Raw genomic sequence first — 72089 nt, 5'->3', positions numbered from 1 at the left:
GATTATCGGGTAGGGGATTAAACAGCCGATCGATCGGGAAAGATCGCTAAACAGCCAATCAGAGTTAAAGTCTGCAAAGATCAGAGGAACAAACCAGATGATCACAGAAACGACACAGCAGACTTTTAGTGAATGATGAGATCTGTACCAGATAGGATAAGAAACCAGAAGATATCGTTCAAAAGCAACACATGCCATAAAATACACACCCACAATCAAACTATACACATATACATTATAGGCATCGTTTGACTCTGTGATTGTGTCCGTTAATCTACAAATGATCTGAATGAGATCTGAAAGAATCAAATGAATAACAAACACTGGAGTGGAGCGATGAGATTTGATAAGAGCACACAACGCAAACAGAGTTAAGATCATGATTACAATCTCAATGGATGAAATTATCCTGAAAATTAATGGGTCTGCAGAATAAAGTTTCGAGAGGAATTCCCTCATCTGATCGTCATAATGTACTCCACTTGATCCATTGATATAATAATAATCTTCACTTGATCCGGTGATGCTGGTGTTTTGTTCTGCCATTGTTTCATGAAATCTGGACAGGCAACACTAAATAACAAACCAGTCATTAGTTTAAAAAACATGCATTCATTTACTATTTACTACTTTATTAAAAACATTGGGGAAAAATATATGACATAACTTGTTTTCTGTGTGATTGTTGAAATAAAGTTTCCTCAGTTTGCTCTACATGTTCTTTAGAGGAGATGTGTGTAAAGTTAGAAAGCTTGAAATACGTGAAATGTAAGAGTAAAGTTTGGAAATCCTCCATTTGAACAATATCACAGAAGCAAGAATGCTGTTGTTCTGAATATTCAGTCCAGCACAGCTGCAAGTGTACAATGGTTTATTAAACTAGGAATAAATCTTGAAGAACTTACGTTACTGACAGGATTGTGTGTTTCGTCTGCAGGTCAAAGCAGAAGTTTGTGGAGCAACACACAGACTGACAGATGTTTCACAAGTTTCCACTGCCGTGTTTAAAGAGCTCTTCATTCACTGCGCACACACTGTAAAAACACACATCTTAAAGCTTGTGGATCTAATGTAGGAAATGCCTGAGATTACAGACAAACTATTTGATCCAACGTGTGCAACTGTAATTACCTTAAAGACACAATTAACTAACAATGGTGGTTTGAGTGAAAAACCAGTCTAACTTTCACAAACGGTTCGGCTCAACTACGACGACTGAAGTAATCTGAGAATGCTTTATATCTGATGCTTTCATTTTTAAAGTTCACTCAGCGTTTATAACTCTTTCCCTTATAAGTGTTTTAGCTCATTTTCACTAAAGCTTCACAGCCCACAGAATATTTTGTTGTATGAATATCTGAACATGTAATATATTAAAAGAAAGAATCGACACTGCTTTAAAAAAAACTAAAACAAAAAAAACTAAAAAAAACCTTCCATTCCTTTTTTTAACAACACTTGAAAGTGGGAAAGTTTAATAAAAAATAATAAAAACATTTTGAGCAAAAAGCTGAGAAAATCATGTTTATGTCAGACTTCATCCAGATCATATTCAGAATGATGATCAAACTCAGATGGATTATTTATTGAGTGATGTAATATTCATAGTGTACTCTTCAGTAATACAGGTATAACAGAAATGTTCTTCAAAAGTGTATAATATAGCTCTGCCATAGCATTTCACTGATCTTTCATGTATTATAATGTATTTTGTTCAAGAGATTATATCTGCTGCTGTACTTTTTTAATGTACTCTAGGTATTTATTTTGTAATGTACACAACAAGATAGTATATTAAAGTTTTCTTGATTTCAAAGTGTATGTCTTCACATTTATTTTTAATTATTTTTGCACTTTTAATATATCATTTTGAATACTGATTAAAGAAAACTTTGTGGTGAGATCTGGTATTTATCTCATCTCCTGAAGAACCCCTAGTATCGAAGTAGCTAGGTGGTCTTTTGCTGTCAGGTCAGAATAGGATTAAATCCTCACTAACTTGTTTAGCCTATACCAGTAAATCTAGGTGTGTCCCTTCGTGCAACAATAACAATCATTGACAACTAGGCCTATTGATCAAACTCATGCTTACCCTCCAGCAGAATCTCTCCTGGATCCTTCGTTGTCCTTGGTTTTTCAAGATATACTATAATGCTCTTTCTATCACTTACAGAACTGTCTTTGTAAGCTGAAGTAAAACTGAACAGTGCAGGCCCATCTGCTGACAGTATTCTGCAACATACGTCGTTGAAGGCTGATTCAGTTTGTCATGCAGTTCCTGCAAGTTCCTCTCGCTTTTATTGATAACCGCATGTATCTGAATGTATTGGTCAATTTCCTTATTTCCGACGGCTGCAGGCGTTTTTTGAACAGTGTGACTTGACTGATGCAATACTCTCGGTTTCACAATCTTATTATTCTCACTTATGCTTCTCCATAATTCAGCTTGCGCCAAAGGTTTACTTTTAGCGTTATAGAAATTATTCTGTTCCACCAAGCCCAGATACACATATTCGCTATCAGTCACTAACACACAGTGGACTCCAATGGAGTTTGAATAAGATGGGGTGATCGACTCATACTTGCGTGTCCCAGTGAGGAGTCTAGCTGCTGCGTTTTGCACTAGCTGAAGGCGAGAGAGAGACGACTGAGATAGACCAAAGTAAAGTGAATTACAGTAGTCTAAACGAGATGTTACGAATGCATGAATCACTATTTGAAGATTACTCTTGAGTTAAAAAAGGTTTCACCTTAGAGAGTTGGCGGAGGTGAAAAAAGCATGACTTTACAACAGCACTGATCTGTTTCTCAAATTTTAAGTTGTGGTCGAACAGAAAGCCCAGATTTCTTGCGCAGTGGGTTTCATACGCTGCGAGAGAACCACGGTCAACATCAAGCACACCGTTTACTTATTGTTTCTTTTATCTCTCCATACGCGGATTTATTTAGCGGGTACTGTCTTTGCGGTACTGGAATTCCTCCCATTGTGGTGTACTCATATTTATCTGATACTTTTCCACAGTCATTTTTGCTTTTTGTGCAGTGTAAGGCCCGTGGAATTGGTCCAATTGCCGGTTCACCAATAACACAGGGAAGGTTATCACGTGCTCTGTCCTTACCCATGCAAAGCATTTGGTTGTTTAAATTTACAATACATTTAGTTATGTATTCTCTCGTAATTTCATCTGACTCCATAAATGAAAGGTCTTAATAATATCTGTGCCTCACTAATAGTGAGCGAATGACTATTCCTTTTAACCATTAAATGAACAATGTCAAGAACAGTTGGAATAATCACATGTAACAATTTATTATGTCAGGTAAATGTATCATGCCAATTTCATAATCAATTCAAAGATAATCGATACAAAACATCAAATACTCTGGAATAGAGAGAAGATGCAAACCCAACTTTAAGAAGTACGTGAGGCTGAGAGATTTCTTTCTCTCAGCCTCACGGGCCGATCTATTTACAGAAAAGGCCCCGAACTCTCTGCTGCATCTCCTTATATACCCAAACCTTTCACCAGGAAACATGTACTAACAAAAGAAATTTGCATGCAGTGGTCGCACCTTTATGGGGGTGGGTGACCATTTGCTTGAGAGACCACCTTCCTTTGTAAGTCAGTTATCCATAAACTCTTAAAAACCTTATTACCTTTTGTTTTACTTATTTGGAAAGAGACATTTGTACCAGTCGCACTGTGACATTTTAAACAATACCAAACATGAAAATACTCTGTGATAATCATTCACATTAAACTATACATTTTCTTTGGAGAAATCAAGTGATCATCTGGCATGGGAGAGAGGGGGTGATGGGAGAGGTAAAGAGATGTAGATTAGGATGACTCGGAGGTGAGACTTTCGTCTCGATAGTGCACGAGGGCCAGTTCAAATGGTAATCTCCGGAGAGGTCCTTTTGTCCTCTCAGGGTCTGGTCAACCCAGAAACTGACTGTCCGGAATTTCCTAATTTATCAATTCTTACAGTTTCCCTCCTTGACTCCGTGGGTCAAATTCAAATGAGCTCCTATGGAGTCACTGATCAACGTCTGTTGTAATCCTTGAGAAAAATAGTCTTTTCAATGTTAGCATCTGTAGAAGCTTGCAGAGGACTGTGTTCACCTGCAGAACACCTGGTCTCACCAGGTGTATGTTGCTTGAGTCCAGCAGGTGGATGAAAGCATTCAGGTTTTCATCCTGTGATCTTGTGATGTGAGCAAAGTTCGTAGAGTCAATCTGGACCTTTGTTACTTGTTCAGTTGACGTGTCATTCCTCCATGGAGAAACTTCTGCTTCTCTGGCACCTTCTCCACGATGATGATCTGACCCTTCTTGACCAATCCTGTCACCTCCAGCGGTACAGTTGTCTGGGCAGACCTCAGTGGATGAAGGGCTTCTCCTTGGTTCACACTGCTTTGTGTGAAGAGCCTGAGACACCTGAAAAGCATCTTAAATGTCCACTTCACGATTGAGCACTTATGAACTTGAAGTTGTATGGAAATGCATGGGAACACATAATGCAACAAAACAAAATCATGTCATGTTCAATATAAAATATCATGTTCATGTCAGCAAGTGCGAATGGTACATCTGGTCTCAAATGTTTCTCAGGGTCATGTAGAATGGTCTCATTTTAAATATCCAATTCTTCACTACCACTGTGATGTTAAATGGTAGTGGAATTTAAATATTCTTGGTCTGAATTATTCAAAGGAAATGCAGCAAGAGGTCAGTGTAACATAAATAAATAACAGCAATAATAATATTCAATCACAATTAGGAAGAAATGCATGTATATAATAATCACTTTGTTCATGAATCTTCCAATGCAAGCCACCTATGCAGATCTAAGAGGTGACTTGGAACATGTTTAAGCATATAAGAATGGAGATTGTTCATTCCTTGTAACAGTTTTGTGTTTTTGAGTGTGAGTGTGGGTGTGTGTGAGAGAGAGTGAGCAAGTGAGTGTGTATGTGTGTGTGTGTGTGTGTGTGTGTTTTGTGCTGGCCATGTCACAGTCGATGATAGGGTTAAATTGTAAATTTTGTAATTGATTGAAGTGCTCACACTTCAGGTCTGTCCGTTTTTTATGTTTCTGTTATTAGTGGTATGTTTGAGAAATCAGGGGCCCTCTGACTTTCCAACCACCCCAATAATAATCAGAAAGTTTGAACATTTTGAAATTTGATAGCAGGTCTGTCTCTGCTTTATAATTCGCATCACTGACTTGTGACTGTAGCCATTCATATGTATATTTCAGTGTTTTTCCATGAGTTGGCAGTGTGTGTTCTGAATAGCGTATGCTATGTGTGTCTCTTTTAGATTGTCATCATGGGATCAGCTTTACCATCCTATGTGTGTGAAGCTATCTGGAACTGTTAGTGTGAAGATGGACAGTAGATATTAGTGAAGTGACACTTTTGGACTCTGTCATCTTTATCTTCTTATGATGTGTAGTGATGGAGGTGTGTGTTCAGTGTTCATGTCTAGGAGATGGGTGGAATATAATCGATAACAATTGTGTTGCAAATTTTGATCCAGTTCTAAACTGGGAGGCCATATTTATTCAGTGATGTACTATTGTAAGTGTGAATGGCCTCTTGAAGTGTCTTTTCACCCATCTCCCGAGGTTATGTTCTAACAATTCCACTGTCCTGGCCTTGAGGTGGGGTCCGCCCCATCCTGGCATCCGTCCTTCGAGGAATTTGCAGAAGTAAACCTGAGACATAAAACAGAGGAGAGCGAACCACAGACAGATAATTCCAATATTTCAAAAGCATTAAATTCAGACGTGTGGAATTCTTTTACTTGTTCCAATATCATGTCAGTTGCAATTTTAATTCCAGATGTCACATGAAACCGAGTTTCATTGACCACGTCTGAATTGTTGCTGTTGTTTCAGTGTGTTGTGACACCTGAAGCTGCTCTTTCAGTTCAGCCTTCAGTCTGCTGCATGTGCAATGCTCATTGCTTTCTCTCATTACAGCCAGATCTCTGGGTTGTCTGGTTAGCATTAGCTGTTTATGGTGTCGTTCACACATTTTAGTTAGTGCAGATATTTTTTGTCGTGCAAAAAACTGTGGTACTTCTGTCTGCTGTTTAGCATTTCACACCCTCCTTGTAAATTTACTTCTCTGGTCAGATTACATTTTAGTTGTTGCACAATTTGGTTTGCTATTACCTGTGCCACACAATTCTAGCCGTGTACCACCCCTTTTTGGCACTGGGTAGCACACAAATGAAGTTCTGTTTCAGAAATTCAATTTTAATGACGAAAGTCACACTTCTCCAATTATTATCCTACTCTGCGAGTGCAATATAATGTTCATTATATTTCAAGTTATAATATAATTATATTCTATAACAATACAAGCCAAATTATATTGTTTTCTGTTTCTGAAGAGTCTCTGGAACAACTTAACGCATGGTCAAATCTCTACTTGTTCTCATGTCAATACATTTGAATATGAAAAAGGCTTTTCTGGCTCAGGGCTGATAAGATGTACATTCGCTGTTTCTCTTTTTTTCTTTGCTAGGTTTCAAATACATTTTCTTCTCATTTAGTCTTTTAAATGGCCATTTTAACGTTTGGTTATTCTATTTACTCTTACTTTATATTTTTCCGTTTATAGATCAGGAAAACTATATCGCTTTGCAGTCCTTCCCAAGGATGCACGACACAAGTGGCCAGTCCCGAAGATCAGGAGCAGAGGCAGTTGGCTACTTCTCTAGGATTTTGCCGAAACACGCACAACAATCAAAGAGACCTTTTCATAGCCCCCTTGGGTGCCCTTCAAGATCTTAATTCAATCGTTTTACTTTAGTAGGTTTTGGCTCTGAATTAATCAAGCCTGTACATTTATCTAAAGTAACATTAAATTAGAAAAGAAGACATCGGAACACATCCACCCACCCAAGTCGCCAGCAAACTCCCTGATATCAGCTGTTAGCCGTCGCTAACCTCTGACGCAAACTTGTGGAAATATACGAATCCGTTGATCTATTTTGGAAAAAACAAATCTCAGAGTAATTCAGAATACATTCAAACATTACAATATTTAGTTCTCTGAAGCCTTAAATCTGAAAAGGTTTTTGTTTCAGGATTAATAAGATGCGTTCACTGTTTCTGATTTTCAGATTTGTTTGTCTTATGATTTACATCGTAGCCACCAAATTTAGCATAGACACACGTGTTTAATTCAGTTTTACACAGGACACACGGCCTAGAATACAACATCTACAACCCTTTTACCTAAGTGTTCCAAATACACTCACAGCAAAGCAATAGAATACAACATCTATATCACCTTTGCCTAAGTATTTCAAATACACTTACAGTAAATCTTGTGTTTTTAAAGAATAAACTCAACTAGCCTATGTGCACATTTTCGTAGCACAAACAACTATAAAGTGTGTTCTAGCACAATGTGTTAAGCACAACTACAAATTTGAAAATCCAAACAGAATCATTCATTGTCTAGAATAGTATCCTCAAATATTTGAACAGCTTGACGGTCAAAATCAGGATGCGCGCGATCATAGCTAGTTATAACGGCGCCTTTTTATACTTGTATTACCCCAGCGTGTTACAATGTTTTAGAGTTTATTCTGCCATCGTTTTTACAGACTCGCCACATTTAACAGCTCCTGTCAGTTGTGTTGGATATATTTTAGAGATTACTCTGCCATCGTTTTTACAGTCTCGCCATATCCCCAACCACCTAACAGTGATAACTGAGCACAATTTTCCAATTTTCCCGAATTTTTGACTAGATAGCATATCAAATACTTTAGAGGTTTACTTTTCAGAGGAACTTAAATAAGCCAAATTAAATTGAATAACTTAATTTAATTCCATCGGTGTTAAAGTTTAAGCTTTTAAATTCAATATAGTCAACATTAGTTATGGTTTAGTATAGGATATTAATGACCCAAAACAAGGGTTAAGCGTTTGGAATCCAGCATGGCTTTAGCATTAGCAGTTTAGCATTAGCCTTGAGTGTTTTGAAAACAGCATGGACAATAGCATTTAGCATAGCCTTGATATTTGAGTTTTAGCCTGTAAATCATATCATCCTTTTTTCCCAAAATGTTCTTCTCATAAACAATGCATCGATCTGCCTTTTTATTTATAAAATCACGTGTTTTCCGATCGTTAACAACTTCTGTTGTTTGCTCATTGTCATCAAGTGTTGCTAGTGTTTAAACAAAGCCAACACAACAATGGCCAGAAAACATGCTTCTGATTTTAAAACTTTTTAGGCTTTACTTTTTCAGCTCTTCATCGAGTTATTAATTATTTGGGAGATGTTATTCTCACTTTAGGTTTCGTTTCTTGTTGCTTAGGCAAAACAAAGCGATCTTTAAAATCTAATACACAAGGTTTTTCAATCTTCATCTGGCTTCCGCATCACATTTCTAAACAAAGCAGGGCTTTAATTCCGACCAGTAAACAATGCAAACATTTCTTCAACACTTCTATAAAGGGCAGAAAAAGTTTACTTACCATACCGGCGGAAGAAAGAGAAGATGTTCAAAAACCTCATGCTGATTTCAGAATCCCAAATACTTGCTGGAAAGGATGTTTTCTCGTGAAACTGTTTTTATCTGTTTAGAGATCACGTCGAGGTCACCACTTGTAAGGCCCGTGGAATTGGTCCAATTGCCGGTTCACCAATAACACAGGGAAGGTTATCACGTGCTCTGTCCTTACCCATGCAAAGCATTTGGTTGTTTAAATTTACAATACATTTAGTTATGTATTCTCTCGTAATTTCATCTGACTCCATAAATGAAAGGTCTTAATAATATCTGTGCCTCACTAATAGTGAGCGAATGACTATTCCTTTTAACCATTAAATGAACAATGTCAAGAACAGTTGGAATAATCACATGTAACAATTTATTATGTCAGGTAAATGTATCATGCCAATTTCATAATCAATTCAAAGATAATCGATACAAAACATCAAATACTCTGGAATAGAGAGAAGATGCAAACCCAACTTTAAGAAGTACGTGAGGCTGAGAGATTTCTTTCTCTCAGCCTCACGGGCCGATCTATTTACAGAAAAGGCCCCGAACTCTCTGCTGCATCTCCTTATATACCCAAACCTTTCACCAGGAAACATGTACTAACAAAAGAAATTTGCATGCAGTGGTCGCACCTTTATGGGGGTGGGTGACCATTTGCTTGAGAGACCACCTTCCTTTGTAAGTCAGTTATCCATAAACTCTTAAAAACCTTATTACCTTTTGTTTTACTTATTTGGAAAGAGACATTTGTACCAGTCGCACTGTGACATTTTAAACAATACCAAACATGAAAATACTCTGTGATAATCATTCACATTAAACTATACATTTTCTTTGGAGAAATCAAGTGATCATCTGGCATGGGAGAGAGGGGGTGATGGGAGAGGTAAAGAGATGTAGATTAGGATGACTCGGAGGTGAGACTTTCGTCTCGATAGTGCACGAGGGCCAGTTCAAATGGTAATCTCCGGAGAGGTCCTTTTGTCCTCTCAGGGTCTGGTCAACCCAGAAACTGACTGTCCGGAATTTCCTAATTTATCAATTCTTACAGCAGTTATTCTTATATTTTTAGAGTAATTTTCTTAACTCGTCCTTTGGCAATAGGGTCTCGTTTATAACCCGTTTATAATCGTTTATAATCTCGTTTATTAATCTCTGACTCCAGGTCGACCTTTTTAAGCTATCTGATTGTTGTATCATTATCAGGATCTTTTTCCTTCATTTCTTTAATTAAAATAGCATATTTTAGACACATCAAATTGGAGCTGTAATAATGGGGTCTTGATGGAAGATACTGATTCAGGGGAGAGATAGCTTGCAAGTGTCTCTTCCACCATTGGCATCTCCCCATAACCGTGCTCTTTATAATTTGAAATGGAGGAATAGTGAGATGTTTGTGCACTGTATACTCGATATGAGAAAGGTTTCTCTCACGATCTTGACACCTCGGTGTGGAGATCGGGGAAAAACGGAAGGTCCCGGTGTTGAGATTGTGAACGAGAGGGTAGGAACCGTTCGTCAAGTTTACTTTTTTAACGAACGTCCTGCTTATCTGCCGGCCAATCGATGTGTAATCTTTCAACTGCTCTCGTTACAACCTCAACGAGCTACTCAAAAGCATGAGTCTGAGGTGGCAAATCCTCAGTACCTCCTGCTTCGACACTAACAACATCTATTTCCTCTGAACTAGCCCTCGAGCGCTGACTGTGCATGCTCCTCACCCAAATAAACAATGCACAAAACGTGTGTGCCCACCCGTTAAATAACGCGTGCAGGGGTGCACACACATTCTGAACTGCTGCTTGCTCGCCATACTGATAATATATATGATAAATATATATATATATATATATATATATATATATATATATATATATATATATATATATATATTATATATATTGTTTTACGGTGCGTAATTTAACCCCTTTTTTGGGTCTTAAATATAGACACCTTCTACCTTATTTTAATTTCTCTCAGGTTAGGTAAAGTAAGTCAATTTCGTTCTAAACAATAAGCATGTAAATTCCCATACTCACATTTACTAGTATACACATACTAGTTTACATAAAAGGTACTAATATATAGAATAAAAATAAAAGTAAATCAAAACCAAATAATTTGCAAGCTTTCATCTTCATGAGGCGCAATCGCAAGGCATCTAACCCCGGAGAGGCTGTCCTTGGTGAATCAGCTTCTTACTCTGGACCCTCCATTCCAGCTCTTTTTAAAGTCCATCAACTCTTTGACATCTTCAGAAATCCCCTCCTGGAAATTCCCTAAAACTTGTTCATATTAAAGCCTCTGTCTCTTGTCCTCCTCATTCTGGACCCTTTCTTCATCGCTGTATCTTCTGCATCTCGTCCGCAACACATAGATGGTAATGATTGCATTTTTCTTCTTTCTTTGGCAAAGCTCTTTCTAATGCATTTTCAATTTATCTCTACTCTGCCATATGCTTAATAAATGCTTATAACATTCAGTGTGGTATGTTTTTCTTTATAAACCATTTTCTAAATAAATGACTTCACAACAACTATTGCAGTGTTTTTCTTTATAAAACATTTTTTCAATAAATGATTTTACAACAACTATTGCAGTGTCTTTCCTTATAAACCATTTTCTCAATAAATGATTTTACAACAACTATTGCAGTGTTTTTCTTTATAAACCAGTTTCATAATAAAAATCTTTATAAGACAAGTTGTGGTGTTTTTCTTGACAAACCAGCTTCATAATAAAAATCTTTATAAAACAAGTTACAGTGTTTTGTTATATAAAGGTTTTCTCTATAAAAAACCTCTTTACAATGTTTATAAAGGTTTTCTTACATAAAGGTTTTCTCTATAAAAAACCTCTTTACAATGTTTATAAAGGTTTTCTTACATAAAGGTTTTCTTAGGGTTAATGTAAAACACTTTCCATTACACAAAGTTACAATTGTAGTTAACCCTCTGGGGTCTAAGGTGTTTTTGGGGCCCTTGGGATGTTCTGACATGCTCTGACATTTGTGCTTTTTTCAGTTATTTATAAACATGATAATGGCAAAGGTGTAAATTCACTCTATATAGCACAAACAGGGCTACCATAATATGTGAGCAACATGTATGTAGATGTTTGTATTTTTAAGAGAATAATGTTCATGCGTGGTTATTGAAAAAAATAAAAATGAAAGTTGCTGAAATAAGACCACAAAACTCATACTAAATATGTGTCCACAAGACTTTTGACTAATGGATGTTGTCGCTTCGAGTTCTGGCTTCAAAATTATGTGAAAATAGTCTTGCTTTATCGTTCACATAAATTAATACATTGATTTAAATGGTGTAAGACAGGTTTTGCTTGGAAAGCCAATATGCGAGGGGGGCGTGAACGAGGAGTGGTTTACACCTGAGAATACAATGTCCCACCCATTATGCGTAATGTCTTGCATAATGAGCCATTCATTCAGGTGTGACACTGACTGAGCCACAAGACAAAATATATATTTAGAAGACTTATATTGACCATTTAAGATTTTGCTTACATCTATCTTGTAAATATGTTTTGCTATTTTATTAAAAAGGTTACAATTACAACAATAATTACAATTTCAACAATATTTCAAGTGTACTCTTTCTTTGTAAAAAAATGATTATAGGCCTACATTTTATCATATGTATTCATTAGTTTGAATATAGCCAACATTGGAACAGCTAACATCTTAGTTGATGACTTTATTTTTGACAAAAATAGAATTTTATATATATATAGAACATATGAGCAGAAATTGCTAAACAAAAGCTTATTTGATGTAGCAGTATACTACATACTAAATATATGTCAATAAGACTTTTGACTAATGGATGTCGTCGCCTAGAGTTTTTTCTTCAAAATTATGTGAAAATCATCCTGCCTAATCATTCACATAAAACGATACATTGATTTAAGTTTTGTGAAACACTTTTAGTTTGGAAAGGCAATATGCGGATGGGGCGTAAACGATCATGCATATTTAGTAGTTCACACCTGATGAGACAATGCCCCTGCATACTTAATGAGCCATTCATTCAGGTGTGTCACCTATAGCTAACTTAAATATACAAGCTTCATAAAAATGATCATTCTAGAAGAAAATTTCAGTTGGCATTTAGAGGCTTTTGCATCTGAACTTTTCATATATACACACACACACACACACACACATATATATATATATATATATTCACAAATTGTGCTTGCAAATTGTATAATATCCAAGGTAAACATGTCTAGTAATTGTGCAGTTAATTATCATACTGTATTTTCAGTTTTGGAATATTTATCCTCTCCCCAAATTTGTTACTAATAAAACACAATACAAATTATTAAAAGAAAAAAATTATATTTACCTTTTAATAGTTTGTTTACATCTACCTTGTAAATATATATTTTTTATTAAAAAGGTTACAATTACAACAACAATTCAAGTGTAATCTTACAGTATATTCTACAGTAAAAACTGTACCCAAATCTAGTCAACAAAATGTTGTCTTTCATATTTCGCCTGACTGTAACGCTGTTTTTATGAAATATTAGGGCATATAAATGTTAATTTGCAGTTTAATACGTTGCTTATACAAATAGCCTACATTTTATTTCAACATATTTCAGTCGATTTTTACTCATCTCAGTATAGCAATACAGTTTGCTAAAACATCATCATTCATTCACAAACGCGATTTAAATTTAAACTGTCTTTTTGCCAGCTGTGGTAAACAGCGCGCATCTCTGCCGTTCATTCATTCATAAACAGAAACCCGATTCACGTGAGAAGGAAAAAAAACTTAGCCTACTACTGTATTCCTCAGCTCAGTCTGATCCTTGCTCCTCGAAATACCCGCACTTCTGAGGGACATTTTCCATTATTATTATTCCTCACAGCGCTGCGAGACGATGTAAACAAGTAATGATCTGAATAAACTTGTGTTTTCTCGAGCTGATATGGGGGCGTTCACAGGTTTGCGTGGATTGCCTCAGACATTTGCGTTTGAATAGCGCGCGCTCTCCGTGGGCGGAGTCACATTACATTTGAATCAGCTGTAATGAGCTCGACTGGAATCGCTCTCTTTTAATACAGATTTCACAAGATGAGAATATTTGTTTTTTATATAAATTACTTTATTTAAAAGAAGAGAATTCAAGCTTCATGCCTGTGTGTCTGTATGTCTGTTTGACTGAGTATTCGCTGAGTTATTGTTCATTTTCGGACGCGTTTCACAATGGACTACACTGACAGAGAGAAGGCAGAACTCGCTTCGTGTTTATTTTTCTTTATTTGGCAAAAAGCACAACACTTTGTTTTTATTGTGAGTATACACAAAAATAATACACATTTAACAGAATCGATTGATGTATGAAACTTGTTTGTAAAATCAAAGTCAGAGTATTTCGGGTCTCAAATCAACTGATAAGGAAAAAAGGGAGCAGATCACGCCGGCGTGATTGTCGACCTCAGAGGGTTAATATGAGCCTGTTTACATGAGGCATTAATTATAACAGAATCAATTGCATATTTCACCCAACAATATATATATTTCTCAGTTACTGGGATTTTCACGCACAACCATTTCTAGGGTTTACAAAGAATGGTGAGAAAAGGGAAAAACATCCAGTATGCGGCAGTCCTGTGGGCGAAAATGCCTTGTTGATGCTAGAGGTCAGAGGAGAATGGGCCGACTGATTCAAGCTGATAGAAGAGCAACTTTGACTGAAATAACCACTCGTTACAACCGAGGTATATAGCAAAGCATTTGTGAAGCCACAACATGCACAACCTTGAGGCGGATGGGCTACAACAGCAGAAGACCCCACCGGGTACCACTCATCTCCACTACAAATAGGAAAAAGAGGCTATAATTTGCACGAGCTCACCAAAATTGGACAGTTGAAGACTGGAAAAATGTTGCCTGGTCTGATGAGTCTCGATTTCTGTTGAGACATTCAGATGGTAGAGTCAGAATTTGGCGTAAACAGAATGAGAACATGGATCCATCATGCCTTGTTACCACTGTGCAGGCTGGTGGTGGTGGTGTAATGGGTTATTTAACTGTTTGGGTTATATAATTTTCTATGCGTGAATTTTGAAATAGGAGGACCACTCTATTTTAACATCATGGAATAACAGCATTGCCTCTCCCTCCTGCAAAGGATAATGCGACTGGACTCATGAAAATACCCTTAGGCCTATTCTTGCTAATCAAAGTAGCCTATTATGTCGGAATGTGGCTGGAAAGCCTCTGATTGTTACTTGTTTTGTTTGGACATTTATTGAAATGTAGACGTTGATTTATTTCATCTAGCCAATTAATTAGCTTAAGGATGTAATGACGGGCGGGCGCTTGGAGCACTCTTTTTTTTTTTTTTCTCGTTATTCTAACGCCTCTCGTAAAGAGGTCTTATCCTCCCTTTGTTCGTCTTGTATGCGGCCGCGTCTGTGCGTGTGTGTGTGTGTGTGTGCGTGTGCGTGCTTGTCTGCCTCCGTGAGATCCTGGGAAAATGCTTTTTTTTTAATCTTCTATGGGATTTAACGACTTGACATATGATGGAGATGATATACACCACTGTATTGATGTTGATAACAACATAACCTGTAAATACTATGACCCTGAGCATGTAAAATGTCTGAATATAGTAAATAACTTTTCATTTCTGCACTTAAACATAAGAAGCTTGAATAAACATCACGATGAGCTTGTCTCCCTACTCTCAAACACTAAATGCTGCTTTAACATAATTGGTTGTAGTGAGACGTGGCTAAATGACAAATCGTACATAGATGCCTTAAACCTCGAAGACTATAAATTATATCATAAGGACAGATTTGGCAGATCTGGTGGTGGGGTATGCCTCTATGTACGTTCGAACATGCATGCCGATGTTTGCGATCTTGCTGTTAATGACAATCACACAGACTCTCTTTTTATTGAGATAAAAAATGACAAAGGTAAAAGCATTATTGTGTGCGTAATTTACCGCCCCCCAGATTCTGATTTAAACATTTTTAATAACAAACTTGAAGAAATTTTATTACACATAAATAAATTAAACAAAGACTGCGTCCTCCTTGGAGACTTCAATATTGATGTCTCCAAGGACGATGCAGTCAAAAACGACTTCATTAACACACTACACTTCTCCTCTTTCTTTCCAACTATAAATATATTTACTAGAGTCACAAATACTTCTACAACTGTTATAGACAATATTGTCACAAATATACGAAATGTTAAGCTTGAATCAGGAGCTTTACTTTCTGATATATCTGATCATTACCCAACAATACTGTACTTTAATCTTGATTACAAATGTTTACCTTTATGTCACCCGGTAAAAATTAAAGTAGTAAACGACAGAACAATGCATCAACTTAAGGCAAGTCTGCAAGCTAAAGCATGGAACACTGTTTATTGTTGCTGCGATCCTGACACTGCATATGATTCCCTGGTAAATTAAATAACAGATTCCATTTGCTGCTCCATTCCTCCATTCACACGCATTAGGGCAGAACACAAACCCTGGCTAACAAGGGCAATCTCTAACTCCATCAAACAAAAAAACAAACTTTACCAAATATATGTTAAAAAACCAAATATAGAGAATAAAACTAAATACAATGTCTACAAGAATACACTGGTACACATAATCAGGAAAAGCAAACATAGTCACTATTCTGAACTTATAAAAAGCCAACTTATAATGTTTTGAATAGGGGCCATAAAGACACCGTGCTCCCAGACACAATAAATAATACTGATCTTGCAATTTAATAATTACTTTGTATCAATAGGGGCTAATCTCTCAAAAAACATCACTCAACCACACAGTGTCTCTTACAAACAATATATGTCAGGCAACTATCCAAACTCCTTCTTCTTAAAGCCCACAGACGCCACTGAACTGCATAATATCATAATGGCTCTGAAGAGCTCAAATTCTGCTGGAGAAGATGAAATTAGCAGTAAAATATTAAAAAGTATTGCCAAAGAAATAATTGAACCACTTACACACTGTATTCATCTCTCACTGCTCACAGGAACTGTTCCCAAAATGACAAAAATTGCAAAAATAATTCCGATTTTCAAATCTGGTGATAAAAATGACATAACAAATTATCGTCCCATATCTATCTTACCAACTCTTTCCAAAATATTGGAAAGAGTGGTTTATAATAGACTTATTAATTATCTTAATACACTGAACATACTCAACCCATCCCAGTATGGCTTCAGGAAAAAACACACCACCTGTATGGCGATCCTTGATCTTACTGAAAAGATCAATGATGCCATTGAAAAGGGGGAATATGGTATCGGTGTATTCTTAGACCTTTCAAAGGCCTTCGATACCATCGACTTCACTATACTACTGTACAAATTGCACCATTATGGAATTAGAGGCCAACCATTGAATTGGTTCAAGAGCTACTTACACCTGAGGCAACAATATGTAACTATTCACGAACAGACATCAGAAAACAAACACATTAAATATGGTGTCCCACAAGGATCCATATTAGGTCCTCTCCTCTTTATTATTTACATTAATGACCTGGAAAATTCCTCAAAGACCCTCCATAAAGTAATCTTTGCAGATGACACTAACTTGTTCCTATCACACAAAAATGAATTTGAACTTCAACAACTACTCAACAAAGAGCTTCAGAATGTGGATAACTGGTTCAAAGTAAATAAACTATCCATAAACACCAGTAAAACCAACTACATAACATTCTGTCCAAATAAAAAACAACCCAATTTCGAGGATCCAAATTTCCAGATCAAAATAAAGGGAGAGGAACTAAAGAGAGTAAAGACGACTAAATTCTTCATCTATAAAGTCTTTATAGATGATCACCTAAACTTTAAACACCATATTGAATACCTTGTCAAAAAGCTATCAAATTATGTTGGTCTGTTCTTTAAGCTTAGACACCTGCTTCCCCACGCAATACTACTTACTCTTTACAAAACCCTCTTTGAACCCCATTTAAATTACTGCAATATCATATGGTGCAACACTTATCCCACTCACCTAAAAAAATTAGAAATTCTACAAAAAAAAAAATCATTAGCGCCATATCAAGGTCTGATTTCAATGCTCCAACTCGTTCTATTTTCTCTAGGTACGGTTTTTTAAGACTTACTGAATATAATATATTTCATAATGCATGTACTATGTATCAGGTGGTCTTTGGCTTGAATAACAGTCTATGTGAGTTTGTTCCCATCCGCTATCCCCGGCACACTTACCTCACTAGAAACACGCACATCATTACTGGTAAAAAATGGAGATTAAAAAGCACTGGTATGAGTGTAGTGTGCCGGGGACCGCGGATCTGGAACGAGCTGGATGAAAATTTGAAAAGCTCAAGCTCTATTTTTTCTTTTAAACAAAACCTCAAGAAACAATTACTAAGTTTGTATACATCTTCCTGATGTACGTACTATTTCTCACTCTGCATGTATGTCAGTACTAATCCTTCAACCTCAAGGTAAACTGTTAAACAAAATTGTACCTGTTAAATGGGATCTCCCACTATTTGTTGTATGAATGAGATGTATGAAATGTATTATATGAAGGCCACACATCTTTCTTTCTTTTTTCCTTGTTTGTCATGGCCCCCTAGTATAAGCTTTAGATAGCTTCTTTGGGGACCAGTTCACATGCATGATCATTTCTTTATTCTTTATTTTATCTCAAATGCATATGAATATATGTACGTGTATGTGAATAAAATATGTCTGTAAAAAAAAAAAACTAAAAAAAAATGGTGCGGGGGATGTTTTCTTGGCACACTTTAGGCCCCTTAGTGCCAGTTGGGCATCGTTTAAATGCCACGGCCTACCTGAGCATTGTTTCTGACCATGTCCATCCCTTTATGACCACCATGTACCCATCCTCTGATGGCTACTTCCAGCAGGATAATGCACCATGTCACAAAGCTCGAATCATTTCAAATTGGTTTCTTGAACATGACAATGAGTTCACTGTACTAAAATGGCCCCCACAGTCACCAGATCTCAACCCAATAGAGCGTCTTTGGGATGTGGTGGAACGGGAGCTTCGTGCCCTGGATGTGCATCCTACAAATCTCCATCAACTGCAAGATGCTATCCTATCAATATGGGCCAACATTTCTAAAGAATGCTTTCAGCACCTTGTTGAATCAATGCCACGTAGAATTAAGGCAGTTCTGAAGGCGAAAGGGGGTCACAGTATTAGTATGGTGTTCCTAATAATCCTTTAGGTGAGTGTATATATATATATATATACTCAGACAACACCAAATAGACAAAACTGTTTCACATAGAGTGCTTGTGAAGACACGGCTAGTGCTGCTTTGTTTGGGCCCTCACCCTCACAATGTTGAAAATAGTCCAAGTGACTACAGTGGCTCAACCATAAGTTTATCAAATGACGAGAATACTTACATCAGCACGTAGGCTCACTATTGGCCGATGCTGGTCATGTGTGTGATGCGTGTGACGTACAACCCAGAAGCGCTGTGCTGTTACACTACGTGAACTCACTCAGAGGCCCACACAGAAGAAAATTAATAGTTGAATAAAGTTGTTATTTTGGGGGGGGGTTTTGCACACAAAAAGTATTCTCGTCGTTTGATAAACTTATGGTTGAGCCACTGTAGTCACTTGGACTATTTTAAACATTGTCTTTACTAACTTTCTAGGCCAGCAAGTTTCAATAACATAGAAGCCTATGGAGGAGTGAGACAGCTCTCAGATTTCATCAACTCTCTACAGCAACGCTCTCCCACATATTAAGCTATTGTAACTGCGCTTATTTCCGTCGTTGGTATAAGTGGCAGTGGGTGGAATAGACAAGAAATGTGCCGTTTTCTACCATCTTACTAATAACATTTCTTTAGTCATTTGGCATTTCTTGCAGCTTGAACCACTGCTGGAAATCCACCCTTACACCTTATTCCGCCTCTCCCACTGTTAAAGGTCCCATGACATGAAATTTCCACTTTCTGAGTTTTTTTTAACATTAATATGAGTTCCCCTAGCCTGTATATGGTCCCAAAGTTTCTAGAAATTTTAATCGGTGTAAATCGAGTTTTTGCTATCTTTCTCTGCCTTTGAGAAAATGGAAGCTCAACCGGGCTGATCTTGAATCTCCTCCTTATGACGTTATAAGGAGAAATGTTACCTCCCCTTTCTCTGCTTTGCCCGCCCAGAGAATATTTCTTGCCCATGAGAAAATGAGCTAGGAAGTAGAACGTGCGCGCACAATTTTAGTTTGTCCACGAGAGATATCATGGCTTTTGAGCGAGCGAAGCATAATAATTGCTCAATAATTGGATGTACAAATGAACATCGAATGGTCAATACAGAGATGGGCTTGCTGAACGTCGGACAAGTAAGTCAACAAATTATATATAAGTGTGTTGCTATACTGTTTATGGTTACCTAGCTTGTTACACGTAGAATGTGGCTGTCACATTAGCTATGCAGTTACTTGCGCTAATGTAAAGGTAGACAGCATCAAGTTACACACACTGTAACGCAAATTTCTTTGTTATTTGGATAACCGTTTTCCTGTTGGTTATATGGCGCGCGCGATATCCGCATTTCAAGATCGCAGAGCTTGATGTAATTGTAATAAGATAAATACAGACGTTACAGATCTCTCATGAAAAGGCAACAGTAGGTTCACGTTAGCTACATGATAATAACTGTAAACCATCCGAATAAAGTTCCGTATCCAGACATAATATTTTAAACTAACCATTCGGAGACGTCCTGCTGGAGCCGCTGAGTTGCAACTTCTTCATCCGTTGCTTCTCCATCCGGATCAGATTCTGGGTCAAACAAATGCTTGAACGACTGCGTGTCTTCGTGCCATTGCTATATCCAACATAAACAAACATGCACGGTACCGTTGCGCAAGATGGTCAAGGCCACACCCACCCTCCACCTTGCGCCGCCTTTCTTCTCCTCATTAGTATTTAAAGCTACAGACACCGAAACGGCCCGTCTGAAGGAAGCTCATTCTGGGACTGGTTTGAAGTGGCTATAATTCTGCACCGAGGCTGAATTTTTGGAAAGAGATTTCAGATACAGTACTAGGGACCACTAAGGACTATATTAAAGCCTACAAAAAGTAGCATGTCATGGGACCTACTTCGCTCTTCCGCATTTTCTCATCCGACTTCCGGTAAACTTACACGGCACATCCGGTAGCTAGTTCAGTAGTTAGAAGATTGTTTATAGCTAGCCAAAACTTTAGCGAAATGACAAATAACGTTAATACCGTAAATGTTTTAAATTGGGAGCACAGAGAAAACTTCGTCCGTTGATCAGATGGTCTCATATTGTCCCATCCATCGTCATTGATAACGTGGGTAGACGATATGAAGAAGTGGCCAGAGGTAACCTATGGGGACATATTTAACTACCGTAAAACTTCAAATAATAGCCCGGGCTTTTATTTTCCCAAATCGCCGAACTTCATCGGCTTGTATTTGAGACAGGCGTCTATATGAGACAGGCCTTTAATTTAGTGTTGAGATGTTGTTCATTGAGTGTAGGCCTAGAGATAACGATCCAAATAGCATAGGCTGATAGACGGAAAGCATGACAGTAGGAGGTTACCAAATCAGTGTTTGTGTTTAACAGATCAGTTAATGTCAGAATTAGCCTACTATATTTCTGTATGTCTAAAGGGGGTCGCACACCAGACGAGAAGCGCATCGCCAAGTCTTTAAAATTCGAACACATTATTCTGTATGAGTGTACATTGTCTCAAATCATCGTTAATGTATATACTGACTTCACCCTGTGCTGCAATATACATTCAGTTTTACATTAATTTACAGAAATCAGCTGCTTGAATGAAAATTGCTGATGTTATCGGATTTTCAGGTGATATTCTCAATTCATTCAGTTAACGGACGCTCTGAGGTAAAGTGAATTCAGACTGCAGACTAAGCAACGATTGTATTTAATTGTACAGTACAATCATAACATAGTACAGACATGATATTAATTCCATAATATCCTTAAACATAACAATATTGCTGGCCATAAACTGACAAAATGCACGTCCGGTGTGCGATACCTCGAGTTGTCATAGACGCGACGCAGCGCTGCGCTTCTCGTACGGTGTCCAATCATGTGATACAAAATGACCTTATTCATCACTATTATCATCACCGCGATCCTCAACTACAAGTTCAATGGCGAATTCCTCCTCCTCGTCGCTCTCCTCCACTTCTCCCTCTCCGGCCTCCGCTAACTCTGCCTCCACTAACTCTGCTTGCGCTAACAGCTCCGCTCATATGTGCAGGGCTCTCTTGCGTGTGCAATCTGCTCCATAGAGCTGGCTTAAACAGACGATCTGACGGGTTTTAGAAGATTAAATACAACCCGAAACTAAAAAACAGACCAGGCCTCTATTAGAGACCGGCCTTCATTTATCCAAACCTGTGTAAAAGAGACAGGAGTCTATTTGGGACTCAGCTATTATTTGAAGTTTCACGGTACTTCGTCCTGTCAGAAGGAGTTGATGGAGCAGCAATGAAAAATTTGCCAGTCTTCACCCTATTTTCATCATTGTATCGCAATATGTAGCACTTCAAAGTCAATACCAAATCAAAACTAGTTAGTTGTACTTGAAAAGGTTTATTGACAAAATATGGTTATGGTTACACTTAAAACAGTTACAAATTAGATGTATAAGATGATGATAACTTATACCATTAATGTATATAATGCAGTTCCAGCAAAACAATTATCCAGTTTACGCAAGATACATGGCCTAGAAAGCAGAGCATCTACAAATCAAATTTTTAAGTGTTAAAATCTAAGTGTTTCATACACACTTACAGTAAAGCAATCATGTGTTTTAAAGAAAACTTAATGTAGCGGGTGATATCAAGGTAGTAAAGTTGTGAATCAAGGGTGTGTGGTTAGCCAAGTATAAATATCAGGGGCAGGAACGAAAATAGTAGGTGTGTTTGTTTCTGGCCGGCGGAGATCAACACTTGTGGTGTTCGTATGCGAGAGGTTTGCATGTGGATTTGTTTGGATCTTGGAGACAGGTATGAGTTGATTTGAAGTATTAAATTGTTTTAACATGGGGTGATTGTTTTAATATGAATAATAAAGGTGTTTTAATGCTTGTATTTTCAGCTCTACCGAGCCCATTTGTTGCTCTTGTTGTATTTTTATTTATTTTTTGGGGGGGGTATATTGTCTAGTCCGCCCGGGCGCTTGAGCTGGTAATCGGGACCAAAAGAAATTGGAAAGGCCCTTGGGGCAGACTAGTTTTCTTTTCCTTTTTTGTTTGTTTGTATATTGTTTGTTCCCCCACTATTTATTACTGCAGCACGAGGAAGCTACAGGCCTAGTGTTTGAACAGAGGAGCTATTTTTTGCATGTAATTTACTTTACAAGGTTTGTTTAATGAATTTAACTTATGGGTTTATTTTGAGTGTTTGATTTCTTTGATTTATTTTTGCTTTGTGGTGTAAAGGCTCCTTCGGTTCGGGTAGTTTGTGATGAAAGCATCCGCACGTGTGTGTGTGTGTGAGAAAATAATTCTTAAAAAATAAATCTTGGGTATTTTTCTATTTAATGAACCTGAGTCGTGCTTTGTCTATTTAAGGGTGGCTCATGTAACATTAATTAGCCTATGTGCACATTTTGTAGCACAAACAACTATAAAGTGTGTTCTATGAGCACAATGTGTTACGCACAATAACAAATTTGAAAATACAAACATGATCATTGCAATTTGGTTATTAACTATTAAACTTGTTGCTATTGGGCTGCTAACCCACTAGCAAGTGAAGTTGATAGCTGAAGGCCTTGCATGAACAAAGCAGTTCACTCACTAAGAGCTTTACCTGTGCGTGCAGATCGCAGATTTTTGCTCTTAGAAAGTGGTTTTGTATTTTTCTGAATATAAGGTGGAGGTCTGCCCCTTCCCAGTGACCAGCATTTTCCCTCTATATGGCCTATTTTCTGACAGGAACTGCAAAACCTGCTTTCTTTACCATAGGGATGTTTGCTATGTTCTCCTGGAGTTTGAGGGTTTTCACGACTCTCTAATGCTTGAACACCGTGCGTTCTGGTACATGACTCTGCGCTATTACGGTGCTGCATCACCTTAAGAACTGAAATAGGCACACTTTCTTGGACAGCTGAACATGCATTTTCTAAACTAAACTTTTAAGACTGATTAGAGCAAGTCACCTCCTCTAAGAAGTGAACATGCTTTTTAGTCCCATCGCTGTTAAGCATTTTGGGAGACATGGACTTTAGCATTTAGCTTAGTCTTGAGTTCTGCAATGGTCTCTTTGTGATTGTTACACTTTTCAGTCAGGGCTAACTGCTCAGCTAGTAACTTATCTAGCTGTGTTTGAAGATCTTGAATCTTTGACTTTTGTGCCTCTGCATTTTTAGATTGCACTTCTTTACATTTAGCATCTATACTTGAAGATAGACACGTTGTTAACTCACGTAGCCGTGTAAAACTTATGAAGTTTAAAGCCTCAATTATTTCACCATGTTTTGATTTCTTTTGATGTTTGCCAGTTGTGTCCCACCATTGGAGCATTTCCTCATCTAGACATTTAATCCCAATGTACTCTTTCTTGAGTTTACACAAGGTAGGCTCAACTTTTTAGCTCCATAAAGCAAACAATCCGTTTGAAGGGAATTTTTCCCTTCCATCCCTGAGGAGATCTGAATATTCACGGATTCACAAATTATACAGTAATGGGACTATTAAAGCTATTCAAAACTTTTCTAAATTCTGTTTTCATTCAATTCATGCAAATGGAGACTTTTCCTATCATACCATTAAACAATGAAAACAGACTTACCCATTCCATGGTCAGAAGGTCAGCTTTAATCCATTCACAAAATCAGCTGTGAAAAAATGTCCTCATTCTGATGACCGGTCAAAGTAAACTTCAGAAAACTTACTGCAAGGGATCCCGGGTTTCGGCACCATCTGTAAGGGTGGATTCCTGATACCAAATCAAAACTAGTTAGCACATTAGTTGTAATTGAAAAGGTTTAATGACAAAATATGGTTATGGTTACACTTAAAATAGTTACAAAATAGATGTATGAGATGATGATAACTTATACTATTAATCTTACCCAGCATATATGAAAAATGTTACCAGAGAGAGACAGTTGGATACCAAACATTTATAAAACTGTATGATAATTGTTAACATTTTATTAACAGTGGGAGAGGCGGAATAAGGCTTATACTGTAGCAGAGCGAGAGCTCTTTCCATGTGGAGCCTTTGCATTAAAGAGGCTACATGCAATTTTCTGAAATTTAAACTCGCGACTGACACCTGTGGCCAAAAAACGGAACTGCTCTTCCTTTCTGCTCGCTCTCGCAGCGCGCGCTCGTACGTGCACACTTCACAAGTCATCCGCTGCAAAGAAGTCAACATTATGTTTACAGAGGTAAGAACAGTCAAATTGCACTGCTTGCGAGTGTAGGCTAATTGCTGACTAGCGGTGGTGGCAGAGTGATCTGAAACGTTTAACATGAAGGCGCTTGACGTCACATCCGCAGACAGCGCGCGAAAAATCCGACCCGACAGAAAATAGGAAAAATAGGATACAGGCTTATAGGTGCACCCACTGTGAGCTGACAAGGTGTCAGTATGCTCATCAGGAGATGTTTGAGTCATAAATGGTCAAATAAAATGGCTATTGTTACGTTTATTTTGGGGAAAACAATAGAAGTTAAACTATTTTCTATATATAAAAGTGCTGTGAATAATAGCGTGAATAGTAGTTATTTGGTAAAAGAGTATAATGTACATGCATTAGGAACACAAGCAAGACTATGACATTAAACTACTTGATGTTGTTGATCTGTCAGTCTATCGGGGGAATTAATGAGAATAAACCGTGCTTTATACAACCCTCCTCTCCATCGTATGATAAAGTCCTGCTGATACAGAACGTCAGCAGAAGCATCAACGGCACATCAATACATCTTTAATAAAACTCTGTTTACCGTATGTGTTTAATGGAGCACAAACAGAGCAATTGAGTTTTGAGTTTTATGAGTCAAGAGTTATCTCTAATAAACCTAAACGTCACAGAAAGGAAGGGTGTGTGCAGTGAAAAGAATGACATTGACTTCATTTATTGAGTGCAGATGTTTAAACTGAACTGCAGGCGGTCTGTGAATGAGACGCAGGCTTTTGCATTGAAACACAGCAGGCAAACGCTGCACTACTGTCTCGAGAGTGTTCGTCCCGGCTGTGTGTTGAACTCTGATGTGTGTCAGTTCTACAACAGCAGTGAACAGACTTCATTAACCCCCTGGGGTCGGCTATCGCGCCGGCGCAATAAAAAATATTAATTTTTATCTTATATGCTTGTGTTATACATCAATCGATCCTGTTTAGTGTGTATTTTTTTTGTGTATGCTCATAATAAAAACAAAGTGTTGTGCTTTTCGCTAAATAAAGAAGAATAAACATGATGCGAGTTCTGCCTACTCTCCGTCAGTGAAGTCAATTCTGAAACGCGTCCGAAAATGAACTGTAACTCAGCGAATACTCAGTCAAACAGGCATACAGACACACAGGCATGAAGCTTGAATTCTCTTCTTTTAAATGAAGTATTTTTTATAAAAAACAAATATTCACAGTTTATATAATATGTATGTAAAGAGAGAGATGTCAGTCGTTCTCATCTCAGCTAATTAAGTTTTAATGTGACTCCGCCTACGGAGACCGCGCTATTCAAACGCAAATGTGAGGCGATCCATACAAACCTGTGAAACGCCCACATCCGCTGGATAAGGCCGGTGAAACACTGGATGCGTGGCGTAAGCGTCTCAGCTGCGTGGCGTGTCCGTATTTCGGCTCCCATGTTAACAGTTTAGAGTTTGCATACTGCCTGTGTGAGACGCGCGTCTCAGGCGCGGCACGAGCCGCGTGGAAAAAGTGTGCATGTTAGAAATAGAACCGACGCCTATTTTTCACGCGACACGCAAGCGTCTGGGAAGCGTTTCCATGCAAAATTGAATAGGAAAATCTGTTTATTTGTCATTTTGACACGAATACATATTAATAAATGTCCTTTTGATGTTTAAAAGTGTCTAGGTTTTGACATAAATGCAAATATAAATGTAATTTTACAAAATATGATCGATTTTCAAATACTGCTGTATTGAATGAACAGCTTTTAGCAAACTCTATTGCTATACTGAGATAAGGAATATATACTGTATGTGTTTTGTCAAAAATAAAGTCATCAACTAACTAATGAATCCTTTACTTTGAAATACGTATGATAAAATGTATACTTTAGTTTTGAAAGACGTTGACTAGTTTTGAAAAGATTATAAAGTATGTATGTGCATGCATATATATGTGTGTGTGTATATATGAAGAGTTCAGATGCAAAAGCCTCTAAATGCCATCTGAAATTTTCTCCTAGAATGATCATTTTTATGAAGCTTGTATATTTAAGTTAGCTATAGGTGACACACCTGAATGAATGGCTCATTAAGTATGCAGGGACATTGTCTAATCAGGTGTGAACTACTAAATATGCATGATGCTGTTGGAGCGTTTACGCCCCATCCGCATATTGGCTTTCCAAACTAAAAGTGTTTCACAAAACTAAAATCAATGTATCGTTTTATGTGAATGATTAGGCAGGATGATTTTCACATCATTTTGAAGAAAAAACTCTAGGCGATGACATCAATTAGTCAAAAGTCTTATTGCCACATATTTAGTATGTGTTTTGTGGCCTTATTTCAGAAACTTAAATTTTTTGTTTTTTCGATAACCATGCATAAACATTATTCTCTCAAAAATGAAAACATGTACATACATGTGGATCACATCTTATGGAAGTCCTGTTTGTGCTATATAGAGTGAATTTACACCTTTGCCATTAATATGTTTATAAGCAACTGAAAAAAGCACAAATGTCAGGGCATGTCAGAACATCTCAAGGACCCCAAAAACACCCCAGACCCCAGAGGGTTAACCCTCCAACATCAGTTCTACAACAGCAGTGAACAGACTTCATTAACCCTCCAACATCAGGCCTCAAGAACATGTACAATACACAGTCAGCCAGTTCATTCAGAAACACGAGATAATTAGACAAATACACAAACATCTGAAGCAATGTAAAACTGTTGTGACTGGGAAATAAAACTACAGTTAAACTGATCATGTTCGGGAGAATGAGAAAAGTGTAAGTCAGAAGCACCAGGAACAAACTGCCCAAAATTTTCTTGCGCTTTAGAGAAGTAAGTGATATTGTGCGTGAAAGACCGTGACAAGTGCCAACAAAACACAGAATGATTATCGGGTAGGGGATTAAACAGCCGATTGGTAGGAACAGAGGGCTTAGTATGACTGCAAATATCAGAGGAACAAACCAGATGATCACAGAAACGACACAGCAGACTTTTAGTGAATGATGAGATCTGTACCAGATAGGATGAGAAACCAGAAGATATCGTTCAAAAGCAACATAAAATACAGACCCACAATCAAACTATACCAATATGTATTTAGCGCATCCAATGACCATGTGATTGTGTATGTTAATCTACAAATGATCTGAATGAGATCTGAAAGAATCAAATGAATAACAAACACTGGAGTGGAGCGATGAGATTTGATAAGAGCACACAACGCAAACAGAGTTAAGATCATGATTGGAATCTCAACGGCTGAAATTATACTGATAATTAATGGGTCTGCAGACTCAAGTTTCGTGAACAATTCCCTCATCTGATCATCATAATCTACTCCACTTGATCCGTTGATATAATAATAATCTTCACTTGATCCGTTGATATAATAATAATCTTCACTTGATCCGTTGCTGCTGGCGTTTTGTTCTGCCATTGTTTCATGAAATCTTGACAGGCAACACTAAATAACAAACCAGTCATTAGTTTAAAAACATGCATTCATTTACTATTTACTACTTTATTAAAAACATTAGGGAAAATATATGACATAACTTGATTTCTGTGTGATTGTTGAAATAAAGTTTCCTCAGTTTGCTTTACATGTTCTTTAGAGGAGATGTGTGTAATGTTAGAAAGCTTGAAATACGTGAAATGTAAGATTAAAGTTTGGAAATCCTCCATTTGAACAATATCACAGAAGCAAGAATGCTGTTGTTCTGAATATTCAGTCCAGCACAGCTGCAAGTGTACAATGGTTTATTAAACTAGGAATAAATCTTGAAGAACTTACGTTACTGACAGGATTGTGTGTTTCGTCTGCAGGTCAAAGCAGAAGTTTGTGGAGCAACACACAGACTGACAGATGTTTCACAAGTTTCCACTGCCGTGTTTAAAGAGCTCTTCATTCACTGCACACACTGTAAAAACACACATCTTAAAGCTTGTGGATCTAATGTAGGAAATGCCTGAGATTACAGACAAACTATTTGATCCAACGTGTGCAACTGTAATTACCTTAAAGACACAATTAACTAACAATGGTGGTTTGAGTGAAAAACCAGTCCAACTTTCACAAACGGTTCGGCTCAACTACGACGACTGAAGTAATCTGAAAACGCTTTATATCTGATGCTTTCATTTTTAAAGTTCCCTCTGTGTTTATAACTCTTTCCCCTCAAGTGTTTTTGCTCATTTTCACTAAAGCTTCACAGCCCACAGAATATTTTGTTGTATGAATATCTGAACATGTAATATATCAAAAGAAAGTTTTTCTTTTTAACAACACTTGAATGTGGGAAAGTTTAATAAAAAATAAAAAAATCATATTGAGCAAAAAGCTGAGAAAATCATGTTTATGTCAGACTTCATCCAGATCATATTCAGAATGATGATCAAACTCAGATGGATGGATTATTGAGTGATGTTATATTCATAGTGTACTCTTCAGTAATACAGGTATAACAGTAATGTTCTACAGAAGTGTATAAATATAGCTCTGCCATAGCATTTCACTGATCTTTATTATAATGTATTTGTTCAAGAGATTATATCTGCTGCTGTACTTTTTTAATGTACTCTAGGTATTTATTTTGTAATGTACTACATCTTTATTTGCAGTTTCATTCCAAGTCAAGCCAAGTAGAAATGTATTTCTATAGCACATTTAAAAGCAACAGAGTTGCACCAAAGTGCTGTACAATAAAACATTGAGCAGAAAGCATAAAATGAAACCCTGCAGCATACAAAATATAAACACATTAAACAAAATACAATAATAATAAAATAAATAAATAAAAAAGACACTGATGTGTGTGAATCTCCACATCAATCCGTCAGTAATGTTGAGTTAGTTTGATTCTGCTCTACGCTTTAATAATGTTCCACTAATCTGTGTCTGATTCTAATTATTGACACTTGATGTAGTGATAAATGTAAAGCATATTACCTGTATCCACAAGAGAAATGGGCATTTCTGTTAAATATTTATTATTAATTACAAAATGTGCGTTCCACATGTTACATTATGTTGTTGTCATGGTCACTACATTTACCATCATCCTCTCTGGCCCTCACATGCATGCACTTCCTCTGTGTTCAATGTTCAGTTTCCATGGTTACGTCATTATTAGTTCTTTGGCTTCAGCTGTGTGTCATTTTAGTAGCTCGTTTCAGTTTGTTATTCAAGCCTCACCCTTGCCTTCACTCTTGGTCCAGTCTCTGTTATGTTTAGATGTGTATGATATCAATTTCCCGCCTAAAGTATTGCAGCCACGGATCAAAAAATAATAAGCGTGAATCAAACATTTAAAAACACATGTAAAAATATATTGCACAAACTGAAAAAAGATTAATTTAATTATTTATTTCCAGAGTTCAGATAGCTTTTGTAAGGCTGTAAGGACTGATTTTCCTGCTAAAACAAAGCTCACCCTGCAATAAAGCCATAAAATGCACCCTGGACAGCAGATAGCAAAGACAGAGCACAGAACATTGCCCTGACCAAACTTATCTCCTTGTCTCCTTGTTTGACTTCAACTCATCCCCCCTCTCCCTCCTCAAGTCACTGAAAGTTCATTAAGAATGTCTATGGCCGTTTCTCAATACAAAGTATGCAAACTTCAAACTTGCGTCCTTGGTAGTTCGGACTTGCCAAGTTTGACTCAGAAGAACGAACTCCCGAGGACCTGAGGACGCAAGTCCAATAATTCTGCAAATGGAACAGCGGCGTACTCGATAGCGTCACTCAGCTCGCTCTGGCTACTCCGGTTATCTCTTTATGTTTAGGCTACAATAAAACTAAATATGTTATAAACCACCACTCTGCCTCTTTTCATTTTCATTTAAAAAAATCTTAAACATAATGGCCACACAAATGTGGTTCAGGCAACGCAATTGATTATCTTCATAGCCTATGTATAACAACACGAAATATAAAACACAACCCTGACTCTTTTTGTTTTCATTTTAAAAATATGATACATAAAAAAACATTATAATATTGATCATTAAAACTGACATTTAGCAAAAAGAGACAGGGTTGTGTCATTTTATTTCATTATATATACATACAGTGAAGAGAATGTAGGCAACATGTATAATAAAATATTGTATATGTTTTATATATATATATAATACAATGACATAACCTTTTTTGTTAAATGTAAGTTTTAATGATCAATAATAGCCATTATAAAAGTATAAGTAGCCTAAAAGGTATAAGAAGCTATACAATAATAAAGCAAACGATTCAGTCAAACATAAGTCAGCTCTCTAGAAGTCTACAACAACACAGTCTCACTCCCTACACGTCAAATGTCTGACGCATGGTCCAGGAACCCTGGCGTCATTTTTCAACGAGCAGGGTAGTCCTATAGATTGAACCGGGGACGTTCAACGTTGAAATTTGACGTCTTGGGTAAGCACACCACAACATGTTGTCGGCCATTACAACAAGACTATACTACAAAAATAAAAATGAATAGGCTACAAAAAAACGATCTATGCCAGGGCGAGTCAAATGGCAGCCCCCAGATAATTTTTATCTGGCTCTCCAACTGGTTTTTGATGTTTTAAAACCCTCGCAATCTGATATCAAAGGTTTAGCGCGTTCATCAGTGGTGAGTTTAACAACGCACATGGTGTGCAACCGCATTCAGCGGTGAGTTTAACAACACTCAATTTAATGATCGATCTAAATTATGCCAGGACGAGTCAAATGGCGGACCCCCGATCATTTTTATCTGGCTCTCCAACTGGTTTTTGATGTTTAAAAACCCTCGCAATCTGATGTCAAAGGTTTAGCGCGTTCATCAGCGGTGAGTTTAACAACGCACATGGTGTGCAAGTGCAACCGCATTCAGCGGTGAGTTTACTCCTTTAACATGCTGGATAACAGATTTTTATCGGATTTTTTATTTTATTTTAATAAACATAATATGCTACGATTGTGTTCAATTAATCAGTTTATTTATAAATTTTTTTGTTTATTATTAAGTCCTTTAAAACAATTACGCTGACGTCACCGGGTTATCCCAAAGTTCATTGCGATTTTCCTCTCGGTAAGTGCGGTACATTAATATACATGGGTCTATCATTTTTACATTTACACATCAAAAACTGTTGAATCAGGACAATAAGTTGTGTTTAGAAACTTTAGTTTTGTAAGGTGGCCATTTCTTAGGACGATTATGATAGAATAAGACATTATAAACATACAGTTTTCTGCACCAAATGTGCAGGCTAGCAAAGTTAACGTTAGCTAATTAAATTCAAGTTAATTTTTGTCGCATACAATCATTTAACGTTAACTTAAGGTACGACTACGATCAAAGGGGAAGATAAAGATTGCTACAGAAAACCAGCTAATAGCCATTTAGCCAGCTAGTTATTTAATAATTAATTGTGTTAAATGTGATTAATTAGGTAGGCATAATGAGACATACTGTAACTTAACTTAAGTGTTAGCTGTAATGTATGTCTGCGTTGGGATTCTTGCGGTTGTGTTGCTCTTTGCCCCCTGTTCTGTGCCCATTTATACACATAGTAGTGTAACTTATAACTGTGCTAATGAAAGCATGGACATGCAAAAAATTTAATCTGTGTTAATTAAAGCTAGTTTTCTAAACTACTATGGCTGCTGAGGGAAGTTTTTGATTAAAATAATCACAGGGAAAAGGAAGTGATCCAGTTAAAAAAATGTGTTTCCTTGTACAAAAGTATAATTAATAACATAAACAGATCATAAAATGGTATTGGTTATCAGCCAAAATGGCATTTTGAATGGTTGGTATCAATATCAGCCAGCCTTCAGTGTCAAGATTAGTCTATTCTGGCCTAATATTTACTATAAGCACCCACACCCCATCACATCCCAAAGCATGGGCAAACTAGAGATCAACATTTTCTCAAATTATTAAACCTTTTAGTTATTCAGTATTTATGTAGTAGTATGTAGCCTGATCTTCAAATTTGAATTTATATTCTTCCCCTTCTCAACAGGTCCCCTAGTCCCTTCATCATTTACTTTAACTCCAGCTTCATTACAAAGCAAAAACAAAGGCACTTTTAAGAGCCACGTTTGTCTAGTTAATTGTTGTCCGTCTCTCTGTTTCTCTGTTGTTCTTGCTCTTTTGCTCTTCCCCTAGACACCCCTCCCCTTCCTTTTATTGTTGTGTTGTCAGTGTGTTGTCTTGTTTGTCCTTGTTCACCATGAGTGAACCAAATGATTCTGATGTCGATCAGGTCCTTAAGGAGCTTGATGAGCTTGTTGGTCATTCTAAATTAAATGATGAACTCCAGAACTTGGAAGGTTTCATCAATAAGATGCAGGGAGAGCAGGAGGCAACACCATCCACCAGCCATCAACCTGTCCAGAAGGCTCCACCATCTACTAGCCATCAATCTGTCAGGTGGCTGAAGAGAGACAGTGATGGAAATGTTGTCTATGACAAACCAAGATCATCTCGAAATAAAACGGGTCAGTTTTCTTTTTTCAGTCATATTACTTAAATGAGAATTCCTGTGGTTTTCCACATATATCTAAAACGGAGATATAGATTGTTTTACCACTGGGATTGAATACATGAATGTGTCATGTGTCTTGTATGATATTTTATTACATACTCATCCAAAGTGGTATAGACAACGACATTGGGCCAATAAAAATTTGTATCATTCTGTGAAATAAAATGAGCTTGTCAGAATCTATGGAATTGTAATGGTGTAAGGTTGATTTGGGTTTTATTTTCTGCTACAGCTAGTCACCGTAAGACAGGTGCTCATACTAGAATGTTGGACAGCAGCGTTGAGATAACTAACTACTGTCCACATAACACTGTTGGCATGTCCTTTATTTTGTCTCTATTAGTTTATTGTTTATAGATTCTAATAATTAAAATGTAAATTACATATTTTTGCAACAGAATAATTGACAGCATACATGTTGCACACTTTGATGGTGTAGAAAATGGATTTTAAATATGATGTACTATTTTAACAGAGACTTTCCTTGAAGAGCTAAACCACTCACAGGGTGATGACTTGGATGATCAGGAAACGGCACCAGCACCACCACGAGCTTCCTCAGACTGGTCTACTCGAAAAAGTCTCCTCTCAGACATGTGGGAGAAGGAGAGACCCTGTCTGGTGAATACCATGGTGGCACAACAAAATGCAACAACTCAGATCTGCCAACAATGTGGCAGTCCAGCTTCTGTCCGTTGTCGTGACTGCCGACCACAACCCTTCTTCTGTGCTGATTGTGATGTCAGTATACACCGAAACCACGTGTTCCACAACAGGGATGCAACAATAGCTGGATTCTTTCAGCCATTGCCTCCAACAACCTGTGTCGTGGAGAGGGCTCTTTCCCAGTGTGGTAAGCTGTATTTCTTTTTTTTGTGTGTACCATTTAGCGCTGCACAATTTTTGCAATTGTAATTGCAATATGATCCAACGCAACTGCCTAATGATAATAATCTGCAAATAATCATGCATAGGTACATTTGTGACATTTGACTTTTATATTCACTTCATCCTCCTTGACTGTGCCACTTCTGGTTGGTGGGTGTGTGTAGTGCGTGAAGGGTACAACAATTCTGATTGGTGAACTTAAGTCGGAGATTAAAGAGACATTTGGAATATTGAACTGAATCATTCACATTCAAAAATCATATTGGAAATGGTAATCGCTTTATCTGTCAAAAAAAGCACAGTTATAATGCTCAGCCCTAGTCTCATTCTCAGTTTATTTAAATAACTTCACAGTATAATAGGCTTCATAGGAATCTTTTGAGTACTTTCTCTGAAACACAAGTAATGACCTTCTATCTTTTTGCTTTTCAAATCATTGATTTTTTGTTTTATGATAATAGAATACTTCCCAGTTAGTACATAGGATGATACATGTCTTTAATCCCTGCATATGATGTGTCTTTCAGTGTGTATTTTGCCATTGGAGATGCCCGAGAAAATATGTAGTTGTGCTACGGGATCGTTGAGTGTCAACACAGGAAAAGTTGTTGCTGTGGTTACAATGAATGGTAAGAATAAAATGAACTTGAGGGAACATTCAGATCAAGTGGCTGTAGCGTCCATATCACATTCTGGGCAAAGTTTATTTAGATATTCACAAACATCTGAAGTAGCCCAGTGGTGACCTCTTCTTCTGTCATGCTTTCAATTTCAAGCTTCAACAATAGAACAGCTGGAAAGAATTGAAACCACGTAAACAACACTGTCAGTAGGCTGCTTAAACCCCTTTTTTAATTGCTGCCTAACAGAACAACCAGCTGAACTATAATTACATACACTACATTCTCATTTGTATATGTTGTTTTACGCACATTTCATTTGCGGAAGTGCAGTGAATTATCTGTTCCTCCCGCACCAGCAAATACACCTGTCTCATCCGGGCCAGTCCTGCATAGAGCTTTCAAAACCTGTCACGCACTGCAGTCTTTTGTGTCGGGACATGCGGGGGGGACCCTTTAGTTCCCAGTGCATTTGTCAGATTTATGCATAATACAATGTGTTCTTTATTTTTCCAGGAAGATATGATCTCAGTATGCCTGAGATGAAATGTGAGGCATGCAAAGCCACTTGGAGCGCTGGAGTGGATGACTTGGTCCGCAATGACTACTGGCCGGCTACCCTTCACTTTTCCACAGTGTACTCTACAGATGTGTTTTGTTCATATGAAGAGTTGAAGATGGCAGCACCAGGACTGTCCTGCCAAGCGTTTTTAAGAATGCTTGATCAACAAACTGTCCGCTTTGGCCGTGTGAGTATTAGTGGTGGGAATCACTAACAACTAGTACTAGTATTGACGTGAATCGCAGAATGACAATTATGAACACATTGATTATTGTAATTGGAGCATGTTGATAATATCAAATCAGTAATTTAGCTATACTCGATACATTGATAGAATATTATCTAAGATCCAAAGTCTTTGTAAAAAGTACCATTCAGTTAAAAATCGAAAACCAAACTTTGGTCATGATGTTTTCTGTCCATGACATACAAAGAGCCAAAAGATTTCCCATGATGCACTGGGCTGAGCGGCTGCCTGTGGAGGCTCGATGCTGGAGGATTTGACATCACCTTTGACCTTATTAACTTTAGTTGATAGATGGATGGATGTTATGATTTAACAGAGTTAGGACGTTTCTGTAATAAGGCCCCAGGTGTCCCAATGCTTTTAGTTTATATAGTTTATGCATTTGTACAACAGCGTGCACTGGACATAATTTTATTTCCCTCACTTTTTTCTTCAATGCAAGTTCACTTTTTTAATATCCACCAGGAGAAGCAATGAAAATAGTACAATTTTTTTTTAAATGTATCAATGTTGAGCATCATGTTTTGATAAAATACTGTGAATTATGTTGACATGTTTTACTCTTCTGAAACAGACTGGGAAGATCACAGCAGACAGCTTCAGAAAAAGCTTTTTGGAGTGGGAGGCTGTTAGATTTGAGGTGGAGAAGATCTGCAGAGAGGATTATTTTGTCTGTCCTGCATGCACCCCAGACATGCTTGCTGTTTCTGTGGATGGAAATCGCAAGCACTACCGCTTTAAGAATGCAGCAAGGTACTTACGAAATGTGTGTAATTTGCAGTGTTGTGTTTGCTGTGTCATATTGAAGTTCAATGTGTACCTTTCTTTCATTTAGATCTGAAGAACAAGCCTTGTTTAAAGACATCTTCATTGCAAAAGATGAAGAAGTAGAGAGATTTGTGGATTACATCCATTCGACCACCAACCATGTAAACTTGTTGTATAATATTTCTAAAAACACTACCAATAACATTTTACAATGGACATTGCTTGGGTGAGTCCTGACTATATCAACCTTTTTCCATGTTGTAGGTCTCTGGAAGAGGTGTCTGTGGAGGGGAGTGGTCAGCTGCCAGGGAAACATCCTCAAGATCCTCAAGTAAAATTGATGAGGAGGGACTTGAGCTTGCGGTCTGTCGTCATGGAGTTTTTCTCGGTGCTCTCAACATGTTTAGGGGGTAAATCTTTGCTTATCCCCTCTACCTGCAGAACAAGCTGGCAAATAAGCCAATAAGCTTTTTTGCCATGGATGTGACCTGCAAATATTGGCCCTACCTCAACAAAGTGGCAAAAAGCTGCCCGGAGCTCCAGCACCTTCTTGGCATGAAACCGTTCCTCTCAGTGTTTCATGCCAAAGCCCATGATTTTAAATGCGAGGTAAGAAAACATTACTATGTCATTGACTGTCCCTGAACACCTGCAAAGATATGCTGACAGCTTTTAAGTATTTTCTTTAATAGGTTAAATGGAGTGGAGCTTACCAGCAAGGGGCCGGATTGACACTTGGGGAGGAGGTTGAGCAGTGTAACGCCTTCCTCTCTAGGATTGCTGTGACCACAAAACACATGTCCAAAGCAGGTAAGGTAACCACACACTGCACTACTTAGATTGAAAGTGCTACAAGAAAATTTTAGCCAGTGAGGGACATGTGGTACAACACAGATTAGTGTATTTTTTTTTTCTTTTTTCCAGGACGTACAGACATGCTCACACTGATGGCAATGCGCTGGAATCAGCAAAAGTTTAAGAACTTGGCTTCCTCACTTGCCTGCCGATATCAGAAGGTAGAGATGAATATTGTTTTTTTCTTTTATTGTAAATACCTTCTATTGTATAATTTTGTAGGTATAACATTTTTCTTCTTTCGTTTCCTTTTTTTTTTGTTTATTTGAAGGCCACAAAACGCCTGGAAAGCCAATGTCTAGACCTGGAAAGCATGAGAACGCAACTGGCAGTGACACAGGTTGAAGTTGAGGGCTGGGTCACTGATATTAAGGAGTGGGCAGAAGGTGAGAGTTTACATGCTTAAATGTCTCAGTTCTGCATAATAATGGGAGACATTCTTCTGCAAGTAATTACTGTTTTAAAATTAAATCATACATACACTAATTTTAGTATGTACACACTGGAAATCATGTCAAAACAGAGTGCCCTGAAAATACCTGAATAGTGCACAGTCCATAAGTTGGAACATCGGACATTTCTTGCTGTTAGCGGATCCCATCTTGGCTACGTTGTCATTTTCTTTGGTGTACTCTGTTACATACTTCGGTTACACTTTATTTCGATAGTCCACTTTAGACATTCTACTAACTATAAGTAACTTTTCAACTACATGTCAACTAACTCTCATTAGAGTATTAATAGACTCTAGTAGACAGTTGGTAGTCTGTAGGTTATGGTTAGGTGTTAGGGTTCGGGTTAGGAGAATAAGTTGACTTGTAGTTGCCAAGTAATTTATAGTCAGTGGAATGTCTGTTAGGGGACCAACGAAACAAAGTGTTAGCAGATATTAAGCAGACACTCTACTAATACTCTAATGACAGTTAGTTGACTTGTAGTTGCAAAGTTACTTATAGTTAGTAGAATATCTAAAGTGGACTATCAAAATAAAGTGTTACCCATACTTCTTATACACGCAAAGACATACGAAATTATTTTTGAGACTCACCTGTCCTTCCTCAAGGAGATTTTTTTTTACAAAGAAGGATAATCGTTATGACATTCAGTGTTACATTGAGACTTAGCTCATTTTAGTTACTGCCATAATAATGTAAGTGAAATGTTTACACTTCATTTCTTCTCAGCAACAACATCCCAACAGAATGCCGATCTTGATGCGGTGACCAGTCGAATGGAGGTGCTAGTGGCCAGCATTAAAAGAAGGTCCCAGCGCCTTTACAAAGACACCGATGGCAGCAAAGGTCGGGCCCGGATTCGGCGCAAAATTAGAGAGGAGAAGGCCATTCTTAGCTCTGTTGTTGAAAAATACAACAGTATGGTTCCAGATACAGAAAGAATCGTCTTTGACAACATTCTCTCTGATGAGACAGTTTGGCCATGGCAACTTTCACATGGTGGTATGTACAGAAATCTGTTGACAATTTTGTACGATATGCATAGTAGCAAAAAAAATGTATTCCTTTTCCCAAATTGTCTCAGAAACACAATTGACCTATGTTCCACAACTGTATCCCAGACACTGTAGATTTGAAAACCAAGAGGAAGGCATTTGATGTTGTGATGGCAATAAGGAGGCTTGAGGAGGAGAAGAAGATTGTCCTTTCTGAGATGGCAAAGCATTGGAAATCTCTTTCCACTCGTGCAGACACACTCAAGGAGATGTCATGCCAGCTTTCCAGTGAGGCACTGAAAAGTACGTATTTAAGTAATGTGTTGTAAACGTGTAATACTATACTGTACATTGTATTTTTTATTTTTTGATAATTTTTTGTTTTACTCCCATAAGGTGAGCTGTGGGCTCTAAATGAAGAAGGGGTTAAGGGTTTCCTCAGCTTAACTTTGAGAAAAAAGCAAGAAGTCACCAGAATGATGAAGCATGCAAGAGACTGTTATGCTCAAGTTTTGACTGGAACAAGTGTGGACTTCCAGAATGATTGGGATGGATACGACAGTGATTCTGAACTGTCAGACGACGGATTTTGAGGAGCTCCTTTGTCTTGATTTCTTATGGCGCTTTTCCACTGCATAGTACGGTACGGTTCAGTTTTCTACGGTGCGCTTTGACACATTTCCACTGCAGATAACGGTACGGATCGGTTCAGTACAGGACGCTTGTGGCACATTTTCACTGCATGGAACGGGACAGTACGGCTCGCTTTAAATGGTACCTGGTCTGTTGAGGTTCCAAGCGTGCCAAACTGGTACTAAACATGACGTGAACACACTGCAGATCACTGGTTGGTCAGAAAGAATCGTCACTACCAGAGTCACTGTATTTGCGACACGAGACACCATTAAAATAGCCAGTAACAGCCACCGCTATTTTAAACTACTTACTTTATTTAGCAGTATTTTGTTTTGCTGCCATCCGTCTCATTTGAAACACGTTGTTCCGTCTTGCAGTTATAAACATCCACATGCCGAAATCAAGAATATAATCCCCTCGATAGGCTTCAATGATCCTGTGTTGTGCGCAGGGGGGCAGGGATTTGTATTATTTTGAAGGTACCCTTTGGGTGTTTCTCAGTATGCGTTCTTCAGCGATCTTGCGTCCTTGTGTTCTCGTTTTACGTCATCATAACCGTCGAAGTTCAGACCCAATTCTCAAGAACGCAAGTACAGAGGACGCATGAAAGAACCCGGATGTGTTCTTGATACCGAGGATGCATCGAATGCAGACTTGAGCTAGTACTCGCCTGGTGTCCCAGAAGTCATTGCGGCCGGTTCCGAGTTCGTTCTTCCAAGGAAGCTTGGCAAGACCGGTCTCCACGAGAACACAAGTCCGTTCTCTGCGTTCTTGGAATTGAGAAACAGCCCGTGTCTCCGTTGAATCCAATGGGGTCGCTGTGTCCATTTCTTTTACTGTCTATGGTTGTGCGTTTGTAATGTGTCGCGTTTACGATGACATCATCGGTAGAGGCGGCGCGGTCCTTAAAGAGCTACTAGTGCAGTGGAAAAGCAACTGAGCTAAACTGAACTCGAAACGCGCCGTGTCGATCACAGTCGTACTACGCAGTGGAAAAGCAAAGCGAGCCGAACTGTACCGGGCCGAATCGAACCAAAACATACCGTACTAGCAGTGGAAAAGCGCCATTATATTTGTCAGTGTTTCCTTTTTAGTTTTTTGACAACGCAAGTTATAGGTTCTCAAGGACGTACACACACAATCTCAACTGGCTTATCATCCGGACAGCGTCTCTTTATTTCCTCCTGTGCCCGCTCGCGGTGTGAAGCATGTGTCAGCCCTATTCTCCGATATGCACTCTAACAATGCAGCCCTATTTCTGAGGAGCAGAAATGTTGCCGTGGGGAGCCACCACGGTCAAATAAACATGGAGGAAATACTGTTTGTAAGTTAGATATGCTTGAATAATGGTCATTATATCTACATGTGACATTACAACAATAATATTGAATGTAGTTATAGAAACTGAAATTAATTTAACTAACTGTTTTTCCAATAGTCCTCTTCTGTTTATGGTAGAACAAAACTTTTGCAGGAAGGTGGAACATGTCCTTATTCATGTTAAATTTCCATATGTTCACGTGTAAATATGTGTATTGTAATAATAATAATAAACATAATTCCACTGATGTCATCTGCTGTGGCTAATCTGAGTTTTCAGACAGTTTTACATGGACACACAAACATTCATGGACTATTGCATCAGCTCCTGCTACAGATGGTCTCTTAAAGCATCCTTGACAGGACTTGTTCAGCTACTTCTCATGTGCAGTGAAACTACATAGAGGTTCAACAAATGCAAAAACTGAAACAAAATTTGAAAATGTGACTTAATTATGGACCCTATAGTGGTTATTATAGACACATAAATCATTTTTTTCTGATTTTGGATGTTTAATAGGAAAATGTTGTTGAATTAAGATTTGCTTTAATAACTACATTTCCTGACCAAAGCACTTTGATTTGGGTTATAAATACTATACAAAACCTACAATTGAGTGTTTAGAAATACAGCCTAATGGCTTGTTTGACTAATTTGCATTTGTTTTTACTTGTACTGTTGTGAAAAACAAACAAAACAACTATTTTGAGATTTATTTTGTATGTAAATTGGGTAATGTGATTTGCTGTTCATGTGTGTTGCTGTTTACGTTATGATTACGTATAGACTCTATGGAGAATTGGCGCGCTGACATGCGCAGTTAGTGTGTAAAAAAAAAGGGATGTGCGCAGAAAAAGTGTGTGCAGATGAAGAGAGCATGACTGTCATGTGTTACACGAGATGACCTCAGATAATAAAAGAAGTCAAGTCCCATATGTCCATTTATGCCTGCATTACTACGTTGAACCCATTTACAAGAGAGCTTCCTCTTATGTTCCACAGCCCCTCTTACATATATATATATATATTTTTTTTTTCATGCATTCCAAAAAGCCCATTTTCAAATTTTGTAGTTGATGAATGTTTATAGCAGAAACTAAAGAAAAAAAGAAAACTTTTTAAAGAAAAAAAGAAAACTTTTTTTCACACATTTATGTTTCCACACATGTGGGACTTAGTTTGATTTAAAATCACACTGCATTATTAGTTGTTTTAAATTAATTACTTTTTTGAAATAGTATCAATTTAGGGGTTAGTGTACATATACAACATGTGTTTTGGCATTTTTAGCACACTTCTTCCTCAGCCTACTACACACAGACACAACTCATATCTCATTCAACCAAAAACAAGCTGATGAAGGAGTCATGACATGGGTCAGATATCAGAGGTCATAAACGATGAACCAATCCATCAGCTCTGCTCCTATTGGCACTTTGGTGTGTATATGGACAATACCTTTGACTGGAAGGCCTGTGTTGAAATTAGGTGTTATCATTTAGAACAAACACTCACAGTAAATCAAAAAACCTTGGCAATGATGGAACAAAGTGCTGTTAGGGTTATGGTTAGAATTAGGGTTAGGGTTAAAGAAAAAAACCTTGGAAATGATGGAACATAAGGCTGTTAGGGTCAGGTTAGGGTTATGGTTAGGGTTAAAGAAAAAACCCTGGAAATGATGGAACATAGGGCTGTTAGGGTCAGGTTAGGGTTATGGTTAGGGTTAAAGAAAAAACCCTGGAAATGATGGAACATAGGGCTGTTAGGGTCAGGTTAGTATTATGGTTAGAATTAGGGTTAGGGTTAAAGAAAAAAAACTTGGAAATGATGGAACATAGGGCTGTTAGGGTTATGGTTAGGATTAGGGTTAGGGTTAAAGAAAAAAACCTTGGAAATGATGGAACATATGGCTGTTAGGGTCAGGTTAGGGTTATGGTTAGAATTAGGGTTAGGGTTAAAGAAAAAAAACTTGGAAATGATGGAACATAGGGCTGTTAAGGTTAGGTTATTGGATTAAGGTTAAAGAAAAAAAACCTTGGAAATGATAGAACATACAGTAGGAACATAACTGTGGGAACATAAGGCTGTGGTAATATAGGGCTGTGGGAATAAAGGGCTGTTGGAATATAGGGCTCTGGCAACACAGGGCTGTGGGAACAGGCACGCTCCCCTGCAAACCATGATATGTAATAATTAAAAAGTTGTCAGAGGACTAACACATTGTTGGAAAGGTCTCAACCAGGAGAGTAACATGTCTAAAGAGGATACATTACTCCTGCTTTAAATACTAAACCTTGAACCCAGTCCATCTTTAAAGGCTTGTCATTTAGCAACAGAAGGTGATAAAAACATAAGACCAGCAGTTATAAAAAGCTCTGGACCTATGCTGTCATGTAGGTATGGTCACCAAAGTTTACCCACTGTAAGAACTGTCAAATATGGTAAAAAAAAGAAGAAGCTATTTTCACCTATTTAACGATTCAATTTTTAAAATCTGAGGAAACCAGTGTGTTTCCCATCCCAATAAACCTCAGGCAGGGTGTATCCAAAATTTTACACTTATAAGTATGAGAAGTATACCAATATACTTAAAAACTACAACTCCCAATAGAGACTCGTCACAGAAGCTGTTACAAAGTGTGTGCACTTGTAGTTTTCCGGGCTGGGTGGGTGGACATGTTCGACTCCTGTGTTTCTGCTGTCTGCCGCCGCCGGCCAACCGAGCACGTGTGTACAATACATACAAATACATGAAACTGTATTTTATTATTATCTTTATTGTTTGAATCCACAAATACAACGTTAGACAAAAACATAATATTACGAACATTGTGTATTTTTTATCTTCTTATCCGCCGAACGGTACATACAACGTCACTTCCGGAGTCTCTTCAGCTGATAAAAAAAAAAAAAAAAAAAAGGTGCATAACTTACTGGAGCAGCAGAGCTGAGCAACGTTGTTGTTGGTGACAAAAACAATGATTATATCAGCTGATCGCTGTCCGATTTTGTGAATGAATTCCCGCATTGCATTGTGGGATATGGCCTTTGAATGCGTCTCGTAATGTTCTGTATTACACACAGTCTATGGTATTACAGCATACTGTAATATTTCACCGATAATAAAACCGAAACAATATTAAAATAAATAAATTAATACCATGATAACATTTAAATAAATGTTGAAAAGATAGCGTTATAGTTTTAAACATAAATAAACAACAAAGAAACCCAACTTCCCTGGTCCCTATAGCCTGAAATAATAACATTAAAAGTAAAAGTATATATATATATATATTTACACACACACAAAACACATATAATTGTCTTCTGCTTTTTCTCATCCGGGGGACAGTGAAGACTTACACACACACATTCAGTGCATTAAAGTCAATGGTAGACAACAGTGCAGCAGCATGTTTCATGTGACTTGCCTTTTAAAAAAGCCTTCAGAAACCCTCCTGAATTAGAATCCATGCTTTCACATTTTTAGAAGCTTCTGGACCCTCTTGACCTCTGTCCTCGTAAGCCTGTTCGTTTTTCCACCCCTGCCTACCTCAGTTACCCTTTATTCAAAAATGTATGGTTTAGCTGGTGGAATCAACTGCCTCTTAATGGGTGTCAATTAATATGAGTGAAAACATGTCCCACCTTCCTTGAGTGCATCATACTGCAATATATCATTTGACACGTTGAAGAGATTTCAGGTGATTGGCTAACCCACAAAATGAATGGAAAGACATAAACATAAATATAGGTATACTTTGCTTTTATTTGAACAAAAATCATTTGATAAAGAAAACACTTAATTTATTAACTTTGTATACATAAATCGTAACATCCAAAACCAGGATGGCCCGTAAAGGCGAACTCGACAATTACTGTCTGAGTGAAGTCACACATCGGCAGTCTTGGGACATGGTGAAAACTTGAAGGCCGGCTCCCATGTCTCCTCCCAGATTTTTCCACTGTAAGTATCAGTAACACAAAATCAGTGAAAAACAGAGGAGCCATTTTAACATAATAGTTTCACAGCATAAATATTGTACGCTCTTGTATTTCATTGTTTTTATACAAACATATACATATATATAGTGCTTGATGCAATGTAACATAAACATCAGCCACTCTCATCGATAAAGTCATTGAAAGTAAACAAGCCAATAGCCGATAACAGTCAACATCTTGGTCGATACTGATGTTCTGCCAATAAATTGGTGAATGTCTACTTCCTACATAGAATCACACAGGGGCAATTATTCATGGCATCAGGTATGGTACTGAAAAGAGCAAGTGGCTAAATCCTGTAGACAATATTTGACACTGCATTTAATCCATCCTATACCAACAGTGTAACCAATAGTCTAATTAAAATACAGGTGGGTCTCCAAAATTACAGTATTGTGCAATATTTCAAGCCATTTTTTATATGATTAAAGCTTACAGCTCATGAAAACCAAAAATCATCATCTCAAAATATAAGAATAAAGAGGAATACAGATATGTTGACCTTTTGAAAATAAACGAACGAATCTGACTCAATACTTGGTCTGGCTGCTTTTGCACAAATTACTGCATCAGTGTGGTGTGGCATGGAGGCCATCAGTGTATGGCATTGCTGAGGTGTTATGGAAGGCCAGGTTGCTTTGATAGTGACTTTGAGATTGTCTGTAATGTTGGGTTTGGTATCTATCATTGTTCTCTCTATGGTGTTAAGGTGAGATGAGTTAAGCACAGCAATACCATGCTAAGCAAACCAGTAACAAGCAGTTTTGGCACTGTAGCAAGGGCAGAGTCCTGGTGGAAAAGGTAATCAACATGTACATAAAGCTTGTCAGCAGATGCAACCATCCTCTAAAATCTCCAGGTATAAGGCTGCATTGACTCTGTACTTAAAGGGTTAGTTCACCCAAAAATCAAAATGATCTCAGTATTTACTTACCCGCGCGTTGTTCTAACCCTGTAAGACCTCCATTTATCATCGCATCACAAAATATTATATTTATGATGGAATCTGAGCGCTGGATAAGTCTTCCATTGACTTCCAAGGGGCTTAAACTTGCTCGATTCAACTAAGCTGTTTACATAGTCTATCTGCGCAAGCTTCTGGGTTCTACGGCATACGCGTGACCTGCGTTGGCCAATAGTGAGCCTGCGTGGTGACGTAGAACCTCAAAGCTCTGCGCAGTTAGACTACGTAAACAGCTTTGAAGCAGAACACAAGTAAATGGATATTGGAATAAATTCGCAATTTTTGTTTGTTTTTGGCGAGGAAAAGTATTCTCGTCGCTTGATAAATGGATGGTTGAGCGACTGGAGTCATTTGGACTATTTTAAACGATGTCTTAATACGTTTTCTGATCGAGCAAAGTTAAGCCCCTTGGAAGTCAATGGGGAATTTATCCAGCGCTCAGATTCCATCATAAATATAATATTTTGTGATGCGATGATAAATGGAAGTCTTACGGGGTAAGAACAACACGCGGGTGAGTAAAAACTGAGATCATTTTGATTTTGGGGTGAACTAACCCTTTAAAACCTAGTGGACATGACAATTCTCTCAACACTGCTTGTTGGTTGCAAAACTTTGAGACCACCTGTACATTCAAACTTTTGTGTGCTACAATATACATTCCAACCGTTATCCACCACCTATGAGAAGGTTAAAAGTGGAAACAGAAAGGAGATGTATAAAGGCAATTTTAACCAATATAAAGCAGTACTTACCATGCAGAGCAAGGTAACCATTTGACCTTAACTTCTTCTTTTCCCTACAGAAAGACACATACATATAATAATCAGGTTTATAATGTCATAACTTTTGTGACAAGGCCACTTTGCCTTCAGTAGGGCCGTCATTAAATTCCAACCCTGCATAAAATAGAAGGATAAGGAATATGAATTTATATACCTCATGGGATTCGCAATAGCCTATCATTTCTCAGGATCATCACATTGTGTTGAATGTATATACTGTATGTTTGAAAGTATTCTGAATTCATATGCTAATTATAAAAAAAAAAAAAGATTTAATTCAGTAATAATAATATTGGAGCTTTAGACGGCTAATAATTATGTCATAAAAATATTGTCCGGTGTGGCTCTGTTTTGTTACATTAGCTTTGCCTTGTTGTTAATGTCCAATTGACCCAAACAGCGCTTGATTGACAGGCGATCTGACCAATCATATTTCGCCATCCGCCATTTTGCCTGACAGCACCGTCAGGAGAGATAGTAGATTAACATGCCAGGATTTGAACTTGAGAAACGGAGTGTACTGATGCTTTTCTGCGGTTAAAACAACATTCCTTCTTATGTTCATTCATGTTTAATTGATGCTATAACTGAACTAGAAGGAAGAGATGATCGGTTCACAAGAAGCTTTAACTGATGCTCTACAGCAGTCTGACAGACACATTAAAGAACCACAAAACGTTATTTACTGTTTACATTGTACTGTTTACTGGTACATTTGACCAAATTTGAAAGGCGAGACTTTGTTTAATATCAAAAGTAACTGAAAAGTAAGCTGGTCTGTTGTCAGTCTCCTCTCTGCTCCACAATGTATTTTTCACTGAGTAGGAACATAGCTTGTCGGGCATAGCAACAATAACTAAGGGAGGCGGAACTTTGTGAACGGTCAATTGCAATGACGATGTCTACTATAAAAATGGACTCATTAAAAATATGTTTTTCCAACTCAAGACTTGTCTAAGTCTGTTTAAAATATGAAGATAATGTAAAAAGCACAGCAGTTACTCTAAAATACCCTTAAATGGGCTCAAATTACCACTTGCTTCAATGGTCAGTATTTTGTGATATGTGAAATGCCAGATAAGCCACATACAATGGAGAGATGATCAGACAGCCTAGTGAAAAATATATTTCTAAACTTACCTTATGTATCCTTCTTCCTGTTATGGATTCATATCGGAAAACTTGTTGTCTACTACATTTCCGGCAACCTTAAATGACAAAAAATAATAATAATAATTAACCATAAATGACAAAAAAAACTTAAAATGAAACAAACAAATTCTTAACTAAGTTTCACAAAACCTGGGGAACAACAGTAACCATTGTCCTTGAACTTTGAAAACATCAGAAAAAACAGCTAAATAACTAAAGAATACATATATTAAAGGCCATTCACACCAAGAACGATAACTTTAAGAAATATATAGTTCTCGTTAATATGATAAACTATAACGAAAATGACATGGAGAACAATATTGTTGGGAATCACTTTTAAAGCGATTTTGAGAACGATAAAAAGCTAACAGCCAATAAGAACCCATCAAATTTTAACCATATTTATTAACACAAGGTGAGACTTTGCATATCCTTGGTCAGTCTGGAGGCTTTTATCGTTATGGTTATACGTATATAGTTATTGTTCCTGGAATGAACGGCCCTTTAGCCATCAAATTCAGTGACTTCATAGCCGAAATGTAACCTAATTATCCTACTGCCTAGTCGAAAGGTTATTGAAGCAGACTTGTGAACAGTGGTACGTGGGGAATAAGCTATCTGGGCTGCCCACTGATGTGTGTGATATGTGTGTGTGTATTTGTATTCATCTCTACTTATGTGTGTATTGCTCATTACTCTACTCCTAGAGTGTGTGTTCAGTACTGAAAGGTATGTATGCAAGGACAAATTCCTTTGTGTATCAGGCTGGCCACTAAAAATTACTCACTATTAACTAATCGATTGGACTTAAATTCACCTGAAGATTTCTGTATTTCATGAATCATGATTACAAAAAGGGGAAATTCATACATAGTGTGCTAAGACCAAAGTTCACTTACACTTTCTTCTTTTTTTTGGTGGGGGGCGTTGTTCCGTCACAGGGAGAGAGACAGGGTATAAATCTAAAAGATAAAATGTCTCCTTTTCCTGGGCCTGATGCTGGGTTTTGGGCTGGGCCTGATGCTGGGGCTGGGCCTGATGTTGGGGTTCTGGCTGGGCCTGATGCTGGGGCTCTGGCTGGGCCTGATGCTGGGGCTGGGCCTGATGTTGGGGTTCTGGCTGGGCCTGATGCTGGGGCTCTGGCTGGGCCTGATGCTGGGGTTCTGGCTGGGCCTGATGCTGGGGCTCGAGCTGGTCCTGATGCTGGGGTTCTGGCTGGGCCTGATGCTGGGGTTCTGGCTGGGCCTGATGCTGGGGTTCTGGCTGGGCCTGATGCTGGGGCTCGAGCTGGTCCTGATGCTGGGGTTCTGGCTGGGCCTGATGCTGGGGCTCTGGCTGGGCCTGATGCTGGGGCATGGGCTGGTCCTGATGCTGGGGCTGGTCCTGATGCTGGGGCTCTGGCTGGGCCTGATGCTGGGGCTCTGGCTGGTCCTGATGCTGGGGTTCTGGCTGGGCCTGATGCTGGGGCTCTGGCTGGGCCTGATGCTGGGGTTCTGGCTGGGCCTGATGCTGGGGCTCTGGCTGGGCCTGATGCTGGGGCTCTGGCTGGTCCTGATGCTGGGGTTCTGGCTGGTCCTGATGCTGGGGTTCTGGCTGGGCCTGATGCTGGGGTTCTGGCTGGGCCTGATGCTGGGGCATGGGCTGGTCCTGATGCTGGGGCTCTGGCTGGGCCTGATGCTGGGGCTCTGGCTGGGCCTGATGCTGGGGCATGGGCTGGTCCTGATGCTGGGGCTGGTCCTGATGCTGGGGCTCGGGCTGGGCCTGATGCTGGGCCTGAGGCTCTGGCAATGTTGTTGTGGAGTTCCCTACAATATTGTATGTGTATGTTAATTTTCAATATTTCCCCATCATGAAAAAACCCAGTTTAAAACTGTCATGACTTAAATGACACAAATCCTACCTTCTTTGATCAATATAAAATTGTAGGCCTTTCTCATGGAGGCCACAATTTTTAGGTTTTCTTCAGTGGGTGGCAGATCGGTCACCACATCGGCCGCCCACTTTCCAGAGGCCTTATCCTTTTTGGCAAAAAATAGAATTGGGACATAGCCCAATGCACTTAGTTTTTTCACCTGTAAAAATGCAGACAGCAAACATTAGTTATTCCCAGTCCACTGCATTATTTTCCACCCTATTGAAAAAAAGGCATTAAATACATTAGTGCTACTGTTTCTAATATACACAATTACCATAATCAAACTTAACAGCTTTTCCCCTTAGAAACAAAAACATTACATATGTGATCTATCCCAGTGGTTCTCAAAGTGGATTTGCTTTGAATGAGAAAGTTGTGCTTCATCATTAAGAAATGCCTATCAATGACAATGTAATGATCTAGAATCTACATACAATCTTGATTGTAAATGCACTAATAAATTAAAACATTAACATTTAACTTTTTTTGTGATTATGACTAATCAAGTTAATCTGTTGTAAATCACTTCACTCAGGTCATGATGAACCATTCTTCCTGCTGCTTAGCTTGGCTTATTTGCTATGAAGATAGCTGATGTACATGGATGAATGTTTGAGTCAGTCCACATCATTAAGGGATTCAAATTCCAAAGTTGACTAAAGACCCAGTTACACACCAGCTAGAAAACACAGAATAGTGAACCTGGACACAATTTCAAGAAAATAGAAATGGCATCAAAGTATACAAACGGTAGCAAGCATATGCTTAATTGTTTTAATTATGAGGGGGTCCTTGGAAATTGTTCTCCCACACAAATGGTCCTTGGCTCTAACCGTTTGAGAACCCCTGCTTTTGACACACAAAACAAAATATGATAATACATATATGAAAAATACATTTTGACTGGACTCCCTCTTTATGGCCAAATATCAACCTGATCCAAACACTCTCCTCCCCCCTTAGATAGTCTACCTGTCTCTCCCCACGGAAAATGTAGGTTATGGGACAAACAGAAACATTCATTTGGGAAGGCCACCAATGAACATAAAGTTAAAAATCATAAAATAGCCAGCTGCTCTACAGAATCTGGACTTGGTCCTACTCCAGTAGGTATGGCTGAATCCTTTTCTCTTTTAATGTGACATTAGCCTACTATCTCCCCTGTAGTAATTCAAATGCTTTTTAAGTTGTGGCTTTGAAAAAGGACATCTGGAATATGGCCTTGCTTTTACCAACACATATTTTGCACACAGAATGGGTTTCATGCATGTCCTCAGTTATTTTGTCACGTCATCATGCACTTTCTCTAAAATTACAGCAGCGCAAAGCACTATAAGCGTGAAATGCAATATTCACATGCTTGTAGTGGTAGTGTAAGGGAGCATGTTATCTACAGTACTTAGCCTACATAATCATGCAAGACTGTCTTTAATAGTGACTCTGGGTCTGAATTCTGTGATCTGCCTTTAGCAGAGACAGAAACTTCAGTAACATGCATTGTCTGTGTGGTACTAAAGCAAGGTTATGTTTACAATGTAGCCGGTTGTATATGTAAACAAATGTACATGAGCACCTGGTCAAAAAGAAAGTCTATTCCATGCATGTCAAGCAAATGACAAATAAATTAAAATAATATTACACCAATGCCATCTATGACTACCTCAAATTCATTCACTGACAGATTAAACTTATTTTTGTAAAATGACGCCCTTGCCCTATCACACAATATTAATAAAAAGTGAAACAAATCATATTGCTTAATGACATATGAGCATTTATACTTACTGCAATATTGGCAGAGTCCACCACTCTTGACGCATTTTTATTTTTTCGGACCCTTTCCCCCCAATTCTTGTCCAGGGACAATTTTTTGGCCGTCACTTTGGCTTTTTGGGAGATGGCTGTGAAACAAGAGCTGCAGGTTTTGCGGCTCACCTGTGTTGGTAAAAGTATACCAAAGTGAGACATCAGATCCACAGTCACAGAGAAGAAGTACAATCAAGATACAGTTTAATTTGGCTGTATACAGGAAAGATAGGAACACACAAAGCACAATGCAATTCAGAATAGGTCTCTAAATTTACACAGGATTATTATTATTATTATAATAATACAGTAAAAGTGGCAGATGTAGGAGACACCCAGACTACTCTAATAAATGTTGCCTATGGCGTTTGGTGCAAAATAAGTAATACATATTGTTATTAACCCAGACGCCTTACATTATTACTGTTTTGTAACACAGTACAGATATCATACAGGGTCATTTAGTAGGAGCATACTTTAGTATCCAATTGACCTACTAAATGTAGGACATTAAAAACACATATTTGAATATTGCACATAATGCTCTATTCCACTGTCCCTCACCTGATTAGGTGCTTGGCAGGAGGGGCAAGGCTTGAACTTCTTTCGAGGCATTTTGAAATCTACACACACACACACACACACACACACACACACACACACACACACACACACACACACACACACACACACACACATTTTTTTCTTCTATAATAACATACTTTTTTAGACATTGTCAACAAACAGTACACAACTTATTGGCATAACTGCTTTCTACCAAAACAATGAAAACAATTAAAGCAGGTTAACTTTTAGCTAATTTAGCGTCACTGCAACAACAACCATGCACTTCAGTCATAGTCATATCAGTCTCTATCCCATGCATTTTCTACAGTGCACTTTAGACAACATCAACAAACACAAATTTTCTAATTCACTCATTTTAATTTTGGAAGCTATATATATATATATATATATATATATATATATATATATATATATATATAGCATATGTGTGTGTGTGAATCAGTCAATAATTTATGACAGCATTATTACATTACTTGCATATTGTTTTATTTCATGTTGAAAAGTTGTGATGAGCCACAATGTAGTAGTTATGAATTTGTAGTATTGTTAAAAATGGATGATTTATTTCGGTGTTTTATTATATAATTTTGCGTAATTTATCATTAACATCCAGCCCGGTCTCACCCCAAAACGTCATATACTGACGCGTCTTGACCATGCGTCAACATACGACGAAAAGGGTACCCCTTTAACGTCAATATGAGACGCAGACAGAAGCGCACCAGCAGCGCCTCCTAGCGGTACCCTAACGCATACCTAAACCTACCCATAACCCGAATCGTCACACATGGACGTTATGGGGGTACCCTTTTCGTCGTATGTTGACGCATGGTCAAGACGCGTCAGTATATGACGTTTTGGGGTGAGACTGTAAAACAGACCAATCTGCCAACCGTTCTTCATTCTGAACATTTACAATGTTGGATAATTTTTGTGGGCTAATTTAATACTGAAAATCTTATATTCCCCTATGATCGTACCTTAAGTTACATGATTGTATGCGACAAAAATTAACTTGAATTTAATTAGCTAACGTTAACTTTGCTAGCCTGCACATTTGGTGCAGAAAACTGTATGTTTATAATGTCTTATTCTATCATAATCGTCCTAAGAAATGGCCACCTTACAAAACTAAAGTTTCTAAACACAACTTATTGTCCTGATTCAACAGTTTTTGATGTGTAAATGTAAAAATGATAGACCCATGTATATTAATGTACCGCACTTACCGAGAGGAAAATCGCAATGAACTTTGGGATAACCCGGTGACGTCAGCGTAATTGTTTTAAAGGACTTAATAATAAACAAAAAAATGTATAAATAAACTGATTAATTGAACACAATCGTAGCATATTATATTTATTAAAATAAAATAAAAAATCCGATAAAAATCTGTTATCCAGCATGTTAAAGGAGTAAACTCACCGCTGAATGCGGTTGCACTTGCACACCATGTGCGTTGTTAAACTCACCGCTGATGAACGCGCTAAACCTTTGACATCAGATTGCGAGGGTTTTTAAACATCAAAAACCAGTTGGAGAGCCAGATAAAAATGATCGGGGGTCCGCCATTTGACTCGTCCTGGCATAATTTAGATCGATCATTAAATTGAGTGTTGTTAAACTCACCGCTGAATGCGGTTGCACACCATGTGCGTTGTTAAACTCACCACTGATGAACGCGCTAAACCTTTGATATCAGATTGCGAGGGTTTTAAAACATCAAAAACCAGTTGGAGAGCCAGATAAAAATTATCTGGGGGCTGCCATTTGACTCGCCCTGGCATAGATCGTTTTTTTGTAGCCTATTCATTTTTATTTTTGTAGTATAGTCTTGTTGTAATGGCCGACAACATGTTGTTGTGTGCTTACCCAAGACGTCAAATTTCAACGTTGAACGTCCCCGGTTCAATCTATAGGACTACCCTGCTCGTTGAAAAATGACGCCAAGGGTATACCCAGTGCGTTAAAAAATGACGCCAGGGTTCCTGGACCATGCGTCAGACATTTGACGTGTAGGGAGTGAGACTGTGTTGTCTACAACGTTAAAGTTAAATAGACTAAATAAATAAAGCTATGAAACTTCACTTTGCCCTCAGTCAAAACGTTTTGCCAGGGAACAAATTATAGATTAATGAGACAAATAAAATAAATACATAAATAAATCGCCCGTTAGATATACACAAGACGATTTATATCTCATGTTAAACCACTAGACTAGAGACATCCGAGCCAGCGGCAAACGTCAGCAGCACTTGCCGAGGAAAGGCTGTTCTCGGCGGGGTACATGAGCGCCGAGCGTCCGACTGCCTGGATCTCACAACTCCGAAAACGTCAGATCAAATTTTCAAATAGGCGCTATCTTTATAAATAAACCAAAGATTTGAGCTTTAAACAACTACATTCTCGCCTGAAATACTCTTAAAACTACAATTCGTGACACAATAACAGCAGTATTTTTAAATTACGCGGGTTTCTCTTCTGCTATTGACGCTTGCTGGTTGGTGTGAGATGCATTCTGGGATACCTGGCTATCTCAAGTCCACACAAGTCTGCTCTCGATGCATCCTCGGTAAAAGGGGCGGATCAAGAACACATCCGGGGATTTGAACTGGACTTGGCTAGATGTGAACTTTGAATTGGAACAGTACTTGGGCAGCGACTGATGACGTTTCACAAGTCCACAAGAACACAAGTACAGACAAGAACGCATATTGAGAAACGGCCTCTATCAGTGGTTCTCAACTCCAGTCCTCGGGACCCGTTGCTCTGCACATTTTGTATGTCTCTCTTATCTGACACACTCAGTTCAGTTCATGGAGTCTCTCTTAACGAGCTGATGATCTGATTCAGGTCTGTTAAATAAGGGAGACATACAAAAATGTGCAGAGCAGCGGGTCCCGAGGACTGGAGTTGAGAACCACTGCTCTATATATCACACATGATGTATCTTGTGAATCTATTGTTTTTCCTTTTCATGTTTGGTATCATTTTAAGTGTCTCAGTGCGATTGGTAAAATGGTCTTAATTTCATTGCAGTCATTGGTTTAATGAGAAAGATTGAGAACGTAGGAGAATCTTGTTCTCTTCTCTGGGTGATGTCTCTTCCAGATCTCCCGAAACCAGGTGCTACCCCCCTGGGGTACATGGATTGGCCCAAACAACTCTAAACAATATTTGTATAACCCCTTTGTTTCTGGTCTGGGTATTTAAGGCGAGGTGTCAGAGCAGTCTTTGGGACTCTTTACCAGGATCATCCCCCATACAGTGATAATTCAGTGTTTTCCTGTTGGAAAACCCTCACACACCACTGTGTGTCTCTGTCAGGAAAACATTGCTTACTTTTAGAGTCATCTTTAAGTGAATGATGTCATGTATTTATTATTTCTGAATTGGCTTTTAATCATTTACTTGTGTAATTGGCATGATACATTTTTACCTGACAAATAAATGTTACATCTTGATTTATTCTGAAGTATTCTGAAATCATTATTTTAGTAGACTAAGAGGAGGCTGGTGCTACCGCAGCTCTGTGTCCAGGATAGGTCAAACTAAAGAAAACTCGAACTGCAACATTTGGGAAAGCAAGCACAGAGCATAGAAAGAAGAGCAAAGAGAAAAACAGCACAAGCGTACAAAAGAGTAAAATATGAGCAGAAAATGCAAGAGAGCACAAAGTACAGAATAATAAAACAAAGGAAAACATACTTTTTAAGAAAGCATGACCATAAGTTTAAGTTTTGTGCAAAATAACTTTTAATGTGCTTAAAGTTTTTATTCATGCTTGTTATTTCTTAATTCACGCTTATTATATTTTGATCCGTGACCACGTTGTTTGCTATTCTGATCATTTTGCATTCTTTTTTTCAGTTTGTGCAATATATTTTTACATGTGTTTTTAAATTTTTGATTCACGCTTATTTTTTGATCCGTGGCTGCAATATTTTAAGCGGGATTTTTATCCCATAGATCTGTTTGCTTGCTTTTTGAAATATAATTAAACTTATTAGTGTTTTGTGAGAAAGAGTCTTCTGGCTTCAGCTTCCCTGCATCCATCGTTACAGTTGTGTTAAAGGTGATATAGAATGCATTGATTCAATATTTTACATTCTCTGATATCTACATATGTGTATGTGGCTTAGGTAAGGGCAAAAATCCTCCAGATGAGGTTTTACATGTTCATCTTCAACCCTAGGATTTGTCCCTGGAATGAATGGGCTGTTATTACCTTATTTGGAAGGGTCATGAATAATAATGTTGAGCTCTGCTCTGATTGGCTGTTTCACAGTATGCAGGAGCCGTGATGTACTCTGAAATACAAACGTACAAAATAATCATACTTCAGTTCGCAAACAACTCAATATTTTAACAAATTGACTAGATGCATTGTCAAATGACAATCGTTTCAACTGAAGTGGTGAAGGTTACGTTCGCTAGAAGGAGCGAGTGAGCTATCTGTAAGCAACCAAACTAACCTAGTTAGCTCCTGAGTTATGTGTTGTTGATGAAGATAGGCCACATTATATTACTACCCGACAAAAGGGATTGACATAAATGTACCTACAGTTGTATTTTGTAGATTTATATGACAACACAGGCCGGAAATAATATTAACCTCTGTGTAAATAGGTCGTCATACTATTTAGTTATCTATGCTCGTTACTTGGAGCTTGCTAGTTAGCTAAGGTTAACGTTACTGTACTAGTTTCTAGCGAACATGGGCTTGTAACGTAATTTAGTGATTCTGACAGGTCAATTTAGCTCAAAAGGAATTATTAATTAATTTATAGGGAAATCGAAAGAATCACTTATTACGACCGAGCAAATGACTCGTTCAGGGTTCATTTGAACCGGCCGTAACTATCAGCTCTGCAGCGGATATAAATATCCAAACTAGTGAAACACTATTTATTAGCAAGGTAACTTAGATCAGCAGTTTAAGACATTAAATTTGTAAGCACATAACACAAGTAACACTTCTCTTTAAAATACAAACAAGACTTTATTGATTATTCTAACACATAAAACTAATATCTAACATAAACGCACGCACACACACATTCATACAAGTTGCAGAAAGAAAGAGAGTGAGGAAAGAGTGAGTTTAAGGAGTAAGATGATGAAATCTCAAGATTCTATATGCACTTATAAGACATGACCTGAACGAACCATCAATCATTATGACCGCCGCTAGCGTAGCTAGCGAAAGCGGTCATATAGGGATTGTCAAAGTTTTTTTTTTTTTTTTTTCCCGTCACCTTACTGAATTTTTCGTCAACGATACCAGGGACACCGAAGCACCGGGGAACATGAAATTTGGTGGGCATGTAGCCCCACTAGACTTCTAAGGAAAAATTTCGTTTGGTCCCCGGGGGCCACTCCCCCCCCGCGCTGGGCCCCCCCAAACCCCCAAAAATGCAGTTTTTCCTAAATAACTACCTGAACCGTGGCACCGAGGATGAAGAAATTTTTATGGTATGTTGGTCTACTAGACTTTTACGGAAAAATTTCGTTTGGTCCCCGGGGGCCACTTCCCCCCCCGCGGTGGGGCCCCCTTAAATTTTTCGTCAACGATACCAGGGACACCGAAACACCGGGGAACATGAAATTTGGTGGGCATGTAGCCCCACTAGACTTCTAAGGAAAAATTTAGTTTGGTCCCCGGGGGCCACTCCCCCCCCGCGCTGGGCCCCCCCAAACCCCAAAAAATGCAGTTTTTCCTAAATAACTACCTGAACCGTGGCACCGAGGATGAAGAAATTTTTATGGTATGTTGGTCTACTAGACTTTTACGGAAAAATTTCGTTTGGTCCCCGGGGGCCACTTCCCCCCCTGCGCTGGGGCCCCCTTAAATTTTTCGTCAACGATACCGGGGACACCGAAACACCGGGGAACATGAAATTTGGTGGGCATGTAGCCCCACTAGACTTCTAAGGAAAAATTTCGTTTGGTCCCCGGGGGCCACTCCCCCCCCGCGCTGGGCCCCCCCAAACCCCAAAAAATGCAGTTTTTCCTAAATAACTACCTGAACCGTGGCACCGAGGATGAAGAAATTTTTATGGTATGTTGGTCTACTAGACTTTTACGGAAAAATTTCGTTTGGTCCCCGGGGGCCACTTCCCCCCCCGCGCTGGGGCCCCCTTAAATTTTTCGTCAACGATACCAGGGACACCGAAACACCGGGGAACATGAAATTTGGTGGGCATGTAGCCCCACTAGACTTCTAAGGAAAAATTTCGTTTGGTCACCGGGGGCCACCCCCCCCCCGCGCTGGGCCCCCCCAAACCCCAAAAAATGCAGTTTTTCCTAAATAACTACCTGAACCGTGGCACCGAGGATGAAGAAATTTTTATGGTATGTTGGTCTACTAGACTTTTATGGAAAAATTTCGTTTGGTCCCCAGGGGCCACTCAACCCCCCCCCCCCCCCCCCCCGCGCTAGGGCCCCCTTAAATTTTTCGTCAACGATACCGGGGACACCGAAACACCGGGGAACATGAAATTTGGTGGGCATGTAGCCCCACTAGACTTCTAAGGAAAAATTTCGTTTGGTCCCCGGGGGCCACTCCCCCCCCGCGCTGGGCCCCCCCAAACCCCAAAAAATGCAGTTTTTCCTAAATAACTACCTGAACCGTGGCACCGAGGATGAAGAAATTTTTATGGTATGTTGGTCTACTAGACTTTTACGGAAAAATTTCGTTTGGTCCCCGGGGGCCACTTCCCCCCCCGCGCTGGGGCCCCCTTAAATTTTTCGTCAACGATACCAGGGACACCGAAACACCGGGGAACATGAAATTTGGTGGGCATGTAGCCCCACTAGACTTCTAAGGAAAAATTTCGTTTGGTCCCCGGGGGCCACTCCCCCCCCGCGCTGGGCCCCCCCAAACCCCAAAAAATGCAGTTTTTCCTAAATAACTACCTGAACCGTGGCACCGAGGATGAAGACATTTTTATGGTATGTTGGTCTACTAGACTTTTACGGAAAAATTTCGTTTGGTCCCCGGGGGCCACTTCCCCCCCTGCGCTGGGGCCCCCTTAAATTTTTCGTCAACGATACCGGGGACACCGAAACACCGGGGAACATGAAATTTGGTGGGCATGTAGCCCCACTAGACTTCTAAGGAAAAATTTCGTTTGGTCCCCGGGGGCCACTCCCCCCCCGCGCTGGGCCCCCCCAAACCCCAAAAAATGCAGTTTTTCCTAAATAACTACCTGAACCGTGGCACCGAGGATGAAGAAATTTTTATGGTATGTTGGTCTACTAGACTTTTACGGAAAAATTTCATTTGGTCCCCGGGGGCCACTTCCCCCCCCGCGCTGGGGCCCCCTTAAATTATTCGTCAACGATACCAGGGACACCGAAACACCGGGGAACATGAAATTTGGTGGGCATGTACACTGTAAAAAAGGATTTGAGGCTTTTGCTACCTCAACTCATTTTCATAAGTCAGTTCAACTAAAATGTTGAGTGTACTTAAGATATCAAGTTTCCCTGTGCCCAACTACTCCGTTTAATCAGAGTAGTTCAGGCAACATATATTTCTTAGTTGTATGAGCGGCCCCTGCATAAATATGTGGGAAACCCCACAGAGCGCCCCCCTACAACGCGTGCGACGGCGACCTACGAGAAACTTCCATTTTGGATGGATCAAGAGTTCCTGAGGTAAGCTTGAACTTCTATCTTACTTGTGTTAATAAAAATACTTGTTAAATTAAGTGTAAACTAGATACATGTTACACAGGGTTGTCAGTGGCCACGATAAAAATATTTTTGTCCGCATTCCATGTGCGGGTGTTCATAAAACACTGCTGCTGCACCTGCACATGACATGCGGTCAAAAATATATTTATCGTGGCCACTGACAACAACCCTGTGTAATATGTATATTGTAATGTCATTTATCGTGGCCACAAATTTGTTCCTTGTTTTACGAATTCGTTCCCTCTTTATAGTTAAGTCTTGACGACGAATTATAAGGATTCATTAACTTCGCGCGCGGCGCACTGGGTTTTTGCTCTGGCACTTTTTAAACTGCGTCTGACGAAGGAATTCATATTTCTGAAGCGAGTCTTACACTTCACAACGAATAAATAGCTTTTATAAAAATGTATAAAACAAAGTATTTAAGTTACTTGAACTCTGGAAAGAGGCTAAAACCTTTTTTTTATTATTATGTAGGCTATAATGCTGGTGGCTGACCGTTGAGTTGCCATGGTAACGTTAACCGGGAACATATTCAAGCTGCTGAAGAGGACGTCGTAACGTTATTTTACAATAAATCATGGATATTTTGAGAATTATGTATGGTATAATTATTCTTAATAGACATTTGGATAACAATTTAGATAATTTAATATTGAACTATACAGTAAATAAGTTAGACAGCACAAATCCCTAATTAGAACTCATCCTGCCCTATTGTAAGTGGGAACAAAAACATTTAATTAATAAAACCATCACAAAGTTTTGTGATTGTAACGTTAAGTGACATATCAGCAGCCCCAGTGTTATCAGAAATAAGTATTATAAGCATGCTTGGTCCTACAGTTGTCACAGTTTCTCTAAAGTTCCTGTTTTTTTGTGTGTGTTGAGACTTCAAACCAGAAGAGAAGAGCAGCTGCTTTGCTCGGACTTCCATATTACCTAAAGGAGCAGGATCCAAACAGTTCCATCCGTGTCTGTGAGGTGAGTTGATTTCAATATGTCATGGGTAACTGTTGTCACAGTAAAAAACATTTATTAAAGGTATAGTTCATCCAAAAATAAAAATTTGCTGTTAATTTACTCACCCTCAGGCCATCCAATATGTAGTTTTTTTTTTAACAGTGGTCAATATATTATTTGTTGTAAATATACTGACAAATATATGAAATAATATATTGCGTTAACATATTGTAAGTACACTCAACTAATTACATTTTACAGTGTAGCCTAAATATATTGTAAATACAATTTTCAATATATGAAAAGCGGCAATTCCTTATGTACATTGTAATATATAACACAATATATTAATGCAATATATTATTTCATATATTTTTCAGTGCATTTACACCATATATTGGTCATAAATATATGGAAATATATATATGGAAATATATTTCGTTCCGTAAGGGTTATCACGCCCCCGTCGCCACACTGTTCTACTGAAGGATAAGTCACCTACATCTTAGATGGCCTGAGGGTGTGTAAAATAACAGCAAATTTTAATTTTGGGGTGAACTATCCCTTTAATGTAAGACAAAGCTAAATGACTGTCTTTGTTTTAAACATGTTTTTTGTATGTCAGTGTAAGTGCACTATAAATACTGCCCACTAAATTCACATAGTCACTGCAATAATTTATGGCCATAATTACAGTTTTATCCTTTATAGCTTAGTACAAAACCAGGCACGTTTTTCATTGCATATTCTGGTTTTGGGAAAATGGATACATTCTAGTGCTAGACAAACTAAAAACTACATTGAAATATCTATTGTGTAATTACTACGTAGGTTTTTTTTTTTTTTTTTTTTTTACATAGGGTAGTACATTAAAGGGTTAGTTCACCCATAAATGAAAATTCTTTCATTAATTACTCACCTTAATGTCGTTCCTAACCCGTAAGACCGTTATTCATCTTTGGAACACAAATGAAGATATTTTTTATGAAATCTGAGAGCTTTCTGACCCCTCCATAGACAGCAACGTTATTACCACTTTTCAAGGCCCAGAATGGCAGTAAAAGACATCGTTAAAATAATCCATGTGACTCATGTGGTTCAACCTTAATGTTATGAAGCCACGAGAATACTTTTGTGTAAAAAAAAAAAAAAATAACGAACTTATTCAACAATGTCTTCTCAGCGTCGGAGAGTGACACGGAAGAGAATAAATTGTTGAATAAAATCGTTATTTTGGGGGTTTTTTTGTGCATAAAGTATTCTCATGATGCTTCATAACATTAAGGTTGAACCACATGAGTCACATGGACTATTTTAACAATGTCTTTACTGCCTTTCTGGGCCTTGAAAAGTGGTAATAACGTTGCTGTCTATGGAGGGGTCAGAAAGCTCTCGGATTTCATCAAAAATATCTTCATTTGTGTTCCAAAGATGAACGAAGGTCTTACGGGTTTGTAACGAAACGAGTGAGAAATTAATGACTGAATTTTCATTTTTGGGTGAACTAACCCTTTCAAGTTTGGTATTGTAACAGTACATGCTTAATTACTAAATACTTCATTATGTTCTTTAGACTACCAGTTCCAAACAAGAGGCTACAAAAGAAGTTGACGTTGGCCTTGGCTTCTCATTGTAATACTGAAGACGGCGGAAGGAGCCAAGCACTTCTAGCAAAGGAGATAGTCGTCATTGCAGTTGTGCTGGAAGAGAACATCATCATACGTGAGCTAGGAGATGTTGGAAATGCCTTTTCCTCACTCATGGGTCTTCTTTACTGTCTTGACATAGACTATCCCAAGTGACTGAACTTGTACACATTCGCGATGATACAAAAAGTTTTCATGGACATCGGCAGTGGTATCGGCATCGATTTTATTTCTATATTTACAGTTTTATGTACCAGAGTTTACATTTTTTTAGATAAATGTTTATGTTTACAGAAACATTAATATGAAATGTCAATGTTTAGCTATGTGTTTTAATGGTAAGGTGTTTTAACATTAAGTACATTAAAAGATGTTGTCTGTTTTGAAATCAAATAAAATAGCATTCTGTATGTTCTTCTTTGCAAATGAATCATTTTTATGTAGTACTATTAGAAAACAGAAACTTAAGTTGTGTGGGCAAATTACGCAGTTCAGTTTGTTGAATGAACTTAACATTCCAACTAAAATGAACTATTCTTGAAAAAGTAACCTGGCTGCCTTAAAAAAATAAGTTAATTCAACAAAATTAATAGTTGAGACAATTTTTATTTTGTTTGCACAACTAATAATTATAAATTGACTCAACAAGATGCTTAGTGTAAACAACTCAAGATAGCAGAAAAGTTTGTTGGTGTCACTCATTTTATGTTGTCTCAACTGGGATTCAGGTTTACACAACTTTTAATGTCTTGTTGGTGTAACTAAAAAACTAGTTCATTAAACTTAAATTAAAGTTGATCAGACTATTTTGTTGCCTTTACCTTTGTTACCCCAACGATTAATTCTAGGTTTAAGGAACTCCAATATATGTACAAACAACTGAATTTTCTTAGCTTACTTAACACAACATTTTAAGGCAGCCAGGTTACAAATTATTTTAAGTTGAATGAACTTGTTCGTTTTTACAGTGTAGCCCCACTAGACTTCTAAGGAAAAATTTCGTTTGGTCACCGGGGGCCACCCCCCCCCCGCGCTGGGCCCCCCCAAACCCCAAAAAATGCAGTTTTTCCTAAATAACTACCTGAACCGTGGCACCGAGGATGAAGAAATTTTTATGGTATGTTGGTCTACTAGACTTTTATGGAAAAATTTCGTTTGGTCCCCGGGGGCCACTCAACCCCCCCCCCCCCCGCGCTAGGGCCCCCTTAAATTTTTCGTCAACGATACCGGGGACACCGAAACACCGGGGAACATGAAATTTGGTGGGCATGTAGCCCCACTAGACTTCTAAGGAAAAATTTCGTTTGGTCCCCGGGGGCCACTCCCCCCCCGCGCTGGGCCCCCCCAAACCCCAAAAAATGCAGTTTTTCCTAAATAACTACCTGAACCGTGGCACCGAGGATGAAGAAATTTTTATGGTATGTTGGTCTACTAGACTTTTACGGAAAAATTTCGTTTGGTCCCCGGGGGCCACTTCCCCCCCCGCGCTGGGGCCCCCTTAAATTTTTCGTCAACGATACCAGGGACACCGAAACACCGGGGAACATGAAATTTGGTGGGCATGTAGCCCCACTAGACTTCTAAGGAAAAATTTCGTTTGGTCCCCGGGGGCCACCCCCCCCCCGCGCTGGGCCCCCCCAAACCCCAAAAAATGCAGTTTTTCCTAAATAACTACCTGAACCGTGGCACCGAGGATGAAGAAATTTTTATGGTATGTTGGTCTACTAGACTTTTATGGAAAAATTTTGTTTGGTCCCCAGGGGCCACTCAACCCCCCCCCCCCCCGCGCTAGGGCCCCCGTAAATTTTTCGTCAACGATACCAGGGACACCGAAACACCGGGGAACATGAAATTTGGTGGGCATGTAGCCCCACTAGACTTCTAAGGAAAAATTTCGTTTGGTCCCCGGGGGCCACTCCCCCCCCGCGCTGGGCCCCCTCAAACCCCAAAAAATGCAGTTTTTCCTAAATAACTACCTGAACCGTGGCACCGAGGATGAAGAAATTTTTATGGTATGTTGGTCTCTTTTATGGTGTGGTGTGGCGCAATGGATAAGACACCTGCCTTTGGTGTGAGAGACCCGGGTTCGAATCCACTGTGAGACACCAATGTGTCCCTGAGCAAGACACTTAACCCCTAGTTGCTCCAGAGGCGTGCGACCTCTGACATATATAGCAATTGTAAGTCGCTTTGGATAAAAGCGTCAGCTAAATGAATAAATGTAAATGTAAATGTACTAGACTTTTACGGAAAAATTTCGTTTGGTCCCCGGGGGCCACTTCCCCCCCCTGCGCTGGGGCCCCCGTAAATTTTTCGTCAACGATACCAGGGACACCGAAACACCGGGGAACATGAAATTTGGTGGGCATGTAGCCCCACTAGACTTCTACGGAAAAATTTCGTGTGGTCCCCGGGGGCCACTCCCCCCCCCCCCCCCCCCCCGCGCTGGGCCCCCCCCGCGCTGGGCCCCCCCAAACCCAAAAAAATTCAGTTTTTCCTAAATAACTACCTGAACCGTGGCACCGAGGATGAAGAAATTTTTATGGTATGTTGCTCTTAAGGGCCCACATCAACCTAGCCCATAATCACTCATTTGTGATTTGCGCCCCTCCAATAAAAAATGAAAATGCAATATTATTCTGCTTTAATTGCCCCTATCTTCAGTGGAGATGTTCAGAACTGCACCATATTTCATGTGTATGATTAACTTGACATCCTCTGGGGGTATCCTCTGCTAAGTTTTGTAGAATTTCATCCATGGGGGGGTATAAAATAAATTCATTTATGTGCACATTTAGTGACTGTACACTCATCGGCCTGTAGATGGTGCTGTTGAGCGAAGGGTTGCTGGTTTAGGATGATACTGTCACACACACACATGCAGGAATACAAACAAACGCAAGCATGCACACACACTGACATCCACACGCACAGACACACACCCATACACACACATACAAATCCACATGCACAGACACACACACACAAACACACACGCGCACACATGTACGCACACATACATACACGCACAGACACACACACACACACACAGACACACACATACACAAACACACACACATACACACACACACACACACACACACACAGACAGACATGCACATACTATTACTTTTTTTAGGTATATACATAAACACGCAATACAGCCAAATTACTCCACGTCATTTATTTTTGTAGAAAGCCAGTGCAGGCCTGAGCGGCGGTCATATTTTGTACCGCGATGCGGTACATCTAGTTAATTTAACCCTTCTATCGTTTCTTAGGCGGGTTATTAAATCTATATCAATACACCAGTTCAGCTTAAGAGTCTGGAGGCTACTTGCTTGTTTTGGAGATTCCCTTTTGTCAGCGTAAAAGGGATTTCCCGGGTTCGTTGCGTCTGTGCCTGGATAGATGTCTGGAGCGGCCAATCACGTGGTGTGGATGGCGGATGGATGGAAAGTCTTTGAAGCTGGAAGCGGGCTTTGCAGTCGAATCGTGGACCGAAACTTTGCCGCAAAACTTAACTTAGAACCGAGACTCACAACGGAAAAGAAAAGAAAACTAAGAAAAGAAAGAAAATTGAGACAAGAGTAGTTAGATGGCTTTAATGAAGCTGTTTAACCAATGTTCTTCTGATCTTAATTTGGGTTCTTTCGTCTCTGCTCGTCTACATGGTTACTCGTCTATCTGGTTACTCCGTCATGGTTTCTCCATGATCGTTTTTTGAATCTCTTCTTTTTCTTCTCCCAAAGCTTTGTTCGGGTCCTAAGGTTTTAAACTCAAATGTTCGTCCAACCTCCTAGGTCAGTTCTGACCAATTAGACACTGTCTTTATTTGAGAGGTGGCATTTTCTTCACTTCTCATCGTAAATCATGCGTTATCTGTGATCTCCTTACTCTCAAGCTCTAGCAGAGAGAAAAGAGACCACAGTTCAGACATCATACTGATTTATACATCAAATTTTACACAGATTTCAATCAAGCCATCTTTTGAATTAAGAACATATGATCATGCTGATAGGAAACAAGACACACTTTCATTCAAACATCTAATAGTTATAACAATTACATGACTTATATGGGATCTAAGCATATTAGACACACATATAGGTTGTAGACAGAAAATAGAATTATGTAGTTGCACGATGTTTGATTATAAGTCCATTGAGAATTGTTTTGTGATGATTTTATGAATTTTTATAGTTAAAGTCTCAGTCTCTGTGGTTTTAAGAGATTTCAACCTCCAAGAAGAAGGAGGTCTGTTTTGTATATCTGTTGTGGGATCAAGCAACCTCTGCCGTTATCTTGGTCGGGACTTGAGTTCTGCCATCTGTGAACCAATCAGTCTTTTCCAAACCATCTAACATTGACAAGTTCTTCTGTTTGCATGGCCGAACAATCCAACTGTCGCCATTGAGGCCTTGTCCACACGGACACGGGTATTTTTATAACCGTGACTTTTTTCGGCCGTTCGTCCATTCACGGAAACGCAGTATCAGGTCACTGAAACCGAACATTTGGAAAACCCCTGCCAGGGTGAGGATTTTCAGAAACGGCGGTTGCAGTGTTGTCGTGTAGACAGTAAAACTGGGGGTTTTGCCTTGCGACGTCAGAGTGTGTTAGGCTTCTGATTGGCCAACGTGGCTTTACGATTAGGGTTATATCGCCGCCTGCTGGTGTGTGCGTGTTTTTGCGTTTTCATGTAGACGGAGATTTCTTTTAAACCAAGCATGTGTAGACGGGATTTTTTTTTAAACGCAGGAGGAAAAACTCCGGTTATAAAAATACCTGTGTCCGTGTGGACTAGGCCTGACTTTGCATTGCGAGAGGCTGCCTCCTTGTAATTTATGACTTATAACAAAAAACAGAAAAATGTCTAAAAGCTGCTGTGTGACAAGGTGTACAGCAAACAACTAAAAAACCCAGAAATACATTTTTATAAGCTGTCGAACCCAAAAACCGGTTGTTTCAGGACATAAAAGTGGATCAATTGAGACAGAGCGCAACTAGTTCTCGAACTACTATGAGAACTACGCCGTCTGGAACGCTTTTTAACGGAATATATAAAAAAAAAAAACATTCATAATTTTAACCATGTCGATACCGTTCTTATTTCACCACCCTATGTGAACCTGAGAGGAGGAGATATATTGAGAAGTTAAATTTTATTGGTCTATGTCAGTGACCCTTTTCCTTACCTTCCTTTTTTTGGAAAAATGATCCGACTGAATGGCCCAACGTGGAATACCCTGATATCTACAACTATTTGATCGAATCACCAGGTAACAGCATCATTTCACCTACGATCAAAACACACACTGTTACTAAAATAATGGGACAAGTTAGCTATTAGAAAGCTATATTAGCTATATATATATATATTAGCTATGTGTGCAAGTAGCTGTAGATTGGGCCAATTGGTAGCCTATTCGTCCAAAAGCTTTCTATGTCAGATAAATGCTATTATTTTGAACGATGGTTTGTTGTAACAAGAAAAGAAGTGTATGACATTAAAAGTATTTTTAGAATTAAATTGTACATAAATAGGTTAACCAAAACAAATGTGTTTATGTCGGAGAACATAGGCTACTTACCTGCAGACACTGAAATGACATCCCAGCAAACACATTTACGTTGTGGCAACGTCTGTGGCACGTTGCATTTCTTCTATGGCAACGTCGCTGTCTACGTGCTCGCAACATTGTAACAACTAGGGTTGGGTATTGGTTGGGTTTTATCCGATACCAGTACCTACTCGGTATTTTTCAAACGGTTCCGGTGCTTAAACGGTTCTTGAAACGGTACTTAAGAAAACTAAACTGCACACTTTATCAAAAAAATAATACCTCTGTGTGTGTGTGTGTGTGTGTGTGTGATTTTCTGAAAAAGATTTTCTGATTAAATGAAAAAGTGTGCCCTTTAAAAGGCTACTGATGTAGCACAAAACACTTGAGTTAAGATCAAAATTTTGTCTTCTCATATTATGACTTTTACAGAACAGAGAAATATGACACTGAGCAGAAATATTTAACACACACAGTATAGCCTCATATAAATATACTTGATATTGATATACTTCATACTTGATATGCAAGATTTGCAGTTGGCATTAAAATGCTAGACTTACCCGAAGAGGAACACTGGCAGCTGAACTTGAACTTTAGTCAAGCGTGTCAGAGGTTTTGGGTTCTAATCCGCATTTGTAGTTTTTTATTTATTTATTTATTTATTTTTTAAACCGATTATGCTCATCAGTGGTTGTATATCAAGCAGAGACACTTTGTGTCCATTATATTTTGAGATTTCACCACAACGAATAGATATGAGGCGCCATCTAGGGCTTAAATCAAACTTCATTCACGCACATATGAAACCCTTGCATACACGTATACTAGGTAGTCACACATACTAGGCCTACATGTATACTGCTGAATGCTCAAACTAATACATATGAAATGCACAACTTCTAAAGTCGCTCACGCACACACACGCAAACTCTATAAACTCAACACACTAGACGCGCGGAACTCTCCGCGCACATACTCATCTGAGACGCGAGCACACACACACACACACACACACTCACACAAACTCTCCGCGCACATACTCATCTGAGACGCGAGCACACACACACACACACACACACTCACACAAACTCTCCGCGCACATACTCATCTGAGACGCGAGCACACACACACAAACTCTCCGTGCACATAATCATATAGACGGCGCCTCATAAATAGATCGATCTCCGCAACGTATTGAAGCGCGCGTCCGGGTGAAGAAAAGTGCGGTGTGCGCGAGCCACGAGAAAACACTGTATCCGCGCCACTGATCGCAGCGGCAACGAGCACTTTGATCACTTGATTTAAAAAAACACATTTCAGCGCTAGATCGTCTCTTATTTAACAAACGAACTAAATGAATGCTTTGCTGGTTAACTGGAGATGTTTTATTATTGGATCATTCGTGCCGCGAGATGTTTTATAGGGGGCGGTAAAAAAACGTCAGGCACCGAAATCAGGCACCGAAAGTTTCGTTATTATTCGGTCTGGTTACTACCGTTTACGTCGGAACCGGTTCCCTATTGGAACCGGGTTTCGGTACCCAACCCTAGTAACAACGTAGAATTGTAAGACACGACAGGGCTGTAGCAACATTGTTGCGCGACATTCAGCAACTGAGAGACAACATTCTGACAATTTTTGAAGAGTAAAAAGAGTAAAAATTACAGAAGGTTACGTTAATTCAACTTTATTAAAACTAACTGCACAATCAAATTGCACTTCCAAAAGTCATACATTTGTGGAAAAAAAGAAGAAAAAAAAGAAATAAATGAATATACAAATTTCTTTTAAGTATAATAAATAAAACATAGAACATCAGAACATTTAATGAACAAAACCGGTTCTGTACATGGTAGACAGTAGTCGAAAGCCGGACAATAAAACGGAATCAGTCCAGGAAACATCCACACATCCAGAGGAGCAAAGAAACGAATGAGACTAAATAGCAGACAAATGAAATGAAAAACTAAACAGTGCAAGCGAGGCTACATTAGTCACATTAGAAAATGAAGTTGTAGCTGTGTTTGAATAATTACGTGTCTTATTTAGCTGAGGAAAATAAAACGCAATACTCACGTATCCTTGCTCGATGAAGAACGAGACAACACAATGAGCCCAACGGGCGGTTGACATTTAAAAGGCTGATTGGCGCTTCAGGGCAGTGACGAGTACATGTGTCGTCCAGTGGTTGTCAGGACACCGTTGGCACAACCTTCAGCAATGGCCCTGAACGGTGGTTTAATGTCAACATTGTGACAACGCTGTAACAACCTTCACCACACAACGTATTTATAGCAACCTTTTGGCCATGTTGATAAAACGTTGTTAGAAGGTTGGGTACGTTGTGCCAACGATCTGTGTTTGCTGGGATACACTGTGTGATACTATACAAATATTTTGAGTGTCCCTTAGTTACCACGGATGTCCCGTATTTTCCTTTTCTGAAGTTGGCAACCCTATGCATCATTTATTTAGCTTAGCTTTTGCTCTGTCTCAATTTATCCACTTTTATGTCCTGAAACAACCGTTTTTTGGGGTTGACAGCTTATAAAAACGTATTTCTGGGTTTTTTAGCTTGTTAGTTAACAGTTAACTGAATAAAATGTATTTTGATTTCTTACAGCTCTACAGTGTGGGCCAATTAATATTTGCAGCCTGGGAATGAGTTTTCTGTAATTATACCATGGTCTGGGTGAATACTCGATTCTGATTGGCTGCAGGGTGTCCATTAAAAAGTGATAGAGGACACCTAATAAATAAACCATCAGGCGTAACCAGGGAAACCAAGTTATTGTTTGTAAAAACTTTAGATTTCGATTGTAAAACTAATTAAAATATAAACTAATGTTTTAAAAATGTGTTATTTGGCAAGTGACCATGGTATAAGCGGGTTAATGCCCTTCGAGGCGTCCATTGTCAGGTGCCAGGTCGGACGGTTCACGTCTCGCCGTCGTCCATTAATACCTGACAATGGACACCTCGAAGGGCATTAAAGGGGGGGTGAAATGCTATTTCATGCATACTGAGTTTTTTACACTGGTAAAGAGTTGGATTCCCATGCTAAACATGGACAAAGTTTCAAAAACTAAGTTGTACGTTTGAAGGAGTATTTTTGTTCCAAAAATACTCCTTCCGGTTTGTCACAAGTTTCGGAAAGTTTTTTTCGAGTATGGCTCTGTCTTACGTAAGATAGGGCGGAATTTCCTTATATGGGTCCTAAGGGCACTTCTCCGGTAAGATCGCGGCCGCGCGCGCACTCTTAGACCAGAGCAAGAGAGTGAAAGCAGTTCGCCATCAAAGCGCCCTGCCCGGCTTTTGGGAAGTCAATGTCACCAAAGAAGTGTGTTTTTGGTTGCCAGGGCAAGACAACCCTGCACAGATTCCCAAAGAACCCAGCGTTAAGGAACCCGTGGATGGAGTTTGTTTTCCTGAGCATAAACGGAATTGTGTAAGACTTTTGTTCCCTGCATTTCGACGATGATTGTTTTATAAACAAAGCCCAGATCTACGGATTTGCAGATCGTCTAATGCTTAAGGATCGAGCAGTCGCAATGATAAAGGTTCGCGGTCGTGCGTTGGAACCGGACGGTGAGTAAAACTGTTTGTTGAACAAATGTCTCTGTGTGTTGTCACTAGCTCGGCGCGTTAGCACAGCTAAGCTTCGCCCACACGGCCCGCCCCCAGCCGCTCGGTTTTTTCCGGAAAGACTCGGTACAGCCTATCTTTATGTTAAAAATTTAATAAAACAAAATACTTTTTGGAGATATGAAGGATGCAATATTACTCTATAGGTACTCAAGATTAACAGGAGATTGAGTGAAAATGAGCATTTCACCCCCCCTTTAACCCTTACGTATTAGCCATTTTAGTACAATGTTAACATAAAGTTTTCAAATCTAAAAGTAAAAAAAAAAAAAAAAAAAAGGTTGTTGTTATTTCTCCAGAATTTACGTTTACAGTTTCTCTCTTACACTGTCTGCTCATCTTTACTGGTGCTGTGGCTAACAGGTTTTGTCATGCGTGTTTGTGTGTCATGTCTTTTTCAGTGCAATCTTCGCCAGGTTCCAGTACCCCCTCAAAGTCATCCCAGTCAAGTTTTAAAGTA

General features: G+C 38.8%; 2 protein-coding genes and 2 long non-coding RNA genes across 4 annotated transcripts; 3 read left to right on the top strand and 1 right to left on the bottom strand.

Annotated features, from left to right (window-relative positions):
• Positions 1 to 33224: 33224 nt before the first annotated feature.
• LOC307161309 (uncharacterized protein) lies at positions 33225 to 37038 on the top strand (the record flags this gene model as incomplete). The annotated part of the gene is made up of 7 exons (XM_079875936.1): positions 33225 to 33492; positions 34015 to 34392; positions 34955 to 35056; positions 35564 to 35796; positions 36431 to 36609; positions 36692 to 36785; positions 36889 to 37038. 7 exons carry the CDS (start codon positions 33225 to 33227, stop codon positions 37036 to 37038), a joined length of 1404 nt encoding a protein of 467 aa, XP_079732062.1.
• A 4-nt stretch (positions 37039 to 37042) lies between these two features.
• Positions 37043 to 40007, top strand: LOC307161641 (uncharacterized protein). The gene is made up of 7 exons (XM_079876507.1): positions 37043 to 37233; positions 37317 to 37434; positions 37549 to 37640; positions 37751 to 37865; positions 38664 to 38936; positions 39056 to 39232; positions 39326 to 40007. The coding sequence occupies exons 1-7, from the start codon at positions 37102 to 37104 to the stop codon at positions 39520 to 39522; spliced, it is 1104 nt and encodes a 367-aa protein (XP_079732633.1). The 5' UTR covers positions 37043 to 37101; the 3' UTR covers positions 39523 to 40007.
• A 4738-nt stretch (positions 40008 to 44745) lies between these two features.
• LOC307162272 lies at positions 44746 to 48804 on the bottom strand. The gene is made up of 4 exons (XR_013821891.1): positions 48698 to 48804; positions 47780 to 47851; positions 46614 to 46650; positions 44746 to 44854 (listed from the first exon to the last, which is right to left on the bottom strand). It is a non-coding gene; the product is annotated as an uncharacterized lncRNA (long non-coding RNA).
• Positions 48805 to 59505: 10701 nt separating this feature from the next.
• On the top strand, positions 59506 to 63305 carry LOC307160928. The gene is made up of 3 exons (XR_013821657.1): positions 59506 to 59769; positions 60700 to 60792; positions 62345 to 63305. It is a non-coding gene; the product is annotated as an uncharacterized lncRNA (long non-coding RNA).
• Positions 63306 to 72089: the final 8784 nt, after the last annotated feature.

This window comes from Squalius cephalus, assembly GCF_949319135.1.
Source record: "Squalius cephalus genome assembly, chromosome: 7".
NCBI lineage: Eukaryota > Metazoa > Chordata > Actinopteri > Cypriniformes > Leuciscidae > Squalius > Squalius cephalus.
The sequence above is the reverse complement of the archived record's forward strand: the minus strand, read 5'-3'. Positions and strand labels throughout refer to the sequence as shown.

What these genes read in the sequence shown, in the direction of transcription:
- LOC307161641 (XM_079876507.1), top strand. Translation starts at nt 37,102, where the DNA reads ATGGATGTGACCTGCAAATATTGGCCCTACCTCAACAAAGTGGCAAAA. An exon ending in TATTAAGGAGTGGGCAGAAG is followed by an intron (nt 37,866 to 38,663) that starts GTGAGAGTTTAC and finishes ATTTCTTCTCAG; the next exon opens with CAACAACATCCCAACAGAAT. An exon ending in ATGGCAACTTTCACATGGTG is followed by an intron (nt 38,937 to 39,055) that starts GTATGTACAGAA and finishes ACTGTATCCCAG; the next exon opens with ACACTGTAGATTTGAAAACC.